The sequence below is a fragment of the Phaseolus vulgaris genome, chromosome 5 (genome assembly GCF_000499845.2).
Source record: "Phaseolus vulgaris cultivar G19833 chromosome 5, P. vulgaris v2.0, whole genome shotgun sequence".
NCBI classification, from domain to species: Eukaryota; Viridiplantae; Streptophyta; class Magnoliopsida; order Fabales; family Fabaceae; genus Phaseolus; species Phaseolus vulgaris.
In genome coordinates this window covers 39427144-39495123 of record NC_023755.2, presented here as the reverse complement: position 1 = coordinate 39495123, position 67980 = coordinate 39427144, and the positions used below count along the sequence as shown (strand labels likewise).

At 31.9% G+C, this 67980-nt stretch overlaps 10 protein-coding genes and 1 pseudogene across 10 annotated transcripts; 4 read left to right on the top strand and 7 right to left on the bottom strand.

The window, feature by feature from the left end:
* The first annotated feature begins 9331 nt into the window (after nucleotides 1-9331).
* On the top strand, nucleotides 9332-10402 carry LOC137835928 (uncharacterized). Its single transcript, XM_068644685.1, has one exon. It carries the CDS (start codon nucleotides 9534-9536, stop codon nucleotides 10158-10160), a length of 627 nt encoding a protein of 208 aa, XP_068500786.1. The 5' UTR covers nucleotides 9332-9533; the 3' UTR covers nucleotides 10161-10402.
* Nucleotides 10403-12395: 1993 nt separating this feature from the next.
* Nucleotides 12396-17265, bottom strand: LOC137835939 (kinesin-like protein KIN-13B). The gene is made up of 12 exons (XM_068644696.1): nucleotides 16788-17265; nucleotides 16436-16660; nucleotides 15950-16141; nucleotides 15587-15688; nucleotides 15223-15300; nucleotides 15050-15131; nucleotides 14679-14838; nucleotides 14307-14609; nucleotides 13846-14064; nucleotides 13357-13702; nucleotides 13206-13271; nucleotides 12396-12871 (listed from the first exon to the last, which is right to left on the bottom strand). The coding sequence occupies exons 1-12, from the start codon at nucleotides 16953-16955 to the stop codon at nucleotides 12689-12691; spliced, it is 2124 nt and encodes a 707-aa protein (XP_068500797.1). The 5' UTR covers nucleotides 16956-17265; the 3' UTR covers nucleotides 12396-12688.
* Nucleotides 17266-19809: 2544 nt separating this feature from the next.
* LOC137835937 (mitochondrial arginine transporter BAC2) lies at nucleotides 19810-22003 on the bottom strand. The gene is made up of 2 exons (XM_068644695.1): nucleotides 21689-22003; nucleotides 19810-20633 (listed from the first exon to the last, which is right to left on the bottom strand). Exons 1-2 carry the CDS (start codon nucleotides 21923-21925, stop codon nucleotides 19983-19985), a joined length of 888 nt encoding a protein of 295 aa, XP_068500796.1. The 5' UTR covers nucleotides 21926-22003; the 3' UTR covers nucleotides 19810-19982.
* A 537-nt stretch (nucleotides 22004-22540) lies between these two features.
* Nucleotides 22541-25972, bottom strand: LOC137835936 (G-type lectin S-receptor-like serine/threonine-protein kinase CES101). The gene is made up of 7 exons (XM_068644694.1): nucleotides 24723-25972; nucleotides 24228-24332; nucleotides 23958-24142; nucleotides 23652-23862; nucleotides 23318-23555; nucleotides 23087-23237; nucleotides 22541-22993 (listed from the first exon to the last, which is right to left on the bottom strand). Exons 1-7 carry the CDS (start codon nucleotides 25912-25914, stop codon nucleotides 22685-22687), a joined length of 2391 nt encoding a protein of 796 aa, XP_068500795.1. The 5' UTR covers nucleotides 25915-25972; the 3' UTR covers nucleotides 22541-22684.
* A 3228-nt stretch (nucleotides 25973-29200) lies between these two features.
* On the top strand, nucleotides 29201-31908 carry LOC137834434 (vacuolar protein sorting-associated protein IST1). The gene is made up of 6 exons (XM_068642489.1): nucleotides 29201-29241; nucleotides 29335-29467; nucleotides 29959-30062; nucleotides 30283-30427; nucleotides 30508-30648; nucleotides 31000-31908. The coding sequence occupies exons 1-6, from the start codon at nucleotides 29201-29203 to the stop codon at nucleotides 31906-31908; spliced, it is 1473 nt and encodes a 490-aa protein (XP_068498590.1).
* Nucleotides 31909-36848: 4940 nt separating this feature from the next.
* LOC137834433 (uncharacterized) lies at nucleotides 36849-38478 on the bottom strand. The gene is made up of 4 exons (XM_068642488.1): nucleotides 38329-38478; nucleotides 37411-37596; nucleotides 37180-37320; nucleotides 36849-36881 (listed from the first exon to the last, which is right to left on the bottom strand). The coding sequence occupies exons 1-4, from the start codon at nucleotides 38476-38478 to the stop codon at nucleotides 36849-36851; spliced, it is 510 nt and encodes a 169-aa protein (XP_068498589.1).
* A 3357-nt stretch (nucleotides 38479-41835) lies between these two features.
* LOC137834548 (tetraketide alpha-pyrone reductase 1) lies at nucleotides 41836-43833 on the top strand. The gene is made up of 6 exons (XM_068642574.1): nucleotides 41836-41944; nucleotides 42035-42204; nucleotides 42334-42522; nucleotides 42595-42757; nucleotides 43308-43500; nucleotides 43602-43833. The coding sequence occupies exons 1-6, from the start codon at nucleotides 41836-41838 to the stop codon at nucleotides 43747-43749; spliced, it is 972 nt and encodes a 323-aa protein (XP_068498675.1). The 3' UTR covers nucleotides 43750-43833.
* A 2327-nt stretch (nucleotides 43834-46160) lies between these two features.
* On the top strand, nucleotides 46161-49148 carry LOC137834547 (ankyrin repeat-containing protein At5g02620-like; annotated as a pseudogene).
* A 1157-nt stretch (nucleotides 49149-50305) lies between these two features.
* Nucleotides 50306-51189, bottom strand: LOC137834546 (early nodulin-like protein 7). Its single transcript, XM_068642573.1, has 2 exons — nucleotides 50980-51189; nucleotides 50306-50714 (listed from the first exon to the last, which is right to left on the bottom strand). Exons 1-2 carry the CDS (start codon nucleotides 51167-51169, stop codon nucleotides 50335-50337), a joined length of 570 nt encoding a protein of 189 aa, XP_068498674.1. The 5' UTR covers nucleotides 51170-51189; the 3' UTR covers nucleotides 50306-50334.
* Nucleotides 51190-53012: 1823 nt separating this feature from the next.
* Nucleotides 53013-59021, bottom strand: LOC137835926 (probable inactive ATP-dependent zinc metalloprotease FTSHI 2, chloroplastic). The gene is made up of 11 exons (XM_068644684.1): nucleotides 57544-59021; nucleotides 57084-57256; nucleotides 56705-56806; nucleotides 56446-56610; nucleotides 56204-56344; nucleotides 55665-55823; nucleotides 54807-54892; nucleotides 54489-54567; nucleotides 53845-53967; nucleotides 53582-53638; nucleotides 53013-53460 (listed from the first exon to the last, which is right to left on the bottom strand). The coding sequence occupies exons 1-11, from the start codon at nucleotides 58910-58912 to the stop codon at nucleotides 53245-53247; spliced, it is 2670 nt and encodes an 889-aa protein (XP_068500785.1). The 5' UTR covers nucleotides 58913-59021; the 3' UTR covers nucleotides 53013-53244.
* A 968-nt stretch (nucleotides 59022-59989) lies between these two features.
* LOC137835925 (nuclear pore complex protein NUP35) lies at nucleotides 59990-65640 on the bottom strand. The gene is made up of 4 exons (XM_068644683.1): nucleotides 65389-65640; nucleotides 63988-64595; nucleotides 60700-60811; nucleotides 59990-60491 (listed from the first exon to the last, which is right to left on the bottom strand). Exons 2-4 carry the CDS (start codon nucleotides 64563-64565, stop codon nucleotides 60189-60191), a joined length of 993 nt encoding a protein of 330 aa, XP_068500784.1. The 5' UTR covers nucleotides 64566-64595; nucleotides 65389-65640; the 3' UTR covers nucleotides 59990-60188.
* Between the last annotated feature and the right edge of the window lie 2340 nt (nucleotides 65641-67980).

Sequence of the window (67980 nt, the reverse complement as noted above, 5' to 3'; positions counted from 1 at the left end):
TTTCAGACCAAAAAACTCCCTCATATTTCTCATATCTCGTTTTATTAAAATTCTCAGGATATATATCTATATTTTTAAAAAAATATCACTTTTATTTCCTTAGACACATAATTATTTTTTTTTAAATATAAATTTTCTTCTTTTATAAATATAAGATATCTCAATTTATATTTAATGGTTAATTGCTTAATACCCAAAAGCTACTTTATCTCCTTTTTTTTAGAAAAGCTACTTAAAAATTATAGTATAAAATAAAATAAAAGGATTTGTTAACAACCACACCCACACACTCCTTTTAGTTTCTGTTTTCACCATGAACTTCCCTTGCAATTATAAGAATTTAAGGTTTTGGAAAATATTTATATGAATACTATAGCTATGCCTAAATGGCTAAAATTTAACATTGTAAGAATTTAGGGTTTTGGAACATATTAATATGAATAATATGCCTAAATGGCTAAAATTATGTATTTTAAAAAGTTATGAATAATATTTTAAATGAATAATATGGAACATATTAATATTAATATGAATAATATTATAAGATCAATTTAAAAAGTTATGTATTTTAAAAAAATAGTTAAACAAACTATAAATCCAACTTATAAAATGATGAAATATTTTAATTTTTATTTGATGTGAAATTTTTAATACACTTTCCCTACATAGAGTGTGAAACTACATATTATGGATGATCGGATAATAAACTGATAGTGCATAATCTAATAAGTCTTACAAGCTATGAGGTTCGGACACTTCACTTAAATGAGCGTATCCGTGTCGGACATCCGTATCGGTGTTGACACTCATACGATACTCCTAGGACACTTATCGGTGAAGTGTTCAATTTAAAAAATATTTGTTGGATTTTTGAAAATTCTAACACGGTTTTAACACAACTTTAAACTATAAGTACAATAATTTTCTAAAAACTTAAATTTATTATATAATTTTTTATTATGATGATAAAAATAAGGAACAAATTTTTTTGAACCAGTCATGAAAAATATATTTCTACTCCTAAAAGAATCTAAAACATATTTTTGCACATAAATATTGATTTTTAATTTATATAATTTAAAATTATATAATATATAAATTCGTGTTCTCGTATCCTACATTTTAGAGATTATATATATCTCCGTGTTCGTATTCATATTATATCAGTGTCCGTATCCATATCTGTGTTACATAACTTACAAGTATTTATTAAAATAAACTTAAAATAACTCTCATATTATTATTAAAAATAACTTTAAAACTAATTCAACTTTATAAATATCATAATCTTTTATGTGGTTCTCCAACTCACACCAATATATTTTAATGTGAATAATTGGTGATGAAATTCAATCAATGTTATTTATAGTTATTTATATTCCTCTGACGGCAGTGTCGTAGATAGGCATAGCTCAGTAAATACATTTTTATATGTGCGTAAAATATTTATAATTAAATTTTAAATAATGAAACTTCTAGAACATGTTTCTTTCTCCTATTAAGTTTGGATAAGGTTAAACATTGTATTTAAACCTGAGATGAAATTCTTAAATAGCGTGTAATTTATGAATATAAAAATTTATATTTCCTAATTTGAGTTGGGTGAATGAAGTGCCGTGCACGAGGAAAGAATGTGTTTGGATTGAACTTTTTAACTTTTATTTGCTTGCTGTCTTTTTTTTACTTATAAAATTGTTGAGTGTAAAAAAGGTGTTTTATTTGCTTGATGTTTTTGAATTTTCTATGTTTTTCACACTGTTGAGTGGGTGACTGTTAGATATAAAGTAGTTAGTGATGGAATTGTGTATAGTCTCTGGACTCAGTTGCTGTAATGTCGCTTTCATTCGTTGTGACAATTCAAAACCTCTTATTTATTGGAGTAGGTGTTCACATTTTCTCTAATTGTCAAAAAATTAAATAAACAAAGGATTTTTATGTAGATATTTTTATTTTGATACGTAAAAAATATTTAAACTATTCTCTTTTCTATTTTTTAAAAATAAAATAAACAAAAACTTCCCATGCATACTGATTTTAAGTTTAACATAAAAAAATAATCATATTTCACATAAGATAATTGCATGATCATCTTCCTATTGGATCATATCACCTATCACTGATAAGTTATTGTACACTCACACTTGCCCCAAAGTTGAAACAAAATATAAAATTTTATGCTTTCGTCACTTCATTGACATTTTTCATGCCTTTCATGTCACTCTGATTTATAATAAACTATCAACTTCACGCCTTGATTAAATAATATATTAAGTCCAAAATTTAATTTTACATTAGGTCGAGATCCTACCTTAACTAGAGATTAGAGTCTTAAGTTTACTTCATTGACTCGATTTTATGAAGTTAAGTTAGACTTAAAGTTCACTTCTTAACTTGGTATCAGAGCTCTTTCGAGCCTATTTTAACGAATATTTGTTGGGTTTAACAGGCCACCCCTATCGGGTCGTTATCGGATCACCCATAATATATATCTCTACGCACGAGTTGTAGTCTCGGCGTGCGGAGTGTGTTGGAGATCCCACCTCTTAGTCTGGTTCTGAATTTTATTTTATTTAAAAAAAATTAAAAATTTGATGATAAATAAGGTGATATGTAGATGGGGTAAGATATTAATTGTGATAGTGGGAAAAGGAAAAAGAGGAAAAGTGGTGCAACGCATGCAATACACAGAAAACACGTTATGCAGCACGCGACATTTCACACCTCACGCGTAATCTACAACTACCAGTGTCTTTTTTTTGTAATTTATCTCATTACAAATGTTCATTTATATAAAATAAAAATATCTGTGCGGAATTTAGTTAACAATAAATAAATGATAAGAAAATATTTATTTTAACTTTTTTCTCTTTCTCTTTATTTATTCTTCCACTAAATAAAAGTATATGGTTTGTTGTACTTTCTCTATCTATTTATTTTTCTTTTTATCATAATACGTTTATAATATTGTTCTTTTAACATCTAAATTTATTTGTAAAACATTTAAAAAGCTTTAAAATAGGTACATGTATAATATTGTAATTATAGAAGTGGGCCAAGCTACAAATTAGATTGGATGCAACTGGCCCATGGCCCAATAATGAAAAGCTTCTGCCCTTTAAATGAAGCTGAAAAAAAGATAAAATGTTTGAAACATTGTATTATACCATTTTTAATAGAATAAATAAATCCTTTTAATGGCTAAGATGCGCACTGAACGTAATGAAAATTTCACAAAATATACAATTATGGCTCTCATTTTTTTTAATATGTAATTTTTGTCATCACATCTTACAACAGAAACATTCAGTTTTCAATTTTTTAAATTAATATTTTTAATTCACCTGCCCAATTAAGACGTTGACCATTAATATATTAATGTTTTCTTACGTGACACAAGCTAACTAATTACATAATAAAATTCTTTATTTATTTTAAGGTGATTAAAGTTTATACTAATTATTCATTTTAAAATATACATATTATATATTAAATTTATTGTAAATAGTTTATAATAACATAAAATGTTATTTTTAATTATTGTTATTTGTCTTTGTCTTATATTGATTTGATTTCATTCCAGTTACTATATTCTCGTATAATAAATGATGGTAGATGGTTTGTAGTGTGTTATGTTGTTGAAATACATGTGCAATTATTTATAGTACTTGTCTGAATAATTATTATTTATTATATGTAGTTTTTGTAAATAATAAATTTAATAAAATAAGTTATATATATAAATAATTTTTATTTTCAGAAATAATTCGTAAAATGTGTTCTGAAAAGTATGTTTTGAAAATTTTCTGGAAAAAAAAATAAGAAAGTCATTTTAAATAAGGGCAAAACGGTCTTTTCGTTAAATATGGGATGCAAGAAGATATTTGTATTTGTTGGTGCAGGAAGAAACACCCTTCACATAAACATGAAGAGTGCAGGTCACAATTTATCGGGTCCAATAAGTAATTGCCTTATATTTTTTATAGGACTGTTTCTTCCTGCACCTCCATAGGTTTTTCTGCCATCTCCATACACAACATAAAAATATCTTTTTAGCCTTCTTGTGTCACCTTCATAGAGTAACTTCCGGATTATATAATCCGGACACACATTTAAAAATAGACTTTCGAATTATGTAATCCGTAAGTTAAAAAAGACTTCTGGATTATATAATCTGGAAGTTAATCATGCATCTGGAAAAGGCTTCTGGTTTATGTAATCCAGAAGCTAATTACGAATTTGAAAAAAGACTTCTGGATTACATAATCGAGAATATTACAGAGGGATATTTTAAAAAATATGAAAATTTATAGAGGTGGGAGAAGAATATATGAAGGTGCAGGAAGAAACAGCCTTTTTATAAAACTTAAAACTTTTAAGACCCAAATGTCTACGAGGCCATTCGGTTAAGATCAGAGTCCATGCCCAAAAAAGCCTGTTTACCCAAAACCACAACATGAGTTTTATTCCTCTACTTCCTTGCTCTCTTCATACATATCTATACAGTATATGAAAAAAAAGTCTAAATTATTTATATGTCAGTTTTTTAGATTATATAATAAAAAAATATTTTTAAATTATACGATCTAAAATTTAAATTATTTTACTCAAATATAGTTTAAACTTTTTTATCATGTAATTTAAAATATATTTTGAAATTTAAAAAATGTATTTTGAGATTTTTTTATTACTCCAAACACTTAAATAATAATTCGACGTTAATTAGGTCTAATTTGAAAAGGTGAGGTTTCTAAACAGAGAAATGTTGCAATAGATAATAGATAGTACAGGAAAATTATTAAATAATAATTAAATTTAGAAATTAAAAATAATTAATTATTATATTAACTAAATTAAATATTAATATAAAAATTAAAAAATTATTTATATTTATAATAGTTTCTATTATCAATAAAAAAATTATAAAATAGTTTCTAAATTTGTATTTAAATTAACTACTTAATTATGTGATAATTTAATCTATTTATGTTTAAATTTAAATTTATTAATTATGTTGAGATTACTTTGTCTCAGTTAAGCATCGTATTTTTTCCTTCGACTTCCAATTCTCTCTATAATATATTCATGCATATGGTGTGTGTTTCCTGAAGTGTTTTTTCACGATCATCATCTTTTTTTGTTGTAATTGTATGTTATTCCTATTAAGGAGATGAGACATGTTGTTAGTGTTTTGCTGTAATCCTTCTGGTCGTCGCGTTACTCCTTCGGCTTTCAGTCTCGGATGAATGCCAATTAGGAGAAATACCTGAAATCCAATATTCAAGTTAGTAAAGAGGGTGTTAGATATTCGGTGTATGTAAAATGATAATGACGTACCTTATTTATTGAAATATGTGCTATTTATATTATTTTAATAAACTTATCTTTTGAATTCGATTTGTAGAATGAATGACACTTATTGCATTACCTAATTTTTAATAATAATTTAGTTTCGCTACAACTATGTGGCGTGAGCAGCTCGATTTCGTCCCGTAACAGTAAATATGTGATATTGATCTTGAAATTGTTTGTGAAATTGATGTTGAAAATGGTTATAGAAAGTGAGAAATAAGTAGTAATGAGAGGTGATGTACAACTACATATGTTGTTGTCGTTGTCGGTGTCGGTGTTGGCGCCCAGATTTGAATAAAAGTGATCCTTGGTTTACGTGCATGGCTGCATGGTCCCCTCCATTGCTCTGCTTCTTTAATATTCAAGGTAATTTATACCACTTTTCTCACTCCACACATAAATGCTATCAACTATAACTACAACAAAACAATATACAGGGAAACTTTCTAAATATTTATTACTATTTTACTCATCTATTTTTTTATAATTTCAATGCCCATTTTTCTAAAATTATTATTATAGCCACATCTTTTATTTTATTAGTTTTTTTTTTCATTTATACTCATTCTACCACTTTCCATGCCAAAAAAACTTGTTCGTTTATCTTCTTTACCTATGTAAATTCGTATAGTTTTGTTGTCTTTTTTCACTTTTTACTCTCTATTCCTGTAAGTTCTTTTTTCTTCTTCTTTTTTGACGTGAATATTGTGTATAAACTGATGATATAATCTTAAATTATAGTGCTCGAGTTGAGGTTAATGTGTTTAATGTATTTCAAGTGTCTGAAAAATTTGTTTTATGAATTTTGTGCCCAGTTTCCATTTTTTTAAGTTTGTACTTCTCTTTTTAGAAATATTTTCATTTAAGTTGAAGAAAATGTGAGATTTTATGGTTTATTTTTTATTAATTAATGTCTTTGGTTGTAAGAAATTTTGTTTTTTTGAATTGTGTTTCTTACGTGCTTTTCTGAATTTGTTTATTCTGATATAAGTATTATATTTTCATTTTATAAAAAAAAGCAAAAGCAAGTATTCTTCATAAGTTGACAAATACAACAATCTTTCTTAACCAAATACTAGTTCACAAAGTGAAAAGATAAAAAAAAAAGAGAATTGTGTTGTTACTAAATTTTGTTTGTGACAAAAAAATTTATGAACCAATTATATTTGATGAAATAACAATATACAATTTATCGATTTTTCAGATTTGATGAATTAACATATTTTTAAATGATTTATATATAACATGATAGATATAGTTTATTTCTAAACATTCAAAATTAAATCCGAACAATTAATAGAAGATTTAATTAGAAAGCAAGTGTTGGGTGAAAAAAAGATAACAAAAGGCTGTACCTACCATTTATTAATTTTTATATTGAAATTTTGTGGACTAAGATCATTTGAAAATGTTATGGATTTATACTACTGAGATTAAATGTATAATCCATTAATATACCAAATCTTAAAATATTTTCAACCGATATTAATTACACTAAGTGATAGTTTATACATGAATAAATAATCCTTTTGTGATTATGTAACTACAACTACTACCAAATATAATTTTTTTTTTTTACAAATTAAAATATTCTTCACATAACAACAAAGTTTATTGTTACACATATTTTTTTCAATAACATGCATATATTTTATTAAAATTTTCAAATTTAATAAAAAAATTATTATATAAAAAATTAGCTATTAAAATTGAATGATAAAAACTATTTTAAGTTCCTAATCAAATTCTGGTTTGTGAGAGCCATAATATCTGAAGTTAACTTATTTACCGTCATAACTTTTTAAGGTTCCCTCTTGATCATTATTGTGTATTTAGACAATAGTTTTCATAATTAAGATCATGTTAATTTGGTAATTTGATTATGTTAGTTTGTTTTTGATAATACCTAATTTATGTTTTAATGTTTTATTTTAAAAGAAAAAATAGTAATTAAAACTCAAGAATAAAATCTTTAAGACAAAACTTACTAGAAATTGCGTGAACATAAAATCAATTATAGACCTATAATTACTTACATATAGTTCTTTTTAATAGAAAAATATATCTTGACATACCTTAAAAAATATATTCACTTAATCATTCTTCTTTTACATTTTAATATAAATTATTAATATATATATATATATATATAATTATGAAAAATATTAATTTAATAACTGTAGTTTATAACTCAAGTGTAATTTAGATCATATAATTTTAAAATTGTTTCATTTCAATAATTTTTTTTTTCTTTCCTATTGTAAATCACTGAAAACTCAGGGAATCACTAAAAATTTAGTTCTCCATTACAAGAAAAGAAAATTATTAAATAGTAATCAAATTTAGAAAAAAAATAATTAGTCACTATATTAACTAAATTAGATATTAATTTAGAGATTAAACAATTATTGATATATAATGTGGTTTCTATTGTTACATTACAAGAAAATCATGAAATAGAAACCAATTTTTAGAAATCAAAATAATTAGTTGCAATAGTAACTAAATTAGAGACCATTTTAGAAACTAATAAAAATTTTGGTTTTTAAATAGTTTCTATTATTGTTAAATCGTTTCTAAATTGGTATCTAATTAGCAACTAGGTTTTAGATACCAAATTTAGAAACTAAATAATTGGTAGTTAAAACCTTTGTTGCTAATTAGATACCAATTTAGAAACGATTTAACAATAATAGAAACTAATTTAAAAACCATTTTTTTTAGTTTCTAAAATGGTCTTTAATTTAGTTACTATTGCAACTAATTATTTTGATCTCTAAAGATTAATTTCTATTTCATGATTTTCTTGTAGTGTTAGTAAAATATTATAAATAGTTTATAAATTGATATATAAATTAGCTACTAAAGTTTTAGTTACTAATATTTTAGATTCTAAATTATTGTCTCTGAGACTAATAGAAACTAATTTAAAACATAAGTAGTTAGTAGATAAAACTTTGGTAACTAATAGTCAGATACCAATTTAAAAATTACTTTATAAATTTTTATTAATAATAGAAATATTTTTTTATATCAATAATTTTTTAGTTTATAAAATGGTTTATAATTTAGTTATTAATTATTTTAATTTTTAAAATTAGTTTTTGTTTAATGAATTTTTTTTTAGTAATTTGGAGATATGTAAGTAATTATATTTTTGGAATAGATTTTGAGGACAGAGAGGTGGGTGGAGGACTTAAACTCTTGCAAGTGTTCGATGTGACCTCCCACTACGCAAACCAAATGCTTCTCATCTTATCTTTACATCAAATTTATTAGTTTTCACTTTTCATTTCTCAGTGCCAACCTGACTTTAGAGAGGGGACCATGCATGTTTTTCTTACAAATAAACCAGCTTTTCTCCTTCCCAAGCCCTAGCTAGGGACGTATGAGCAAGAGTACCACTAATTCTTCTCAGTCACCCATACTCAACTTTTTTGTTAAAAACAGTACCTGATTGTGTATTAAGTAATTGCTGTTAGTTACAACAGATCCGATCCGGACACACATATCGGATATCAACATAACACCGGACACACATATTGGATATCAACATAACATATGTATGACAAAAGACATTAGTGTCTATTTGGGACATAAATATGAATGCTTAAAGTTAACCACTTGAAGAATCATTGAAGGACTATTTGATTTAGGGGTCTAAGGTTCCATTCAAATTTGGCTATACGAATTTGATACGCTGTTGTTGTTTTAATCTTTTAGCCACCCACCACCTTTAGCTTTGCATCTTAATCAATGGCACCACACTTTAAACAGCATGAAGTCAAAATCAACATAATATATTTGTGACAATTTAGATACCAAAGTCCCCAAAACTGCACTTTTTCTTCAATTATCTTTAACCCAAAGGGGAAGAAGAGCACTAGAGACCTCAGATTATGACATAGCCACCATATTTAATCTTTCATGTGTGGGGTGAGAGAGAGAAGGTTTGAAAGTGACAGAGAGCATGGGATGCTGTAGACAAAAGAAGGTAGAGAAACCTACACAAAAGAAAACACAGCCCTTTGGAGTACAATTGTATTTCTCTTTTGGTAAACTTTGCAAATAGTTACCATCTGCACCAAATCTCTTTATATACCAACATAAGTAGGACAAAATTGTAGAACACACGAGAGCCAGAGCAGAGTAACACTGCCTCTGCTCTAGAACACTTTTAGAGAATGCTGCTCAGAGAAACCTTTCGCAAGACCAAGGTTGTACTCCACAAGACCCTCCGTAGCTTCAAGTCTGCAATCTTTGGAGGGTACCAAAAACTACCCAGATCTCTCTCCTTCAATCCATTCCTCGGTCGCAGTTGCAATGCCAGAACCTACACAAGTGATCAATTCTACAATGAGTTTTATGACATTCTGCAATCTGATCTGAACAGAGTAAAGAGGGGTGCCGACAGCAACAGCATGAGCAGGTCGAGAGAGCGAATGGAAGATGCTGCAAACACTGAAACCCTCAGGAAACAGAGTTCTGGTGAAGATGGAGAAGTGGAAGAGAAGAAAAGCAGAGGGAGCTGTGAATTGGAAAAGAAGGAATGGTTGAAGATGAAGGAGGGAGGTAATGAGTTGGCGCAGAAGATGAAGGAATTAGAGATGATGGATACGGGTGATGTTGAGCACGTGCTGGACATAGAAGAGGCACTTCACTACTACTCACGCCTTACAAGTCCTGTTTATTTGGATATTGTGGACAAGTTCTTCACCGACATGCACACTGAATTCTCAGTTCAAGAGTCCTCTGTCACCGCCGTCAAACGCTCCAAGTCAAAGGGAAGACTTGGCTCAATCAGGTTGTAGATAAGTTCGTTCATCTTTACGCAGAGAATGGTGTATTGTATATGAAAACTCTTTTGTTTTTTACCATTTTGTTGTGTCTTTGATTTTCCTTCTCCCAGTGTGCTTAGAGCTATTTGAATTTGTTTGGTGTGAATTCCCACTATTTATACTTGTCCTTTTCTTTTTTACTTTCTGCTCATTTCAATCTTCCATTGAATCTATTTTGTACACTATAGAAATGAATTATTTGGTGAGAATTTCTAGCCCAGTTTGTCAAATTTCCCAATTTTAAAACTTTCTAGGAATACAGTCTCTTTTCTCAAAGAGATGTGTCATCTTTGTAGAATTTCAAATTTTGTCTTTATTGAATAAGATAGAATGCGAGGGAAAGAAAGAATTTTAGAACATGTCTGGTTTCAAAATTTTCGTTTCACATCGAAAAGATGTCATTTTATTATAAGATTCTTTGAACCCTTTTCCCCTTTCATTTCTAAAGTTAGGCGAGGGATAGCAAGATTGAATGAAAGGAATGGCAGATAAATTACGATTTACATACACGAATTATTTGAAGCTGTTTCCATCAAAATTGACTATTGTTTTTCTAATGATCAAGGGATGCATGAGTATGAGCAGTTTCCCATTCAATTTGTACTGATTTGTCAAGAAATATTTCGTACTCTTTAGCTTCAATAAAAGTGTATTCATAGTATTAAAAATATTTCATTTTTTTTTTATATTTTTAACTTCTAATTCTTCAACCCACTTTTATGAAAAAAATCTTCAACCGGGTGGTTCATATTATTTTCACTTGAAATAAATTTCATTTGTTTTAGAGTAGAATTGTTTAGAATAAAGTTTCTACATTCTATTCAACAACTATTTTTAAAATAAAATATGATATTATAATAAAATATATATTTTTTTAAATGTTAAACTGTTGAGAAGATATCATTAATCTATTGGTTAAAAGACAACCAGGCATGTTTCAAATTTCAAAACTAAACTGTACCGGTATGGCCGAGATGCCGAGGCCTGAGAAGACTTGGCCGAGATGCCGAGGCCTGAGAAGACTTGGCCGAGAGGCCGAGACCTTAGAAGACTTGGCCGAGAGGCCGAGACCTTAGAAGACTTGGCCGAGAGGCCGAGGGGCCGAGACCTTAGAAGACTTGGCCGAGAGGCCGAGACGACTGAGAGGCCGAGACCTTAGAAGACTTGGCCGAGACGACCGAGACCACTGGAACATGGCCGATGGCCGACCCATGCCATGATGATTTGGCCGATGGCCGACCCCTATTACAGTTAACGCTCAAACCAAGATCAGTGAAGCTAATCTATCATTAAGAATTAGGTAATGCAAACCTAAGAGGTGTCCACCTCGATAAATGGGCCCAACAAGGTAGGCCCACTAGAATAATATAAATAGTACGCATCCCAAGGAGTAAGGTATGTCATTTATCACTCTGAGAGCTGACCACCCGCTTTACTGACTTGAGCGTCGGAGTGCCTTCGCAGGTACCCCCCATCGGTGTTCAGCCGAGGCCGAGGGCCGAAGGAGAAGAAGGAGGGCGAAGAGAACCCAAGTTCACTACCCAGTCACTTGACCGACCGAAGGAAGGAGAAGAAGACTTCAATAGTTCTCTAGGTCCCATCTCCCTAGCAGGAACATAAACTAAATTGAAAAAATAAAGCCTAACCATACTCTTTTGAAAGTTTGGGGACAACTTATTAAAGTTAGGACCAGTCCTATTAATAAGTATCTACATAATATATAGGTCACGATCTTCTTTACGGTCATCTATAGATTTTTGCCACTTTTTTCCATTGTTTTGTTCCATAATGTCTGCCACATTAATTCTTCAACTGTACTGTATTTATTACATCATTCCTTTCATGACAACCATGAATTTTGGGTGTAATGTTCTTTCAGAGAAGGACGGGAGAAATTCAGTACGAATAAATCATAGATAAATCTCTCATATATGAGGGATTAAGATAACATTTATGAATTCACTTATGATCGATCTCACATTCTTATTCAATGTGTCCAATGTGAGACTACAAAATTAGTCATCGAGAAAAATATTAATACTCCATCTATCAATCAGAACCAATTTGTAATTAGATAAAATATTCATAAAAACTGAAATTGCTTTGTAGATTTTATCCTACTCTGTGTAAAAAATTGAACTATTTTTATTAAAAATGGGGGCGGGGGCAGATGCAGTACTTGGCCGCAGAAACCCTTGTAGTAATAAATGAAAACAAATAAATGGTCTTATATTATATTTCTGACAGGAATGAGAGCTTTATACACAGATACATTGCCTTGATAGAGGCATGTAAAACCAATACAAGTCTACATTCTTAGTAAAGAGAAAAATGAAGACTCCAAACCCCAGTTTCTGATCCTGAGGAGAATAGGAAAAACAATGATGAATCAACGAGTAAGAGGGTCACGTCGAACTCACATAATCTCCACCTGAATCACAGAAATGCATGATTCCGATCACCGAAATAAAACATTCTAACAAGGGAGTCTGTTAATTATATCAGTAACCGGTAGTAGATGAAACCAAAACATTGTGCTCCTTTAAACGTTTCTGAAAATGGGCTAAACGGGTTTGCAGCTGCAGGATGCCAGCAGCCTTCTGAGAAAGAATGGCATTTAGTCTTGTTACATAATCATCCAGTTGATTCCCTGGTTGATCTGCTTCAACCAAGAGGTTCATCTCCTGCATGCCAAGCGCAGATAAAAATACGAATGAGAAATGGAATTCATATTTCTCCATTCTAGGACCTATTTATATCATTATTCCTAGAATAAATAACACTGAAACCACGGCCAGTATTCGGTAAGCGATTCAATAAATTTTAAGTTTGGTGTATATATATATATATATATATATATCAATGTTCTTGATGAAAACATGCACATAATTCTTGATTATGATATGATATTCATAAAAAAAATCTCTTTTTAAGTACTCACTACAATAGTCGTATTCAATAATCTTGAGACACATCGCCCAATAAATGAAAAGATGCAACAAAAACACCATTTAATACCTCTCTAACAATATTCATGGTCTCCTCTACTTGTGTCCGGTGAGCATTTACTAGGTCCTCTTCTTCCTGAATTAAAGACACGCATTAAAGAAAGATCAGCATTGAAATTTTTAATATAATTGTTACGGCAGTAGCCAACAACTTAACTTACCTGTAAGAGGGCATTTAAATCATCCTCAGCGCGTGTGGTTTGAGGCTCAACTTTTGGGAGGTCCTTCCACTTCATCAGACCACTGGGTTTCTTCAATTTGTCATCAGTTGTAGCATATGACTCCATCTTTCCATTTTTCTTCGAAGATGGTTTCACCTGCTCGTAATACTCTTCAGGGGGACTAAAATCATCCCCTTCATTTTCATCTGGCCATCCATCTGTTGTGCGATCCTCATAGGCTGATCCAGTAATGGAAGATAACGGAACCGTGGTTGATTCTTTAAGGTTGAAATTTGTTGATATAGCATCTTTCTTTGTATTGTTCCCTTTAGACAAGCTTTTCACCCTGGTTTGTAACAGAAAAATATTATTTTTATTTACCTTGTTAGCACATAAGTGGGTGGGTGGGTTGTATTTGTCTGAGGTGTGATGCGGGTGGTTTGAAAGAGTGATAATACAGAACTACACCTATCAGAAAATTCATGTTACCTGTCAGCATATCTTAATGTATTCAGAGTATGTTCGCAAGAACCAGTGCTTGGTGATATGCATGAAATCATAACGGTGCGGGAGTTGCCAACAAATGAATCCCTCAAAACTTCAGTCAGTTTACTGCCTCTGAAAGGGATGTGTCCTTGGTCATTATCAAGAGCTCTTATGCATTCCTTTAGGGCAAGTAAGCTCTTGTTGATTTCAGCACCTTCTATTCTGAATCATATGGTTGTAAACACATGACGCAACAAAAATACATTAGACTAATGTGAGAATGTTAGAGGGATGCAAATAATTCATTATAGAATCCATTTCTGAGACATCTTCAATAATAATGTATACCCAAATTTGGAATTAATCTTAATTTATATTTCTTAATTTTCTCAGATATAAGTACTATTTAAACTTGGATAAGTAACATGATAAATCCATCTCACATAACTCAAGCTTAATCATACCTTGTCTGTTTGTCATTATCTGTGGTATCCGCTCCACGTTCGCTACCAGCAAGATCTATGAAGGAGAGCTTGCCAACCAAACGGGGAGGTTTGGATTCATTTCCATCAACTGACCTCTTGATAGCAAGTTGAAGTATTGCATGTGATCGTGATGATTCCTCATTTGCACCTGTAGTGCCTGTACTTCTTGTGGAATTTCCTTTCTCAATCAGTTCTTTGATGTTCTCCACATCTGAGACTCGGTATTCTTGTAAACCCACAATGCAAACTTGCTGCTTACCATCCTCCCTCATGCAAAGTTTTCTGCATAAGTACAACTTTAAATCTCGAGAACACAAGATTACAGGTACAAAACAGAAGATATTGACTTACTTTCTATCATTAAGAAGATCAAAAAGTTTGCCACCATATATTTCAAAGAAGCTCACAAACAATTGAAATCCCTGGTTTCTGTAAGTATGATGCATCAATCTAAGGATGTCCCTTGATGCTTTAAGTGGCAGTGGCTTCATAGTGAAAGTTTTTCCACTTCCTAGAAGAACAGAAATCGTATTTAGAAGCCCACTCATAGTACAAATCTTTGAGGTTAAATTGTCGGCCTAAACTTCGATGATTTTTGGTCAACAACTAAGCCTTAAAACATGGAAGTCCCAAAGAGATGTGGAAATATCAATTTACAACTTAACATAAAATCCACATTTGTCTTCCGGCAGAAATAAAAAATTCAGAGGGTGTGTTATCACCTGTTTGTCCATATGCAAAGCATGTTGCCTTAGTGCGTTCAAAGATTATTGGAACTATAGGCTCTACTGTTTCACGATACACCTGAAAAAGAATTTAAACAAAGTTACATAAGGATATAAAACATGTTGTCAATCATTCCTTTCAACTGAAAGTTTATGTACACAATAGTTACCTCATCATTTGTAACCTCTTCATTCAAAACAGCATCAAAAACAAATTCATGCTTTTCTACATACCGAGTTAAGTCCACCTGTAAAGCATATAATTTTAAAATGTGTAAACATAGAACATCTATTAGAGTACAATATCCAGAAAGAGTACGTTATATTTAAAACAAACAGACAGACAGTTACAATCCACGTCCTACCTGTATTTTTTGTTTTATATATTCACAACAAAAAAAATATAGAAATATCAGTTACATAGCCAGTGTAACACTAGATTTCTTAGTACATAAGTTATCATTTTCAGCAACAAGGACGAGTATACTGCAGTGGACATTGGAATCATTGATCAATGTTGACTCTTGAACTCACCTTCAGTTTAGTCTCGTGCACTGTTAAAGAATTGGAATATGTTTCTATAATGTCTTCCTCATTTTTTGCTAATTCTTTCTTATTCATTGGTCTTTTACGAACCTGCATTAAAAAAATAACATGCAGATATTAGAAGAAAATTAAAAGCTGTGTTCTTTTCCTTACAATTGAAAAAAATTTAGTAGTATTCATTGCCAGATAATTCAATGAATTATATTATGTTCAATGTAAACAAAGTTGGAATTGTGTCAGAGCAGTTTTAAAGAAAAAAAATGTCCAAATTACAATCAAACAGACAGTACAAAAACATTTTAAATAAAAATGAAACATGACTGGTGAATTTAGATATGCAAAAGAACATACCACAACTTTAATCTTTGCTACTGGATTAGATTTCTCTTTCTCTGCAGGAAAACTCTTCAATATGTTTTCATTTTCAGGAGCTCGAGCTCTACCAGTTTGTTTGCTCAACATGTAAGGTTCAGAGTCATCAAAACTTCTCCCTCGACCAGGTTGATACAGGGTGTTTGCATCATATGCATTGGAGGCTGGCATCTAGAAGAAGAGACAAATTATAATCAAGTTTAAGCTACCTTTTCGTGTGCTTCTACTTTCAATTTGCATCATATGATCAACTTAAGAATGCAATATCCCACAACATCAACACAAATTTTGCATAGTATAAACAAACACTTTCAAGCTTTAGAGAGTCAACGAAATAAAAATCTTTTATAGCCGTAACATTTCAAAAGGGTGCAATGTGACCGTTAAACACAAGATGAATGACAACTTTAGAAGAACAAAGCACAGAAATCAAATGAAAGTTCATCCGCTGTTGACAGTAACAACCTCAGGAGGAAGAAGCTCGGTATCGAACGAATGCAGATCCAACAAGCCGGGACTGAAATCACCCGACAAATCATCGCCGTTCTTTTTCTGCATCGAAGCGCGGTAACCACCGGGAGGAGTGGAAGGCTCCACATAATACTCAGTTCCACCGTTAAAGCTCCTCTGCGCATTCCGGTACATTCTTCCTCCCTGCGCTGCGCCGCCACCGCCGTACAAGTTATAGTCCTGCGTGCATTCCAAGGACAAGACAAATCTCATGAAATCGGAGCAAAACGCGCAAGCACAAAGGTAGAAGAGAAGATCGATAGCGGAAGGGGAAAAGAGAGAGAGAGAGAGCAGAGAATGAGATCACCTGAAGCGGCGGAAGTTGATTGGTGGAGGATTGAAGGTGTTGGAGGCCAGCAGATTGGAGCCACCTGTTGCCGTTGGAGGAGCCATCGAGGAAATTATCGGAGTACTGGCGCTGGTGGTGCACACCGGCCGCACCAGATCTCAGCCCCTGTCTCCCAGGACCGTTCATCTTCCTTGGCGACGATGAGATCGGAAAGGAAGGGTGCGAGGGAGGTGATCGGGTATCATACAACGACAGTGAAGTGGAGTGGAGTGAAACCGAAGATATAGGAAGGAACGAAAAGATACGATTGAAGCGACAAAGTGTTGTTGTAGAGAAACCAAGGAAGGGAGCCTTTGAAATTTTTTGAACGGACACGGTGTCTGGCACGTGCGAGTCAGTCAAACGACGTCGTAGCGTTGGGGGTTAGGGTAGGGTAGGTCCCGTGGTTTTTTGAACTTGTCCCGTCCCACATGGGTGGGGACGGCCTCTGTTTTGTGTCTATTTATCGTTGCGCGCTTGGCTTTATATTCAAAACTTGTGGTCTTCTGCGTGCATGCTTTTAAAACCCTCTGCCACGTGGCGTCCATTACGGGTCGGGTTTCCTTGTTCATGGCAACGCACCGTAACAATTTGCGGCGCGCCACCGTGCCTCTTTGTTTTTTCACTGTTTTTTAATTTAATTTTTAACTTATTTAGCAAAATGTTCCCTCAAGTGAAGGGAATGCACTAGAACTCATCAACTCCATGATTGTTCTTGGATTCATTGGGCTCGCCATAGTCAAGCCCGTGAAGGCTCACAAGCCAATGTGCTAATGTTATGTTTTTGTTATTTAAGTTTTTCAAATTTCCCAATTTAGTCATTTTCATCACACATCTAATAAAAAAACATTAGAAAAAAAATATATGTTATCCATTAATTTTTCATGTTTGACAATATTTTTTATTTCTTTTTAAGTCTGAAATTCACAAATAACATATTGAAGTGATGCAAATAATTTGATTTGTTTTGTTACTTGATTTGATTTGAGTAACTGTAGGTGATTGTATGGTGCTTGATGTATTTGGGTATATATCTCTCTCAGCTTGTACTTGAGTTTGGCATAATCTTTTTCAAGTTGAAAAGACTCGAATGAAAATAATTGAACAAATTGAGATGTACAAAAATGTACACTTCAACAACCATATCAAATGTTTTACAAGGAATTTGAAGATAATAGTTATTTTTATAAATATTTGAAATACTTTGTGATAATACATTCTCTTTAGGTAAAAAGAGAAATAGAAAAAGAAAACAAAACTTTAAAAATCTTATGAGAGTTATTAAATACTTACAATTAGAAAGTTTCAAATTTTATAAAAAAATACAAATTTAAATTTTTTTATATTTTTAAATTCACGTGTTTCTCTTTACATTATTTTTATTTTTTCAATTTGATTTTGATTTCACTGATATATGGTTGGAATTATTATTTTTATATTGACGTTTATTAGAGTTTTTTTTTAATAATTTTGATATAAATTATTTTTTATTTAAATTGTTAGGGTTATTTGTATTGCATTATTTTATGATATTAGTTAGAATTGTTTTACTCATATTGAAAAGATTATTTCTAGAAAATGTGAACTATTTTTGTTTTCGATTAACTTTTGTCCTTGTTGTTTTACTAATGTTTGTAGTGATTATTTTATATCATAAATTCCAATGTTTTTTTAATAGTTTAGTAAGATTAAGTGTTAACTTGGAAAACTTCCAATTAATATTTAATTATCATTATTTTTTTGCTAATCAAGGATTTTTTTCAAACATCAACTGACAAGTAAAAAAAAAGCAACTAACAACTTCTTAAAAAATAATCTCAATTGATTTCAGCATAAATAATTGTAACAGAAAATAATTCCCATTAATATATATCTCGAAAAATCTTCAACAATATAAATAATATTGATCAACTTTATCATATAGACAATACGACTAAAAAACTAATTAATATTGATATTCTTTATAAATGATAAATGATAATTACTTATTATTTAAATAACCGCTATAATTGAAGTATTTTATTTAAACAAGAAAATTAAAAATTAATTTTTTTATTATTCAAACAAAATATTTTAAAAATAAATAATTTAATTTAAATTCAATGTATTTGAATGTATAAGAAATTGTAATTTTCTGTCTAAATACAATCTTAAACTTTTTCATCAAATTTACTGTGAAAATTGCCAAAATAAATTGTTTTTAAGATCAAACTAAAATTCTTAAAAGTGAAGGGACCGAATTGAACATAAAAAATAAGTTAAATGAACAAAAATATAACTTTACCTTCCCAATAAAATTGATTTTCTGTTTTGATTTATTAAAATGTAAGCACTTCTATTCTTAAAGTTAATATTCTGATCACTACTCCAGTTTGTGAAATGTACAATATTACTATTTATTTATTTATATAACAAAATAATTTTATATATAAATATTTTCTAATTAAGTTTATAATAAATAATTTGTAATGTAATGTAAGACAATTAGGCTCCAAATTATACATACGATTATATAAACTTTTATGACAATACCCTTAACTTAATCTATACTCTTAATTTTTGTAGTTAAAAAAAAGGAAATTTTCTAAAATTTGTCAAATGGTTCACAAAGTGGTTTATGAATTTGAATAGTAGTGTATTGCTATCACAAAAATTCAAAGCCAATTATTAATATTTAATAAATTCTTTAAGATATTATTGATTCATATTATTTATACCTAGCAGGAATATTACTGATAAAATCACAATTGTAATGTTGAAGACACTTGCTATAGAAATCTATTTTCATTAATTAACAATCAATATATATTAAATGACAGTCAGATTTTGAAGTGTCTTTAATAAATGAAATAACAGAGAGGTTTTAAAAAAAAACCTTTTAGTAGAAAAATATAAAATGACAAAATTAACCTTTATCACTGCTAAAATATACACTATAAAATGTCAAATATTTAATTTTTTAGTGGATGTTAGATTTTTAACTATACTAAAACAAGTATACATAGTGAAAATGATTTTTATAAACTATTTCAGCTAAAACTCATAAAAGCCAATTTTGGTCTGAATGTGAAAGAATTGTTTGACATAGGAAATAATAATGAAACATGAAATGTGAATGTGGTTGCTATGTCTTCTTCCTCAAAACTTTGTTTCTACAGTTAAAAGCTTGAGTTGTTATTTATCAAAGAGACACCTGAGAGTGATCTCATATGCAGAAAATATAGCACCGTTCACCACAAACGCTCTTGCAACTGCAGTTCCTAAACCCCTCCACAGCACCTCATATCCTTCTTCCCTAACACTCTTCCTAAGACAATCCAAAATGCCTCTGTATTTTTCTGAACAAGCTGTTTGAGCCTGCAATCTTGTTTTTATAACGTCCAAAGGGTAGCTAAATACCCAACTCATTACCCCTGCTAATCCTCCTGATACCAGCATGGTGTTCAAGCTCTCTTCACCACTTCTTCTGCAACCTGGATGAAGTTTCTCCCTTGCATATTCATATGTCCAAAAGTAGAGACCATGTGCAGGTGCATCTCTCAGCATTGTGATCCCAAGTCCACGATAAATGCCACCAAGACCCTCCATTTTCCATATGTTTTTCGCAACCCTCATAGGACCTTTTTTGGTTTCTGTGGATTTACCTGTGTTCTGCAACTGAACCCGAATTTTAACTAACTCAACAGGGGATAGTAACATACTCTGTATGGCTCCGCTACAGAATCCTCCCAAAGCAACACCCTTGTAAGAAGGAGGATCGTTAACCAAATCGGATGAACTAAATGCCCTTGAAAGAATTGCGTAAATTTGGAAGACCATAGCATTCTGCACCCAACAAAACAATCACCTCAATTTTGGATAGCTACATTTTATGAAGGATTTGAATTCGTGTTTGAACATGATTAAAGAAGTCCAAGACATATAAATAGATAAGTAATAATGAAATGCTTTGATGTTTTCTCTCTCAGTAAAACACTGATCATAATTAGCAAACTTAGAAGTAAATAGCTTTGTCCATCAAATGATGACACAGTTTACTGTCACAATTATGCAGTAAACTAAATCTCTAATAAGAAAATCTAGTATTTTCTAGGAGGAAGACGAACATTGATAGGACTTAGATGAGTAGTGGTATCATCAATAATTGGATTGTGATCATGGATCAATTGATGATTCTTCAATAGTCCAGAAGCAATTGATAGATGACTCAACTCAATCAAAATATAATTTAATATTGCCTCAGGCGTGCATCACTGAGTGGGACACGATTTCTAGTTAGTCCACAAACAAATAATTGAATAAACAATAGGGACTTCAGAACTCCCACCAGTGATTGAACAAAACATTCCAAAGAATTTGAGAACTCCAATTACTGAGTTTGAATATAATACAATGAATGATATAGAGTATTGTTAGGAGTAGGACCATGACTTAACTCTCCAGAACAGAAACATCACTAACAATCATAGCACGGTCACATTTGAATATATTACAATAAAAATTGAATCCTAAACAACAACAACCAAATCCTAAATTTTATAACTCAATCAAATTAGCCTAATAACGAAAGAAATTGAGTTCCCAAGTTAGAAAACCCCATTAATAAAAAAAAGGTAAAAATAATTTTTTGAGACAGGGTCTCTGCAATTGAGGTGGCTGGAAGATTGTACATCTAATAATGAACATAGTTACGGAACAGACCAGAAATATGAGAAGAGATTGGTTGATTTTGGTCTGCCACGTGGAGGATACAAAGTGGTATGGTACCCTCATCATCCACGTGACGAGCCTGATCAAAAACATGTCTGCTTCTAAACTCACAGCAGCAGATGAAAGACCTAGTGTTGATTGAGGGATGGAAGTAAAAAAAAAAAAATTACCTGAAAGGTAACAGAGGCCAAAGGTGCAGCCATGCCGCGGTAGAGAGCGGTTGGTCCTTCATTGGCCACCACATTTCTGAGGATGGTGAAGGCAGAGGCAGTGTTGAAGGAGTTCTGCTGCATCACACGGAGAGTGTCCAAAGGGTAACCAGAGATTATACCAGCAGTGCCTCCCAACCCTCCTGCTACAAACTCTTTTCCGGTGCTGCTAGCAAGAAACTCTGGCCAAAACTCCATTGCCACCTCTGCTTCCTTTCACTCGCTTCTGCCGCTGCTAAAAAATGAAAACTTTATGGAATTTTTTGTGCTTATTATTATATATATAATAGGGGCCTATTGACATATGATATCACAATGGGGTCTGATTAGGAAATACTGAAAACACTTTACTCGTGGACTACTCATCGATGAACACGTGGCGAGGTTGGTCACGGATCTTTGAGGTGTGATCTGGGAACTTTTGAAATGATAGAAGCAACAACAACTTTGGAAGATGAAAAGTGCTCCTTTTCAAAATGAAAACAACGTGTGAAGATAAAACAGATATGTTTCTAATACGTGTTGGAGTTGATTAGTGGAGGGTTGGATTGCCTAAGTGGGAACTGACTTGTAAAGGGTGTTGGGTAGGAAGGAAAAAAAAAACACGAAATTGAATAAAAATCCGATTTTTTTTTTAATTTAGTTCAAAGTTATTTTGGGTCTCATCCTTTTCTTAATAACAACCTACAATTCTTTTACTTTTTTCCTTTTTTTGAAAAAGAATTTAATTTAACTATAGTATTACTAAAAAAAATTAAAATTATTAGATAAGCCCATAAACATATTATCTAAAAGGAGTAAAGTAAAAGGATAAGAGGTCATGCTTTGCTGGCATAAACAATGATACCAAGAACTTCTGGAAATGAAGTGATGCAGGAATATCAGCAAGGAAATAATGGTCATTTTTTTTTCTCCAAAATCTTAACAAGAGGAATCCGGTGTAACACCATTGTACAATTATCTTCCATGTGTGCTAGAAAGTGTTAAGTCGTTTGAGGAATGAAGTTCTTGTCTGCTGTAAGAAAGCTCTGAGTCTTCCACAACCACATTGATGAAGAATGCTGGCTGTTTTGGTTGGGGAAGTTCCACTGTGTCATTTGATAGAAATGAAACAATGTCTGCCATGGTTGGTCTATCTGTTGCTTGATCTTGTACACACAGCAGGCCGATATGAACACATCTCAAAACTGCATTCTGAGGACATAGTTCATGCGAATCTGGGTCTATCAACTCCAGAGTTCTGCCTTCATTCCAGAGCTGCCACACCTACAAGTATCCCAACATCCAAATGAAACTTTAAACCTTTGATAATCATAAATTTGATGAACTAGTCATTTGAGTTGAGAATGAGAAACTTACATATCCTATGAGGTTGAGTGTACGATCTGAATCATAAAGACTATTATTTTTCTTGCCAATAAGTATTTCTAGTAGCAGCACACCAAAGCTGAATACATCTATTTTGATGGACACAACACCATTTATTGCATACTCTGGAGCCATGTAGCCACTGAAATGATCGAATGCTTGTGTGTAAGGATGAATGAAAGAGAACAACTTTGAAAATGCATGACCCAATTATAAACTTACTATGTACCAACAACTCTGTTTGTGTTTTCTTCTGATGCCCTTACACCAAATATTCGAGCCAGGCCAAAGTCAGATATCTTAGGATTCATCTCGTGATCAAGCAATATATTACCTGCTTTCAGGTCTCGATGTATCACCTTTAGTCTCGAGTACTTGTGTAGATAAAGAAGTCCTTGAGCAATGCCTCCAATGATGTTCAACCGTTTTTCCCAGTCTAGCAAGTTCTTTCTAGCTGAATCTGTTTTAAAGTAAGCATGATTGTTAAAATGCTACTGCATGCTAACATTTGGCACAGTCTTGGCAATGCCTTTGCTAAGACAAAAAAGAAGCTTACCAAATAGGTAGAAGTCTAAGCTTTTGTTAGGCATGTATTCATAAACCAATATTCTTTCATCTCTCTGGATGCAGAATCCTAGAAGTTTTACAAGATGAGTGTGTTGGAGTTTGGCCATAAGTTTGGCTTCATTCTTAAATTCCATTACCCCCTGTTCTGAACTCTTAGAAAGTCGCTTGATTGCTACTTCTTGCTGATCACTTAGTGTTCCCTGAAGGTGTCATTGTATCAGTTCTGATTCAGATAGTTTCAAATTTAAGCAAGAAAATTAATTGCTTCTCATACAGATATATGGTTTCAAATTACCTTATAAACAGGACCGAATCCACCCTCTCCTAGCTTATTAGCTGCTGAGAAATTCTCTGTTGCTGCAACAATGGTTTCAAAGGTGAATATTTCAACCCCATTACTTGTCTTTCCCTTGTTCTTACTTTTTCTGGAATTACCTCCAATGTCATGTAATAACTTCTTCTGCATCTTCTTTCTCTCCACTGGTGGTGAGACATGAACATGTAAGTTATAAAAAGGTCTTACATACTTAAACTCACTAAACCGTATCTAAATTATGACAGCTACCTTTAGCTTTGTAATTTCTCCACAAGACACGCCATAAATAGAAAATTACAGGTATTGCAAATGCTGCTGCCACCCCAATGATGAGCCATATGTACCACCGGTTTACTGCAATTCATAGATAGATAATTTACTACTCTGAAAAGGTGGCTGAAATTTTTTTAGATGGTAATTAGAGGGTTTATTACTCATGTATTCTTACTTCATATCCTAAGAAAGGTAACTAATGAAAATACTTCCAAAGAATCAAGAGTGATAACCAACTTACCTGGGGCCATTGATTAGTAACCAGGAAGTACTATACTTGTTATTCTAATTTTAGCTTGTAAAAAAGTGATTTTTCTTTACTAGAAAACATCATTTTCATCATATAAAAAAGTGTATACAACTCACACAGTTGTCAAAACATCATTTCGTTCTTGTATTGTTTTGTTTCCTTCTTCTAGGACTAGAAGCAAAAAATATAGTCACCTTTTGTGGTGGGGAATCTGGTCGTACTTTTGTCATCCGGGAGCAGTGCAACAGAAACATAGATGGGCAGTGCTATGTCTACAGAGGCTCTAACAAATTCTGTTCCTTTGAGCCATATCTGACACCCAGTATTGTTTTTGTGGTTTATTGGGGCATAGGCTTGACAGGAACAATTGTTCCTGCATATGATCTCACAGCACTGCGTGCCATTGCTGCCTGCATAAACTTCAGTGCCAACGGTGGACATGTTACCAACACCTTCCACGAAATCACCTTCAGAGCTCCTGCAGGAAGGAACGCTTTGAGGTGTGCACACAGAGCGTAGAGTCTGATTTGTGTGAAAATTTTGAATGTAGGAGCTGTATCCACTCATTTTATCCTCGTACCTTGACCACAACATGACGCCTCCATAATTTGGTGACTCGTTTACTGCAGGCAAGATCTTCGAAACTAATACATCAGCTGAAACATAACCGCTTGGAACTGCAGCTTGATCTGCTGGTAACCCCAGAAATATTTTCCCTGCATTCAATGACGAGGACCAACGGTTCCATACTTTAAGGAAGTTGTCGAAATTGTTTTGGGTATATTCGCATGAAGGATTGTTGTAGAATTGTATCCAGACATAGTCAAAAAGGCCAGTAGCAAGGGCGGAATCCAGCGTAGCATCAGGAAATGGACACTGAGGAGTTGCTGACAGGTACACTTTGCGTGTCTGTGAATATGAAACCAGTTGAAGGGAAAGGTTTCCCAGAAACGATGATTCACCTGCCCTTATGTCAAAGTCAATGCCATCTAAGACTGCATCCCCAAATGGGCGTGATGAGGATGAGCCACCCAGGAAATTGTTCCACAAGTAATCGGAAACATTCTTGGCATCCTCAATGGAAGTTATAGAGTATTTATCACTGTTTCCTCCAATAGAAAGCATCACCTTGATCCCTTGCTTTTGACAATTTCTAATTTCTCTTCCGATTTCAGTGCACACATTAGAAGATGCTACGTCACAATGATTAGCCGCAATGGCCAGTTTTGGGGTTTGGCCATTCCCAAAGGTGGAAAGGGAGGCTATGTTGACGTAGGAGTATTTTCCTGTTGCACATGTTTCTGTAAGGTTTCCCTCTCGGGGGTTTTGACCCCAGTAAATGGCAATGTCTTCACCTTCAGAAGGGTGAAGTAGAAGGAGGAGCAATAGAGAGGGAAACACGCTTCTTCTCATCTTCCTCTCTTTATGTTCTCACTTGTTTTTAGTAGTAATCAACCCATTCAACCAAATATGTATTATCTATGGCTCTATAATTTCTATCTCTTTCCTACTTCTTTACCACTTATCCGAAGGAACCATACTTTTGACAGTTCCTAATATCTCTCTTTGTTCACCCTTTTGCAGAGGGTTCAGTTGAGTGATTTGGCCATCCCCAAAGGTGGAAAAGAAAATAAATGAGGATTGGGAAGAGGTAAAATGGAGGGGGATGAACACTTTTGTTCATCTTCCCCTGTTCTTATCAATGGTCAAGTTATTGGCAATCTGCCATTGGGCAGCATGCTGAGAGGATTTCACGAAAGCAGACAAAATAAATGCTTAATATTGTTTGAATCTTAGGGAAGCCTTCAAATACCATGAAAAATAAGAACGAAATATACAACAATTTCATGCCGTCTAAGGACATGTGAAAGGGAACTTCTATATTTGAATCCCTTACGCTTTTCTTTTTCAAAGATATCCTAATACTAGTTTCTAGAACATAGGAATGCTTGCTTGTTCTTACCGGAAAATGACATAGAGAGTTCCAATGTGGCAAGGGAAAATTCTCCTTACTTCACTGATCACTAAAAAAAAAAAAAGTTTATCTTTAAAAGACTACTTCATTGTCATTTTCATGTTTTAATACTTTGTGCTGTAGGAATCATAACATTAACACTACGAGGCTCAAACACTTCTCTCTTAAATGATATATCCGTGTCGAATATACGTATCAGTGTCGTCACTCGTAGGACACTTATCGGTGAAGTGTTTAATTCAAAAAATATTTGTTGGATTTTTTAAAATTTTAACATGATTCTAACACAATTTTAAAATGTATAAATACAATAATTTTTCAAAAACTCAAATTTATTGTATAAATTTTTATTATGATTATAAAAATAAGAAACAAATTCTTTTAAACTAGTCATGAAAAATATCTTTATGCTTCCAAAAGAATCTGAAACATACTTTTGCACATAAATGTTTATTTTCAATTTATATAATTCAAATTATATAATATATAGATCTGTGTCCCCGTGTCCTACATTTTAGAGATTATACGTATCTCCGTATTCGTATCCGTGTCGTGTCAGTGTCCGTATCTGTGCTACATAGATTCAACATGATGTCCATTTTGAAGGTTGGTATTTCATCATGATTTTGTCCTTAAAAGACACATTGTTGGATTGGAGGAGGAATAAATATATAAACTATTATTAGCCTCAACTCCTATATGATGTGAGACTATATTAACTATACTGAAAGATAAACACTTAAGAGTCATAAAATTTAATCACCAATTTAAAAGTTTTAAATGCTTGAATTATATTAGTATCACTCTAAATCCATAAATTTAATGGTTTCTTGCTATGAGGAATCTCAATAGCATTCATAATGGCAAAAAGGCTTTCATTCTACAATAAGAAAAGAAAAAAAGAACTCATTATTAATCGTTTTATAATTATGAAAACTTAACTTTAAAGGATTAATCAATTCCCAAACCTAAATGGAGAATTCGTAAAAAATAAAGAAATTCATAGAAATTATATTTTAAGTAGTAATGTTTTATGAAATATTTATAATTTATAATGGTAAGATAAGATGGCGAGTCCAAAATTACTAATATTTGAATGTGAAATGTGCATTATATTCTAAATACACATTTTATCATTGATTTTTTCTACTTTTGAAATTTTGACCATTTCGAATTTTCAATTTTACAAATTTTATCACTAAACTTTAAATCTTGTAAATTTTACTGTTGAATTTTTAATTTTTCAAATTTTATCATTGAAGTCTCAATTTAACGAATAATTTTATCATCCAGAATTTAAAATTATAGACATTTTATATTTGGGTTAATTGGATGTGAATTTATTAACAAACAAAGTAAATGAGTAAGGTGATAGAAAAAATTATCTAATATTAACTACTAAACTTTAATTATTAATTATCTTAAATTCTAAAATAATTAATAGTTAATGTTAGATACCAGTTTATAAATAACTTCATAAATATATATTTTAAAATTAATTATTATTCAATAACCACATGTTTGGGATTCAAAAATATTTTGAAAATTATAACTAAATGATTTAATCTAATGTACTATTTCAAATGTAAAATTTTAAAAATCTCAATGATTTTCTTTTATTTTGCAAAAAGTAGATTTAACAAGTGATTCATTGGTTATTTTGTGAAAAATAATTACTATAAATAATAGATAAAAATCAAAATCACGAAAATAATTTTGGAGATTCACAAAAGTTTATAAATTTGTTTTATAATATTCATTTCTTTATCTAAATATTTAATCTAACTTTATCTTAAATAATCACTTAAAATGATTTACTATCTAAAAACTAAAAAAAAAATAAGATAATGTGTGGTTAATGTACTATATAACACAAAAAAGACTATTTTAGCGGTAAATTTACGAGAGCAAATTTATAAAGATAATATTTTAGCGGTAAATTTCAACAATATTTTTTGAATTATATATTTTAAATTATATCTGTGTCTTTTTGTTATTGGATTATTGTATTTTTTTTAACTTATTATTAAATTTGCACTGTCTGAAAATTAAACATAGAAATAGCAAATTTTGCAGCAGTCAAAAGCTGGCCAGAGTTATTCGTTAACGATTTCTTTTATGACAAAGCAATAAAATTGTGAAATTTGACAATTGGCAGTTGGTAGTTGAGTGAAAAAATTATCAATTAATAATAAGTTAAAAAAAAACAATAATCCAATAACAAAAAGACAGTGCAAATTTAATATATATATTTATATATAATGATTTCGATTTATTTTTTTTATCTTATAATATATTTTTATTATTTTTTATTAGTATCAGTAGAAAAATTATATTGGCAGAAAAAAAAAATTGGCTGGTGGGAATAACAGGAATAACAGTCTTAAAGGTGCCATAAACCTCTTCTTTTTCTTTTCTCTGTTTTCATCTGCGTATGGTTTTCTCTCTCACAAAACCACTGCATTTCCTCTGTTTTCATTGCTACCTTTCATCTCGCTCACTTCTCAGACTTTCTTTCTTGCTCATCAAGAAACTGATAGGTTTTCTGTTATCTTCGTTTTTTTGTTTCATTCCTCGCAAGAATATATGCATCACAGTTTCTGCTTCTTCCTCTAAACATGCTTTTCATTCTTCATTTCAGACCGTTCTTCTTCATCACAACCGTTTTCCAACCTATTTTTCACTTTTCCTCAGCTCCGAATATTCGGATCATCTGGACTCAACATGTTGGATGCGTTATTCATGCCGAAATTCTATTCAAAGTGGTAATCGTGCTTATCTGTTTCTCTTTTTTCATTTTTTCTCTCTCTTACTCTTTTTTCTTAAATTAATAACTATGGAATTAAATTTGGAAACAGCAAATCACGGTTGAAGTTGACAAATAAGAGGTTAGAGACGATACGGAAGAAAAGGAAAGCGGTGCAGAATTTTTTCAAGAAAGACATTGTCGAACTTCTTAGCTATGGCCTTGATTACAATGCATATGGAAGGGTAATTTTCCGTTCACGGTTCATTATAGTGTTCACTCTCATTTAACTCCATGGTTACAGGACTATAATCCTTTTCGATTCATGATAAGAGAATGAATAACCTATGTGTATGAAAAAAGACGTGTTCGGATCCTATTCTAATTTCCCTTTTACAATAATCTGCTTATTCGAACAACATGATGATAGCCAATAGAAAGAAATCAGTATGATAGACCATTGAAAAACAATGCAGGTTGAAGGGCTTTCCTTCAATGAGTTTCGTGATTGGTTCAACGAAAGTTTGAAGTGGATCCGAATACACTTTCTTTTTTATGTGCTTAGGCTATTTATTTTCGTCTCAGTTGATTTGTTTTGTAAAATTATCTCACAAAGGTTCCTACTGAGCTACGACTTGCATTAATTTGTTTCAATTTTATGCATGTTAGTGTATATTGTGATATGTTGTGTAGACCATTTGTAACAACTTAGTTGGAAAATATACCTTGGAAGCAGGTTGAAGGGCTTCTCGTCGAGCAAAATATGCTGCTTTGCTATGAACTCGTGGGAAAGTTTGTTAATTGCGTATTGAGTCATGTTCGAGACCTTTGTAAGCAGAGGTATTATTTTCTATGTATGCATTATAATCTCTAAGGCAGAATTCATTTTATTTTTAAAAAATGGGACAACAAATTCTATGTATGTAATAAAAGATTCTAGCCTTTTTGGTCTTCATTCATTCTTGCGTTCCTTTTGATGTAACTGGGATGTCCATATCTCAGTCACAGTTGACATTTCAGCCGAAATTATTTATGACAATATTTTACTCTTCTTCTGTAGGGATTGTCCTGATGAATGTAAAGAAGCTGTACAGTCATTGATATATGCAACAGCAAGGTTTTCTGATATGCCGGAATTACGCGAGCTCAGAACGTTGTTTACCACAAAATTTGGGAATACTCTTGAACCTTACATAAGTAAAGAGGTAACCCATGATACAAGTACGTAAACTATTTTCGTGGTGATCTCTTTCTTTCCAGTACTTGAATAATTGCTTATCTATAGTTTGTAGACAAATTGAGGCAAATTCCTCCTTCTAAAGAAATGAAGATCCAGCTGTTGCGTGATTTAGCGCAAGAGTTCTTCATAGAATGGGATAGCAAGGCTTTGGAGCAGAGGCTTCACTCACCTTCACTGTTACTTGAAGTAAGTTTTACTCACCATTCATTAGTTTCTATCTAACCATTTTGTTCAGAATAAAAAATGAATAGGCTTTTTAGTCTGCAGGATAGAAAAGTATATATATTTTAATCCCCTTCTCATAAATAGTTGTTACTTTGCCTGAATTATGATTTAAGGGAACTAACTAACAATCATCTACCAATCTGAGTTGTATCCCGCTAACATTATATTCAACAAGTCAACCTTGATAGATATCAAGTTTAACATTGCATTTGGCTTACCTTACCTCAGCTTTTAAAGTTCTATCAACAACACAGTTTCTCGTACTGCTGATTACCGATGACTTATTTAGAAACATTCTACTTGTTGTTGCAGGATAAGTCTAAATACAATCCTCTAAATGATCGTGATGATCACATGAACAATGATGTCGCTGTCACCAAAATAAACAACTTGGTCACCGGGGGCAAACAGAGACAGGAAAGAAACTGGCATACATCAAATGGAAATGAAAGAGACACCCTATCTCAAGGAAGGAAGGATATCAGTGATGCATATTGGAGGGTGCAAAGCAGCACTGACAATGAAACAACCTCTGACAATTCATCCTTGGAGGAGCGAAACGCTTGTTCAAGTTCATTAGGGAGCATATCACATAATGAAACAGAAATTAAGCAGCCATCTCCATTTTCCTACAAACTCGTTCCACCTCCTTACGTCAAAGAAAAATTGAATAAACCAACAGAATCCGAAGCTCTACCCGATGATCTTTACAAACCAGTTGTTCCAAAAGGGCAAATACCAAGATCAGTCAGGCGGAGACCTCTCAAACCACCACTATGCAATAACACTGTTTCAGATTCTAAAACTGGTGGCAGTGAGAAAGTGGTATACTCAAGTGGAAAGGAATCAGAGAAAGTTAATGGAGATTCAACGAATTATGAAGAAAATATAATAGATGGGCTCTTGATGCACTATAGTAAGAAACAATGTCCTTATGAATCAGGCATAGGAAAAGCAGCATGTCCAAAAGTTTGTCCTAAGCAACGAGTAGAAGATGTCAAGGGACACAGCAAACAAAAATCAAGTGTACACCTTGTGAGAGGAATATCTCTTCCTTCTGACGACACAAATTCGATAGAAACATTTAAAGTGAATGGAAGAGGTACTTCCTTAGTACCACAAAAGTTGAGGACAGAGGGCCATGTGCATCCTAGTCTACCTGATTATGATGACTTGTCGTCTCGTCTTGCAGCTCTTAGGAACACAACCCAACCAGCTTAACAAGCATCACATTTTTTTTATTTTATTTCTTTTTGTTGTTGTTTCATCATTCTTTGGTTAATCCAATATTTAGTTGCCATATATAGACTGGATGAATAGTTCCTTAAATTCGTGCATGGATCTTTTTCAAGATTGAAATAAAAAAACAATTACATTGTTGGTGCAGTATGCCACTCATTATTCAATCATGTTTGCAGTTTCAGCAAAACTTACCCGATGAGATAGTGAAGATAAAAAACTAATTTTGTGATTTTTTTTATCATAAAGTTAATTTATCAGATTAGATAATTACTAAGTTAATTAAATAATTATAAAACGATTAATTAAACATACTTATATGATTCCTTATTTTATAAAAAAGTATATTTTAGGTAATTGTAATTTTAATTATTTAAAAAATTCTAAAATATAAATCAAAACTAAAAAGCAAAAATAATTATAAAAACACTGTTGAAAAAATTAAAGAACACCAAGAATCAGTAATGCTTACAGCAAGAAAAAAAAATGAATATGTGACAGAAAATAGATAGGTAAATTAAAAATATTTTTAGAAAATATTTTACACAATGTGAAAATAAATACATAAAATATGATAATATTTAAAAAATATTTTTATGTATATATTATTTAATATTATTTATTTAGATGGAAAAAATAGATAGCGTAAATAAAAAATATATTCAAAAAATATTTTCCAAAATGTGAAAATAAATATATAAAATATGATAATATTTAAAAAACACTTTGATCTATATATATTAAATATAATTTATATAAATAAAAAAAAATATCTTCAGAAAATAATTTGCAAAATGTAAAAATAAATATATAAAATATGATAATATTTTAAAAAACATTGTCATCAATATATTATTTAAACAAATAGCGTAAATAAAACATATCTTTATAAAATATTTTTCAAAATGTAAAAATAAATACATAAAGTATGATAATATTAAAAAAATATTTTTATGTATATATTATTGAATATTATTTATTTAGATTGAAAAAATAGATAGCGTAAATAAAAAATATATTTAGAAAATATTTTCCAAAATGTGAAAATAAATATATAAAATATGAAAATATTTAAAAAGACATTTTTATCTATATATTATTTAATAGTATTTATTCAAATTTTATCCTTATATTTATGTTTTATTTTTATTATTTTAAAATTATATGAGAGGAGATATTTGTCATTTTGTAACTTTTTTTATTTTAAAAACTAAATTTTGAATTTTGAATTTTAAATATTAAATATTTTTTAAATTTTAAATTTTAAATTTTAAATTTTATAAATTTTAAATTTTATAAATTTTAAATTTTATAAATTTTAAATTTTATAAATTTTAAATTTTATAAATTTTAAATTTTATAAATTTTAAATTTTATAAATTTTAAATTTTATAAATTTTAAATTTTAAATTTTTTAAATTTTAAATTTTAAATTTTTTAAATTTTAAATTTTAAATTTTAAGTTTCAAGTTTTAATTTTTAATATTTTATTTATTGGGCTTTTGAAAAGATCCATCAACAAGTCTATAACAAAATAATATAAATAAGTGACTTGTGATAATATTGGTCTCATTAATACATCATACTTATTTGATAAAACTACGAGATCTAGAGAATCAAAGACGAAGGGAGTGCTTTGAATACATCAAGAACATCGGTGAAGACGAAGGGAGTGCTTTGAATACATCAAGAACATCGGTGAAGACGAAGGGAGGGCTTTGAATACAACAAGAACATCAAGAATATGGGTAAGCACATGTGAGTACCTAACAAATTGGCATTAGATAAAATGTTATCCTTTGATATCCGATAAATTTATATAGGTTTAATCATCCTTTTAGTCTTTATATTAATGGTTAAAAATCAATTTGATCTTCTAGATCTTAAATATTTAAAAACATTTAATGTTGTCCCATTTTTTTAAAATTAAATTTACTCTCATCTTTTTTAAAATTGGCAACTAGGGACGAAGAGAGTGTTTTGAATACAACAAGAACATCAAGAACACTAGTAGGGACAAATGGAGTGTTTTGAATACAACAAGAACATCAAGAACACTAGTAGGGACAAATGGAGTGTTTTGAATACAACAAGAACATCAAGAACATCGATAGGGACAAATGGAGTGCTTTAAATACAACAAGAACATCAAGAACATCCATAGAGACAAATGTAGTGCTTTAAATACAACAAGAACATCCATAAGGACAAATGGAGTGCTTTAAATACAACAAGAACATCAAGAATCGGTAAGTACATGTGAGTACCTAACAAACTATCATTAGATAAAATGCTATATTTTAATATTTTTATGTGTATATTATTGAATATTATTTATTTAGATTGAAAAAATAGATAGCGTAAATAAAAAATATATTTAGACAATATTTTAAAAAATGTGAAAATAAATATATAAAATATGAAAATATTTTATAAAACATTTTTATCTATATATTATTTAATAGTATTTATTTAAATTTTATCCTTATATTTATGTTTTATTTTATTATTTTAAAATTATATGAGAGGAGATATTTGTTATTTTGTAACTTCTTTAATTTTAAAAATTAAATTTTGAATTTTGAATTTTGAATTTTAAATTTTAAATTTTAAATTTTAAATTTTAAATTTTAAATTTTAAATTTTAAATTTTAAATTTTAAATTTTAAATTTTAAATTTTAAATTTTAAATTTTAAATTTTAAATTTTAAATTTTAAATTTTAAATTTTAAATTTTAAATTTTAAATTTTAAATTTTAAATTTTAAATTTTAAATTTTAAATTACTTATATATAGGGTTTCTCCTAAATTTTTTTTTGAATTTTGAATTTTAAGTTGCAAGTTTTAATTTTTAATATTTTATTTATTGAGCCTTTGAAAAGGATCCATCAACAAGTTTATAACAAAATAATATAAATAAGTGACTTGTGATAATATTTGTCTCATTAATACATCATACTTATTTGAGAAAACTACGAGATCTAGAGAATCAAGAACGAAGGGAGTGCTTTGAATACAACAAGAACATCAGTGAAGACGAAGGGAGTGCTTTGAATACAACAAGAACATCGGTGAAGACGAAGGGAGTGCTTTGAATACAACAAGAACATCGGTGAAGACGAAGGGAGTGCTTTGAATACATCAAGAACATCGGTGAAGACGAAGGGAGTGCTTTGAATACATCAAGAACATCGGTGAAGACGAAGGGAGGGCTTTGAATACAACAAGAACATCAAGAATATGGGTAAGCACATGTGAGTACCTAACAAATTGGCATTAGATAAAATGTTATCCTTTGATATCCGATAAATTTATATAGGTTTAATCATCCTTTTAGTCTTTATATTAATGGTTAAAAATCAATTTGATCTTCTAGATCTTAAATATTTAAAAACATTTAATGTTGTCCCATTTTTTTAAAATTAAATTTACTCTCATCTTTTTTAAAATTGGCAACTAGGGACGAAGAGAGTGCTTTGAATACAACAAAAACATCAAGAACATTGATATAAATGGAGTGCTTTAAATACAACAAGAACATCCAGAATCGGTAAGCACATGTGAGTACCTAACAAACTATCATTAGATAAAATGCTATATTTTAATATCCGATAAATTTATATAGGCTTAATCCTCTTTTTAGTCTTTATATGAAGGGTTAAAAATCAATTTCATCCTCTAGATTTTTTAAATTTTTAAAAATTTAATGTTGTCCCATTGTTTTAAAATTAATTTTACTCTCATTTTTTTTTTAAATCGAGAACCAAAGATGAAGGGAGTGCTTTGAATATAACAAGAATATCAAGAACATCCATAAGTACATGTAAGTACCTAACATATTGCTATTAGATAAAATGTCTTCTTTTGATATCCTACAAATTTATATTAATCATCCTTTTAGTCTCTTTATTAAGGATCAAATATCAAATTCATTTTCTAAATTTTAAAATTTTTAAAAAGTGTTTGTCCCATTTTTTTAAAATTAATTTTACTCTCAATTTTTTAAAAATAACTCAATATGATGGTTCCAATTTTTTTAAAAAACTTTCAATGTGTTAACAACACATGATTTATTCAATGTGCAGTAAAAAAAATTGTTAAGATAAATATGTTTTAACTACGATAAAGAACAAATTAAATTGTTTAAAAAGAATTAAAAATCTCATTTGATCTTTAATATAATTTTTTTTATATAAGAATCATCATTTTAATCTTTATATTAAGAGTAAAAATTAATTTCTTCCTTTAAATTTTATAATTTTTAAAAATTTGTTATCCTATTTTTATAAAATTAATTTTACTTTCAATTTTTAAAAAATAATTCAATAAGATGGTCCAACTTTTTTTAAAATATTCAATTTAACACATTGTGAAGTAAAAATTTGTTAAGATAAACATGTTTTAACGAGAAATCTAACATAAAATTAAATTGTTTAAAAAAAATAAAAAATCTTATTTGATCCTTAATATAAATACTAAAAAGGATAATTAATCATTTACATATTCATAATATTTGATTTTGGTTTTCGAGATTAAATTATTGGTAAATTAAAACTGTATATATTTTATAAATTGAAAAAAATTAATTAACCCAATTAAAATCTAAAATAATTATATGGCCATAATAATTTTTAAAAAATAAAAATTGATTAAAGAATGAAAAATCGATTTTCGTTGTATTTATTGAATAGAAAATCGATTATAATCTTTCTCTTTCATTATAAAGTTGTTCTTCCTAAACCACGAAAACTTAAGTAACAGGAACCATGTAAAATAACATTAATTTTACTTTCTATCACCGTTAATGCCGATACATGTATGAGAGGAGAAACTAATATTCATGTCACTCACTCGCACATCCTCACATCTACCCTCAAATTACTGGAACCATACACTAACTCCCACCCTCGGGGGAAAAACAATCACTGCCTTAGAGGATCGTATTTAGTCTTATCCTGCAACAACAAGTAGAATGTTTCTAAATAAGTCATCGGAAATCAGCAGTAGGAGAAACTGTGTTGTGGAGAGAACTTTAAAAGCTGAGATAAGCCAAATGCAATGATAAACTTCATTGGTAGATGATTCTTAGTTAGTTCCTTAAATCACAATTCAGGAAAACTAACAACTATTTATGATCAGAAGGGGATTCAAATATATATACTTTTCTATCCTGCACACTAAAATGTCTATTCATTTTTATTTTTCTGAACAAGATGCTTAGATAGAAACTAATGAATGGTGAGTAAGACTTACTTCCAGTAACAGAAGTGGTGAGTGAAGCCTCTGCTCCAAAGCCTTGCTATCCCATTCTACGCAGAACTCTTGTGCTAAATCACGCAACAGCTGGATCTTCATTTCTTTCGAAGGAGGAACTTGCCTCAATTTGTCAACAAACTAAAGATAAGCAATTATTCAAGTAAGTTCTGGAAAAAAAGTTTCACACGAAAATAGTTTACGGAATATAAAAGTGTTCCCATCAGTTACCTCTTTACTTATGTAAGTTTCAAGAGTATTTTCAAATTTAGAGGTGAATAAGGTTCTGAGCTGACGGAGTTCCGGCAAATCAGAAAACCTTGGTGCAGCATATATCAACGACTGTACAGCTTCTTTACATTTATCCGGACAATCCCTACCGAAGAAGATTAAAATATTGTCATTGAACAATTTCGGCTAATGCGTTCAAGAGAATAAAATGTCAACAGTGACTGCAATATGGACATCCAGTTACATCAAAGGGAGTGGAAGAATCCATGAAGACCAAAAGGAAAAGAATCTTTTATTGCATGCATAGAAAATAATACCTCTGTTTACAAAGGTCTCGAACATTACTTAATAGGCAATTGGCAAACTCTCCAACGAGTTCATAGCAAAACAACATATTTTGTTCGAGGAGAAGCCCTTCAGCCTGCTTCGAGGGTAAGTGTTAGACAACCAAGTTGACAAGTAAGTATAACGCATATACTCAGTTGTTACACATGTACACAACATATCACAATATACATCAACATGCATAAAATTGAAACAAATTATGATGCAAGCTGTAGCTCAGTAGGAACCTCTGTGAGATAATTTTACAAAACAAATCAACTGAGACGAAAATAAATATTATTCGGATCCAATTCAAATTTTCGTTGAACCAACCACAAAACTCGTTGAAGGAAAGCCCTTCAACCTGCATTGTTTTTCAATGGTCTATCATACTGATTTCTTTCTATTGGCTATCATCATCTTGTTCAAATAAGCAGATTATTGTCAAAGGGAAATTAGAATAGGATCCGAATACGTCTTTTTTCATACACATAGGCTACTCATTCTCTTATCATGAATTGAAAAGGATTATAGTTCTCTAACCATGGAGTTAAATGAGAGTGAGCACTGTAATGAAGCGTGAAAGAAAATTACCCTTCCATATGCATTGTCATCAAGGCCATAGCTAAGAAGGTCGGCGATGTCTTTCTTGAGAAACTTCTGCACCGCTTTCCTTCTCTTCCTTATCATCTCTAACCTCTTATTTATGAGTTTCAACCGTGATTTGCTGTTTCCGAATTTCATTCCATTGTTATTTTTTAAGAAAAAAAAATCCAAAAAACTAGTAAGAGAAAAAAAAATGAAAGAAGAGAAACAGGTAAGCATGATTACCACTTTGAATAGAATTTCGGCTTGAATAATGCATCCAACATGTTGAGTCCAGATGATCCGAATATTCGGAGCTGAGGAAAAGTGAAAAATAAGTTGGAAAACGGTTGTGATGAAGAAGAATGGTCTGAAATGAAGAATGAAAAGCATGTTTAGAGGAAGAAGCAGAAACTGTGATGCAGATATTCTTGCGAGGAATGAAAGAAAAAAACGAAGATAACAGAAGACCAATCAGTTTCTTGATGAGCAAGAAAGAAAGTCTGAGAAGTGAGCGAGATGAAAGGTAGCAATGAAAACGTTTCTGAAAATGTATTTTGGTGAGGAAAACGTTTTTGAAATCGGTAACACAGAGGAAATAGTGCAGTGCAGAGAGTGGTGGTTTTGAGAGAGAGAGAGAAAACCATACTCAGCAGATGAAAAGAGAGAAAAGAAAGAGAAGAGGCTGTTTGGTGTTGGTGACGATTTTGGTGATGAGAGCACGTTTCTGCCACCTTTAATATAACACTCTTATTCCCACGAGCAAAAAGATAAATATTTTACCTGTGAATTTCAAAAATATTTTTTTTCTGCCTATAATTTTTGCTACTGATACTAATAAAAAGATATTATAAGATAAAAAAAAATCAAAATAATTTTATATACATATTAAATTTGCACTGTCTTTTTGTCATTGGATTATTATATTTTTTAACTTATTATTAATTGACAATTTTTTCACTCCAATTGTCAAATTCACAACTTTATTGCTTTGTCATGAAAAAAATGGTAGACGAATAAACTCTGGCCAGCTTTTAACTGCTGCAAAATTTGCTATTTTGTATGTTTAATTTTCAGACTGTACAAATTTAATAATAAATTAAAAAATTACAATAATCTAATAACAAAAAGACACAGATATAATTTAACAATAACGTTACTGATTTCTCTCACTTACTCGTTTTGGAATCTTTTTTCTTAAACTAACAACATGTTGGATGCATTATTCAAGCCAAAATTCTATTCAAAGTGATAATCATGTTTATCTATTCTTTCATTTTTTTTATCTCTTACTCGTTTTGGAATTTTTTTTCTTAAACTAATAACAATGAAATTAAATTTGAAAACAACAAATCACGATTGAAATTCATAAATAAGAGGTTAGAGACGATAAGGAAGAAAATGAAAGTGGTGCAGAAATTTCTCAAGAAAGACATCATCGACCTTCTTAGCTATGGCCTTGATTAGAATGCATATGGAAGTGTAATTTTCCCTTCACGCTTCATCACAGTGCTCACTCTCATTTAACCTACTCAGCTACACTTGCATTCATTTGTTTCAATTTTATGCATGTTTCTGTATATTGTGTACACCATTTGTAACAACTGAGTATATGCGTTATACTTACTAGTCAACTTGGTTGTCTAACACTTACCCTAGAAGCAGGCTGAAGGGCTTCTCCTCGAACAAAATATGTTGTTTTGCTATGAACTCGTTGGAGAGTTTGCCAATTGCCTATTGAGTCATGTTCGAGACCTTTGTAAGCAGAGGTATTATTTTCTATGCATGCAATCAAAGATTCTTTTCCTTTTGCTCTTCATTGATTCTTCCACTCCCTTTGATCTAACTGGGATGTCCATATCTCGGTCACTGTTGACAGTTTATTCTCTTGAACGCATTAGCCGTAATTATTCATGACAATATTTTAATCTTTTGCGGTAGAGATTGTTCTGATAAATGCAAAGAAGTTATACAATCATTAATATATCCAGCAGCAAGGTTTTTTGATCTGTCAGAATTACACAATCTCATAACGTTGTTCACCCCAAAATTTGGAAATACTCTTTAACCTTACATAAGTTAAGTAAAGAGGTAACTCATGAACCACTCTTATAGTCTGTAGAGTGGAGGAATAGTTCCTTCTACTCGTATATGGATCTTCTTAAGATTGAAATCAGAATGGTAACTACATTGTTGAGCACTCAGTTATTCAATCATCATGTTTTAGTTTCTGCAAAACTTGTCCCATGAGATAGTGAAGATAAAAAGCTAATTTTGTTATTCTTTTTTATCAGAAAGTTAATTTATTGGATTTGATAATTACTAAGTTAATTAAATAATTATAAAACGATTTATTAAACATACTTAAATGATCCCTTATTTTATAAAAAAAAGTATATTTTAGGTAATTGTAATTTTAAGTTTCTTAGTTGATTTTTAACTTTTATATTGTTTATACAACTCTTATAGTTTTTGTTTAACGTTGAAATAATTCATTAAATCTTTACAATAAATAGTATAGTGTAAAACATTAAATAAGGCAACAACAAAAATTTATTAAGTGCTGCAGATGAAAAAAAGAAACACTTCGGTAGTTGAAAATTCAAATGCTACTTTAAGTAACTTCTGAAAAAAAAAAATCAGTTAAGAAGTGAAATGAGTTCATATATTAAATATTTAAAATATAGTCAATTATAACTGCATCAGAATTACTTGTTTTAAATATAAGTTTTTTCTATATATTAAAACAAACATTTGTCATTTTAAAAATAAGATATGTAATTAGTCTTCTTTCAAGCTCTGATGATCCAATCTTAAGGAAATGAGGGCTCCTCTTTTGATAACATTCTGACGCTCAAGTCAGTAAGAGCATCATCATCTAATAAACAACAGAGGGAGTACTCTCAACTTCTATTTCATATTATATTCATTATATTTATATTCTTACTGACTTGAGCGTTGGAGTGTCATCGCAGGAGGAGCCCCTCTCATTTTTCGAAGAAGGTTGAATCACTTGAAGGGAGCTCATCCAGATTCTGACCTATCTCGAGTTGGCAAGAACATTATCTTTTCATAAAATCTGAATATATATCATGCATTTAAATCGGAGTATTTTGTAATACAATGCAAATAAATTGGAACATTTATGTGATATATTGTGTGGAATTAGTGATATTTAAGGAAGAAAAAAAAAGTCTTTTCGGTGCTCCCAACTTGTAAAAAGACATTCATAAATATGCAAAACTGGAAGTTATAATGTTATATATATATATATATATATATATGTGTGTGTGTGTCCAGATTCCATTTCCATGATGGTTAAAATTAAACAATGAAAGGTAATAAGCATGTAAGTTCACCAGATCACGAATAAGGTAGGTCATGCATCCTTCATTGGAGACTGAGTTGAAAGAAAGCTAGATAATTAGATTGATCATCTTATCCTTGTGAGGACTGAGGAGGAGGCTTCATATAGAGGCATGGAGAAGGGCACGATCCATGAGCTTCGCTTGTGATATGGAACACAAAGTATGTGTCACTGGGGCTTCAGGCTTTCTCGCTTCTTGGCTCATTAAGCGACTTCTTTCCTCTGGCTATCATGTCACTGGAACAGTCAGAGATTTAGGTTTCTCTCTTACCTTCTCCTCCATATTTCAGAAAAATGTTCATAAGCATTTATGTATATTGTTCGTATATGGTGGTGGCATACATGCAGGGAAGCAGAAGAAGTACGAATACTTATGGAGTCTAGAGGGAGCAACTGAGAGACTCCAACTAGTCCAAGCTGATTTGATGGAAGAGGGAAGCTTCGACAACGCAATCATGGGATGCAAAGGAGTCTTCCATGTCGCTTCTCCTGTACTCAGCATTATATCTGATCCTAAGGTATATATATACATCATGGTATATGTGACATACATCGAACATGGTAGCAAAAATATAGGTTTTTAATTGTTTGCTAGTACCATGGTACGTAGTAGCATGGAGTATTTTAACATGGTTGTCGAAAAACAGACTCAAATCTTGGAACCAGCAGTGAAAGGCACTCTTAATGTGTTGCGATCATGTCGAAAGAACGCAGCTCTTGGTCGTGTGGTGTTAACCTCTTCATCTTCCACTCTTAGGATAAGAGATGATTTTGATCCAAACATACCACTGGATGAATCATCTTGGAGCTCCTTGGAATTTTGCGAGAAACTTCAGGTATATAAGCATTTATGTTTTTAGGGTTCAAATGAAAAGGTGGATCAGCTCTAAATTTAGCATATATTGAAGGCATGGTATGCGATGTCAAAGATCGAGGCAGAAAGAGCAGCATGGGAATTCTGCAGAGAGAATGGGATTGATTTGGTGACAGTTCTACCATCATTCATCATTGGACCCAGTTTGCCACCAAGTTTATGTTCTACTGCATCTGATGTGCTAGGGTTGCTCAAAGGTACAAGTGTTTGCACATTCTTTTTATCCAAATAAATAAATATGGATCATTTTAGTACTGAATCAATCCTATACAATCAATCAAGAGAATACTAACTAAACTACTCTAACACCAACCAAACTACTCTAAAGTAAGAATCCTTAAAACAAGAAAATCAACAAGTTTGAACCAAATCTAAATCGAATTTAAGTAAACCGTTCTAGACACCGATCTGAATAAGAAAAAAACAAAATAAAGTTTTAGAGGAAATCCTAGACTAAACCTTTAATCGAGTCAATGAGAAAGTCTATGAATCCATTCCACCTTTAAAGATGACATTATTTCTAACACACCAGATTTCCCTAACCACCGAAATCCAGACATTTTTCAATACCAAATTAACAGAATTAGGTGCATTACACAGGTTAAACAACAAGAAATGGGAATGGGAATTAAAAGATCAACGGTTTTCAACCCTAACTACACATAACAGAGACTCCATACAAATTTTACCCGTGAGTTGGTAGATTTTTGTTGGAGTAATAACTGGTTATTGTAATTGATTTAACAGGGGAAACTAAGAGATTCCAACTGCTTGGAAGGATGGGATATGTTCATATAGATGATGTTGCCCTTTGCCAAATCCTTGTTTATGAAGATGAAGGATCCCATGGCAGATACCTTTGCAGCTCTGTAGTAATGAATGAAGATGATTTAGCTGCATTGCTAGCCAACCGTTATCCTACTCTCTCCATCTCCCCAAGGTTTGTTAATTAATCAAATGATATATCTTCAAAACTATTGTTTTATATAAAAGAAAAGGACAGTGATAAGTAAATTGAATATTGTCTTTTGTGATTTTCAGGTTCGAGAAAGTAGATAGAGCACAATACCAACTAAACACTCAAAAACTGAAGAGTCTAGGGTTTAAATTTAAGAGCATTGAAGAAATGTTTGATGATTGCATTGCATCTCTTGCTAAGCAAGGTCATCTCACAATTCCTGAATACTAAGATGCCATTTGATGAACTTAAAAGTTTATTGGAAGTGTAATATTAAGCTAAATTATCAATAACAATGGTTAAGTTTATAGTAAATATCACGTCAAAAGATCTATATTTATTGTGATGTTTATAATATTCAAAGTACCATAAAAAAACACTCATGTTAGTAAACAAATCCCCACTTAAACTTTGACATTAATCTTTCTCCTTATCAATGTTATTGTGTGATATTGTTTCTAGGAAATCCAAACACTATATAAAATTGCTTATAAAATATTTTGTGAACATGTATCATCCATATTCTAAAAACACTCAGCCACAAAAGTTTAATAAAACATAGATTTTTACATTTTTTTCAATATAAATAAATCTCTTGTAAATGACGAATAATTATGAAAGTGTCTCTAAATTATATTTTATATATTTCCATGCTGTGTAAAAAAATAATTTTAAAATATTAATTTCAGTATATCAAGAGATAAATAAAGTTTTAAGCAGTTTTACTATCGGTTTTTTAGTAATTTTATATATAATTTTCTAAGGCCATATAGATAATAATAGACACTCAAAAACTAGTTATTAATCATATAAAGAATCAGTACCCGAGAAAAAAAAAAACTCTGAAATTCTCATTTTACACTAAAATATATTATTTGTTAAGAAAGTGAAATGTAGATGTTATAATAGCCTAGAGGAACTCTACTGATACGGTTTTGTTAAGAAGGGAGCTTTAAGCCTAACTTAGATAACGGCCCGATAGCGGGTGGTCTTGATAAACCCAACAAATACTCGCTAGGATAGACTAGAAATGACTCTGATACCATGTTAAGAAGTGGGCTTTAAGCCTAACTCAACCCCATAAAACCGGCTCTAATCTCTAGTTGATGTGGGATCTCCAACAGGTTTAAGAGAGGAACCCAATATAATATGATTACATATATTATTTTAAAGTTGAGATTAACCTAATAATTTGTTCTATTTTAAATTTAAAATTAAAGATTTATGATGATATTATAAATATACACTCTATTTAAGATAAATATACTCACTGATTATAGCAATTAACACTCCAATCATCAAATTTTGATTATTGACTTTTATAATTGTCTTGTAAAAAAACTGGAAACCAGATCCACACTAATTATTAAAGGACGTGTGTGAGAATAGTACATATTAAAAATAAAGTTTAATCTAAGTTTATATATGGAATAAGGCAAAATTAGTTGATTCTTGAAAAAAATATATGTGATGACACTATCATATTGAATAGTAGAGTGTGTTGTGAGGATATAAACTTATCTTTGTTTTGGATGGTAATTTGAGATCATATATACTAATAAATATGTATTTAGCAATAATTAACATTTTAATCATATTTAATTTATTTTTTAATTTAAAATATTATTATATTATTATAATGATTTGTCAATTATATATATTTTACTTTTCTCGATTTGAACAAAGTCTTTTCCTTTTGTTTCAAAATTGGCCGCACAAAAATGATAGTAATAATACATGACAATTTATATTTTTTATACAAAATCACATTATAACTTTTAATATTATTATATTAATATTTTTTCATATTATTTAATTTTAAATTTATCATTTTGTCATATGATGTCAAACTATGATTTTTCCAAAAAAGAGTGCACTGTAGTTATCAGCTCCTTTGAGTTGTCATTGCACACGAATGAGACATTCAAAACTATTGTATATTAAGGAAAGAAAATAATAATGATGGTCTAAGTATTTGACTTTTTAGAGGGTTGATAATAGTATCCAATTATTTTAACTCATTTTTATATCATTGACTAATATTTATTTTAGGAAAAATTATTTGACATCGAAAGTAACTACTTGAAAATATCTTATAATAATATTTTTAGTTAAAAAATAAATTAAATATGATTAAAACATTAATTTGTTGATATTTTTTACTTCACGCATTATATTAAGTGTTTGGATAATTAATTACCTTTACGAACGTCAAAAATGAAAACAACTATTTTATTGTTTTAATCATTATATTTAATATATGTATAAGACTTGAACCACTATTCCTATTATTCAATTCTTATTATGATAAAAAAATTATGAAATTCAATTTAATTGTGAAAAATGTAATCTAAACAATTTCTAGAATCTAACGAACCAAGTTTTTATTCATGCACGCGCAGAAGCTTCTTGGAAAATACTTGTAAACAACGTTGATTTGAGCTTGTTCTAGAGTTTTTTTCCTTGAAAATGTTCAAACGTGAGTTCTCCACAAATACATCCAAAAGCACACGCTCAATTCCTCATAAGTCAATGTGCTCTGTCCCTACAATAAATTTCCAAGCATTTTCTACAATTAGTTTATTATAAGAACCTTTCTCTGCTTAGATTATTATTCCTCAAGGACTTTCAAGTTCAAGAATATGGATCCAAAGTTTTATGATGCAGTTATGACCAATGACATTACCACATTTTCAAGCCTTGTTAAAGAGAATGCAGAAATTCTCCAGCAGAGAACAGCTGATTCCTTGAGCACTCCCTTACACCTTGCTTCAAGGTACGGTTGCACTGAAATAGTATCTGATATTGTGAGATTGTGCCCTCACATGGTTTCTGCTGAGGATAAAAACCTGGACACACCAGTTCATGAGGCTTGCAGACAAGAGAATGTTGGGGTCTTAAAGTTGCTGTTAGATGCCAATTCTGCAGCTGTTTGTAAGCCTAATCTCAATGGAAAAAGTGCTTGCTTTCTAGCTTGCAGCCATGGCCATCTTGACATGGTCATACTCCTGCTCAATCTATCAGAGATGGTGGGGCCAGAGGCAGGAGGGTTTGATCAATCTTGTATCCATATTGCTACATCAAGAGGGCACACAGGTAGATATAAAAATACTTTTTCTCCACTTTGCGTGATTTTTAATTTTTATCTATTTTTGTTGGAAACTCTCACACCCTTTGAGTCAGTTCCTGCTATGTGGTATGTATATATACCTGGTTTGACAACTATTTTAAAGTTAGCTGGTGTTTTACCAGATATGTCTTCTTTCTATAGCATACAGACAAACAGACAAGTCAATAATAGTGGTTTCTATTCCTAAAATGTTGTGTTGTGATAACTCTGATCTCACATATTTGTCAATCACCATAATTTCCTTTTGTCTCCCGTAAATACCATGATCAGGAATGATACGCTCATAAGTACCGATGGGTTCGACCCATCACCCTACAAAAAGTCTCTGAAAGCCAAAGATGTTGGAGATCCCACATCGACTAGAGATTAGAGTCTCTCATTGTATATAAGTGGGTGCAAACCTCAATCCTATGAACCGGTTTTATGAGATTGAGTTAGGTTTAAAGTCCACTTCGTAATAAATGAGACTTAAAAGCTATCGGTAATCTTCGATTTATTGACACCCACCCTAAACCCTAAGAGGCTCCACCCATAACCCTACAGCATGCTTTAAGATGAGATCTAACAACTTTAGACAGTTCATCTGAGAAATTTTAAATTTTCTGGGCAGATGTTGTTAGAGTGTTGTTGAACAAGTGGTCAGATCTTGCTCGAGTGATTGATGAAGAGGGGAACTCGCCATTGCATCATGCTTGTGAGAGGGGACACACAGAGATTGCATGGATCCTTCTAAGACGTGATCCAACTCTTAGTTTACTATTCAACAACGATGGATATACACCATTGCACCTGGCAGTGATGAACGGGAAAGAGTCTCTATCCTTCAAGATTTTGCCTCAAGCATTGCTGCATCGCTTAACCGGATCACTAGAGAGGAAGAGACCGTACTTCATTTAGCTGTGAGATATGGATGGCAAAATGCATTGGAATTCTTGGTGCATGTCTCCAATGGTACCTATCTATTGCACTGTCAAGATCGTTATGGCAACACCGTCTTACACCTTGCGGTTTTAGGCAAACGCTACAAGGTGAGGTAGTAATGTCATACAGATCTATTCATGATATGTATATCAATATGTCATGTACTCTGCCTCTTTCAATATCCTTTAATTGTTGATTCTGTGATGAAAAACTGCATCCATAAAATGAAGTTTCATCGGTTCATATTAAAGAAATGCGTCTAACAATTATGGCACATCCTAGCCAATCTAGCTTTCATATGTGTGTAGTTGTGCTCAAAGTTTCTTTTATGATAATTGTAGATGGCAGAGTTCTTGATCAACAAGGCAAAGATGGATATTAATGCTATGAACTCTGGAGGGATCACAGCACTTGACATCCTAGATCAGGCTAAGGACAGTGCAGAAAAGAGGCAATTACAAGCCACTTTTATCAGAGCTGGTGGTAGAAGAAGCATCCAATTTTCACCATTTTGGCTGGAAACAGACAGCACTAACTCTGTGTCTCCAGTAGCGTCTAGTCTTTCTATGTCATGGAGGTTTACACCTAATCCAGTGGAACTGCCAAATCAAAATGAATTGGTTACTCATTATGATAGGGCAAGTCCAGCACAAGCTGGCACAAGCTCCAAATCTAGATCACCTTCCCAGCATCAAGTGAGTGAGATAATTGAGAATGGAAACTATAAACCATATGACTTCTCCCCAACAAATTCAGGGGAACAGAAGAAGCATCAGACCAAAAGAAAAGTGGAAAATCTAAGTCAAATTTGCTATTATCAGAACAGCAGGAAGAAGCATTATGAGATGCAAAGAGAGGCAATAATGCCAGGAATACCATTGTAATAGTTTCTGTTTTGATTGCTACTGTAACTTTTGCAGCTGGCATTAGCCCCCCTGGTGGGGTGAACCAAGATGGGCCAGTGAGAGGTCAGTCAACTGTGGGAAAAAGAACAGCCTTCAAGGTCTTTGTAATAAGCAACAACATAGCACTATTCACCTCTCTATGTATAGTAATTGTGCTTGTTAGTATCATTCCATTTACAAGAAAGGCACACACAAGACTATTGACAATCACTCACAAGCTAATGTGGGTGGCTGTGGCATTTATGGCAACTGGCTATGTTGCAGCCATATGGGTGATCTTGCCACACAGTCCAGAGATGCTATGGCTATCTGTTGTGCTGCTTGCTCTGTGTGGTGGCTCTCTGGGCACAGTCTTCATTGGTCTCAGTGTGATGCTGGTTAAGCACTGGCTGAAAAAATCAAAGTGGAAAAAGAATAGGAAGGAAGTTGTGGATGTAGCTGCAGACAATGGAAAGGAAAGTCAAAATTCAGATATTGAGAGCTCTTATTCAAAGGGTTACCATTCATACTGATTAATTTGGCTCCCAAGATGAGAATGTTGTGTAAAAATGTGTGTACACTACCCTTGTACAGTAACTCTATTGATGTATATCCATAAATATTCTTCTAAAACTACATCACAAACCAAAATATCACAGAAGAAAAATCTAAAACTGAAATGAGGGTAAGAGTATTGGAAATGCTGAAATTGTTTTTATTCCATCTTTCTCTTGAAAGATTGTGTCCCTAACATTCTTTGTTAAGTGTTTGAGTACAAATAAAGGTCTTCAGTTAAGAGTGTTGAACTTACCACTTACATTTACCTCTTAACAAATGAAAACACAGACTTGTGAATAAAACATGGTATGATTGTTAAATACTTTTATTATCAAAGAAAAACTAATAATGCACCTAACACTATACTTTGATTTATTGAGATTATCAATAAAATATCTATATGGAAGTTGAAATTTTTAAACAAATGATAACTTGTAATTCAAGTAACAAAAATCAGTTATATTTTTCATCTTATCTTCTCTCATGCAACTTTTCACAAATGCCAATGGTTTTCTTTTTGTAAATTGAAAAAATATTTTTTAATTATCTAATTTATAAATCAATTAAAGGAAATTTTTATTTTCATTCATTTAGAAAATGTCTACAATCCAATTTAGCCATTAAATTGAACTGGTGCTGAAGACTGAATAGTTTATACGAAGTTTTGAAACCCCACTGTTCTCCTTAAATAAAAGTCTGTTTTTTTATTAACAGGGCATTGCTGGATAATATTATGCGCATCAGATAGAAATTTTTATAAATCTTACTCTTCAAACTATAAAAATGTCATAAAAATTTATAATTTTTATTAATTCATGGATGAAATTAACATATATTTAAAAAATGTTAAAAATAAAGTTGATTAACAATATATAAACTTTGAAATTAGAAAAAAAAATTGCTAATGGGTCTGCTTAATAAAATTCTAAAAAATTGAACAAATTAATAGATTCAATTTTTATATAAATTATTCAAGTCCTGCAATTTAACCCTTCATGCCCATCAAAACCATTTACTATCAGATCATGAAGGTTGAATTATTTAGCTCTAGTTTCAGATAACAAATTAAAACAATGATATACGTCCAATCAAAATCATTTATTAAGAAAAAAAATCAGACTCTTGCAGATGAATAATTCAATTTGAATGCTGAGAAGTTTGAATGAGAAAAACTCAAGCAATGTCCACAAATACAATACTAAAACCAACAATGATCTTACAGTAACTAGAATAGAAGAGTGAAAAAAGAGATTTCTAACTGTAATGACTACAACCTAAACATTCTAGAAACAAACAAAAGCAAAACAACTAGTTACAACACATTCATGGTGCTAACAGCATGACACTAACAAATGTGACCAAAACAGACATAGAAACTGCAGTAAGCATCACTGAGGCTGATGTTGTTGAATCCTCTAAGGTTTGATCAGAAGGTGGAGGAGCCATTGGTGGGAAGCCTTGGGGTGGAAGGGAAATGGGTGGTGGAGATGAAAAGAGAGGATGTGGGTGAATCACATCCACAACTAATCTTTGCCCTTTCTTGCAGTGTTCATTGTTTCCACTGATGAAGTAGAAATTCCCAGACCTGTCAAGATTAAAAGTGCTCTTACCATTGTCAAAAGCTGTGATGGGGTTACTTGCGTCACAGTTCATGTAATCCAATTTCTCCACGCTAAGAACTGAGTCATTCTCATACTCGAAAACTGCATAAAGAATAACATTATAGTTAATGATGTAGCACATATTTTTCACATAACCACTTAAAACTTCAAAGTGTTACAATAACAGAAAACTCAATCTTAAACAGAAAGCTCAGAACAATCCAAATAACAACAACCTTTCACAACAACACAAGGAATCACCAACTCAACCTATCACTAACCACTTGTTTTTAATCGAAAACATACCACACCAATATAGTTGAATAGGCATGGCATTCACTATAGAAAAGTGATTCAACAAGCTTACCAAGAGCATCACCAACTTGAAACCTGTTCCTTTCAGCCCATTGGCTATAAAATTCAGAATCGTTGGGGGAAGGTTCATGCCAACCGAGGCTACCACCAACATGGAATTGAATGGAAGCTTGAACACAAGTGGGTGTGGCAGCCATGAAAATGATGACACAAGTGCATAGGACTACTGAAAGGGATGCCATGGTTGTTATCTTCTTTTTCTCAGAAGAATGTATAGAAGCAATGGATGGTGGTAAACGAATTGAAATAGAAGAGAGGAGTATATATAGAGAAAGATGAACTATGGAGTGAGAAAAGGTTTAGTGGGCAGTTTTGGTGATGACAACGTGTGTGCATGGCGGTTACACGTTCATGCAGCTGAATGTAGAATGAGGTCGAGAAACTAGGTAACGTGATATCAAAATCTCTCCTTTTTTAAATCAAATAAATTGCCATTTTTTACTATCAATTTTCCTGTGAAAATCATGATAGTTTAAACCCTAATCTCATTTTTCATATATAACCATTTTACTGTATTTTTTTCATCTTCTTTATTGAAGGAATGATTCGGACTGGTTTATCTTTTCATAACCAAAACCTAATTGACTGTGTAGGATTCATAAAAATATTTAAATAGGAAAATATCACACAAGTCGTGGTCGTAGAAACTTTACGACTAAAGAGAGAGGGATGGTTTCTAATGAAAACAAAAGGTTTTTGTGATTACGTGTACGTATATTTTTATAACAATAAAATAAATATGTTAAAAAACCAATATCAAAATTTATTTATATTACATACACATGTAAAGTTAAAAAGTGTAATGTTTTGCTGTAATCTGGTAAAAGCAATGTATTTTTACACTAAAGACGACAAAACATTAATAAATACATGATGACATATATTTATTATATTTAAATAATATTTTTTTATTTATATTACTTTAAAACTCATATTTTTTATTTTTATTATTATTCTATATTAGATAGAATACATATAAATTTATCATCTCCCTATCCTTCAATAAAAATTGTTCACTCTATATAAATTGAAAATGGAATGACAATAAGGCATGATATTTGTTTTGGTTGGAATCTAACATAATTGGTGTTATGCCCTTTTAACCACTTAATCTTATTGTATTCCCATGTATTTATTGTTATTCTTTAGTGTGAATGTATTGCTATTTAAAAAAAATGTTATATTAATTAAATTATAACAATAAATAAGTTGTATAGAACATGTTATTTATAATTTTTTAACTTTAAAAAAATACAAATTTTATTTCCATATTTTTAATAAAATTAAAAAAAATGAACTATTATCATTGTTAAATATTATAATTTATTTAATTTTCTTAAGAAAAATAAGAATTGAATTATAACGTGAGAGGAGTTGTTGACAAAAATAAAATGGAAGTTATTTCTCTCCTATACTCCTTTTTCTCTCACACTCTCCTCCAACTCGCCACTCTCTCCACTTCTTCTCCCAACTCCTCATCCCCCACGTGCAATTTATTTTCTATTTCCATACACATAACTTTATCTATGTTCCTTTTCTATTTTCATACACATAACTTGAATCAAAACCATAGCTGTTCCAAAGGGTTCTCACATTTAGATAGCTGTAAGTGTAACCCTAGAAGAGTTACTATGTAGCACAGATACGGATACGGACAGTGACACGATACATATACGGACACAAAAATATGTATAATTTCTAAAATATAAGATACGATGACACGGATATATATATTATATAATTTTAAATTATATAAATTGAAAATAAATATTTATGTACAAAAGTATGTTTCAGATTCTTTTAGGAGCAGGAAGATATTTTTTATAACTGATTCAAAAGAATTTGTTCCTTATTTTTATAATCATAATAAAAATTTATACAATAAATTTAAATTTTTAGAAAATTATTGTATTTATACCTTTTAAAATTGTGTTAAGAATAGTGCTAGAATTTTAAAAAATCCAACAAATATTTTTTGAATTGAACACTCCACCAATAAGTGTTACGGGTGTCGACACCGATATGTGTTGTAACAGTAAAATAATTAGTTCAGGAATGTCTCTCTGCAAAATAATTGTTGAGATTGTAACTTGGCTTTTCAACCAAAACGTTCTGGCAAAGGCTAACTCTCTAAAGACCCAACAAAAATATGACCGTACTCCGTAGGGACTTGTGTTAAAGAATGTAATATACAACAGCAACAAGGTACAGAAGAAATATTCCACAAAATTGCAGGGGCATTTGTCCCTGCAATTTGTTATGCTTGGCTACTCAAACTTGCTTCCTTTCCACTATCGATCTGTTTTTGGAATTCTCTACACTTGGCAATTCGTATGTCAAGTACGCTGGGTGGCATTGGTTTTAGGGAGCCATGCAAATCTACTAGATGGAAGAACTCTTGTTTGGTTAAGCTTTTCTTCTCAACCAGTTCATTCACCACAGCATCCATCAGCCTTCTATTTTGCTCAAGGATCTGATATGCAAAACAAAGTTTTCACAATAAAGACTCATGCAAAATGAGATTGAAACTTTTACTGAATAAAGAGAAGCATATCGTTTCTTTAATCCTTCTCCTTCCTTCCATTATAACATACCTCTTTTGCTCGTTCATAACACAAGTCCAGAATTCGCATTGCCTCCGAATCAATATCCTGACAGTGAAATATATTGAAATCGTAAGTTGGCCAAATACTATCATTGCCAAAGATAAGGGCATTCAATCGAATAGTATGACACATTGGTCTACACTATACATTGCAAAGAATTCTGATTTAAACTCAAGTTACAATTGTAACTGACGCCAAAGCAGCAAATAAGAAACATCGTGAGAAAATAAAACTCGAGACAGAATCCATACATTAATTCGGTCGGACACCCAGAAGTTGGACATTCCATAGTACTTCTCGGAAAGCCCACCAAGAACAAACGTCCTTGCTGCAGATCTAGCATTGTCTGCAGTTTCAGCCCATATCGTACTTAACTGAAAGATTACAAATCAAGTTAAATATTTCTACAGATCTAAAATGTACCCATAATATGATATAAGCAAATAAAAAGGACCAACAAAATAAACATTTGACACAGATAACTTGTGTACTGATATAAAAACTGTAATTTACAAAGGTAAAAATAAATAAGCAATAAGTCATAACGAACAACATCAATGAAGAACTTGGAAGAAAGTCATTTCTCATTTTTCTCTGGCCCTATAGAAATTTGAAGTCCATATACGTTAATTAATTTTCCTTCTGATCTCTCTCAGATTTCATGAACAATGTTAGTGATCCTACTCACAGAAATCCAAAATGTCCCTAGAAAAATCATATTCATATGCCATTCATTAAGGCTAGTTGGTTGACCAACACCTTAAAACATGAACAATGTTGGAAATAATTTTGTTCATTGCATTATTTGTTTGTCCTGCTATGCTAGTGTGTTTACCTTTAGCTTTATAAATAGAAAAAGGAAGTTTGTGGAAAGCATATAAAACTATCCCATTACCTGATCGCTCCCAAACCAAAGTTCATCAGCTGCACGCGGAGCTAGTTGAACAGTAATATGATCAAGGAGGGATTGTCGACTGCAAGATATTAGCAGTTAGAAATTAAGAGGAAAATAATATGGGAAGCACTAAAACAGTTTGTAATGCAATTTGATCGAGCAGTAATAATTAAAATGCATAATACAGGCAGCATACAGCCTTTGAAAACATCATCGATTTATACTAGTTACAAACAGACAAGTATTTCATTTGGAAAGCATTCTCCAATAGCTAAATATATTTTTTAAGGAGTAAAAGTTTAAATAAATAACCCATACGTGAGCATTCCATTATTAAATTTTACTGAATCCATCTTCACCCGAACATAGCCCAATTCCCTACCAGCTCTAGGAGCAATTGTGACCTACACCAAAGCAAACAAAAAGCTAATGTCACATTTCTTGTCAGGAACATTCATATCACAGATATTCATAGAACAGAGTATAAATAGAATTTCTTTTTATGACATTATTAAACCCAATAACAATTAAATTTCAAAAAGATATAGAACAAAATACCAAACTCAGAAGGTCAACTTCCTGAATTGCTTAAACTATAGTGTCTACTCTAGAACATTGCGGATGCATAAAGATAACCAGATAAACAAAGAACAAGCTTGAATTTTGCAAGCTATTGTTCTAAGATGCAGCAAATTTCAATTCAATATAACAGTTAGTTTATGTTTTAGCTAAATGTTCTTTTTAGCATTGCATTTGCGCCACTGTATTGTCAGCTTCAAATACTATCCATGAGTACCACATTATATGATTCAAACACAAACAGCATGTCATAGTAAAAGGAACGGAAAAAACAACTATTTTTGTGATGTAGGACAAGCAGAATCTTGTTTGGTTCCTTTTTCCATCAACTTAGTTTCCCTCAAATTGACTTCAAGCTAAGTCTTATTTTTTCTAATAAAATTGGCTTTTACTAATATTTGGCATGTAATATGCTCAGAAATAATCAGCAGGAAAGATTGCACGCAGATAACTTTGCAAATGAAAATACTTCCAAGAGTTGTTCAAGAAAAAAATTTATGGCATTTTACAATTAATTCAATTTTAACAGAATTCATAGTTTCAAACATGACAGAATATGGCCTACCAAAAATAAAATTGATAGTGTTAGGCCCTTACAAACTCTATATTTTTAAGGTCGGGAAAGTTCACAGCCACAACAGCCATTGCAGCTTCGTTTATAGCTACTTGTTTCCATGTCTCAGTGCTTCTTTCCTTTCTATCTAGCATTCCTCTTTCCTCCATTTGTGCAGCTTGCAACAAGTCATCAGTAGTAATCTGCAATAGTGAAAGGAAGAAATGAAAAGCTGCCAGCTACAACGTTACAGCAACTGGTAGATCCTTTTCTTATTACTTCCTCTTTTGAGCGCTATCCCCTTTATGTACACGTATGAAAGTTTTCTTGTGCCACATTAAGAAACATCTTGTTCAGGAAACACAGAAACTAGCATCCTTTAAGAGTTACAAAGTAAATAAATATATTATTCAATGAAGCTTGCCCTTACAGTCAGAGAAACACTTTTATTTTGCTTGATTTTGGAAAGTATTAAAGACATTGAACGTGGCATGCCATTCACGAAGCACAATGACTATCAATTTCCCAAAAGGAAATTCCAGAACAGTAACTATCTGGCAATATTGTATATGGAAGCCATTACCTCGGTCCTCGAGTCACGCATCATATTGATGGCAGCAACCTCAATTATGTTGGCTAACTCTGCACCAACCATTCCATCAGTCATACTAGCAACAGCCATGTAATCCACATCTTCAGCCATTGGCTTTTTACGAGCATGGACCTATGACACCAGGTGGAAAATTTAATAGGCAAACTACATAATGTGCCATTAATCACAAATCAACAACTATTAATGCAATAAATATGTAGAGGAGCTGCTACCTTTAGAATTTCTATGCGACCAATTAGGCCGGGCTTGGGGATATATATTTTCCGATCAAACCTGCCAGGTCTCACAAGTGCAGGATCAAGAATGTCTGGTCGGTTTGTGGATGCAATGGTGATCACCTCTCCCCTTCCTTCAAACCCATCTAAGCACACCAGGAGCTGGAGCATTCAGTCAATAGGAAACATCAACCAATATAAACACAAATTTTTACTTAAGAAATGCAGTTTGAAAATTCAGCACTGCCAGCTTAACCTGATTAAGAGTAGCATCACGTTCCTGTCCACCAGAACCTTTAATCAAGCCACGCTCCCTTCCAACAGCATCCAGTTCATCAATGAAAACAACAGATGGGGCCTGAAAATTAATATACAAATATGGAGGCTGATGACCGAAGCTGGAAAAATAGGTAAATTTCAAGACATGACAAGAAAATGCAGTATAATAAAAAAGAAAGGTCTCCAATCAGCTCGAAACAAATAAAATGAGGAACAATGGGATGTGTCAAGTTTACATGCTAATGGACAAAATAAATTTATTGGTGGAAGCTAGTTGCAGTATCCAACTTATAATTTGACTTAAAGTAACCAAAATTGTCAGAACACAGCGGAAAATCTAAAAAAATATCACGTACATTATCCCTGGCTTCTTGGTAAAGTGCACGGACACGAGAAGCCCCAACACCAACATATATTTCCACGAACTGTGAAGCAGAAATAGAGAAGAAATTAACCCCCGCCTCACCAGCTACTGCCTTGGCCAGCAATGTCTTTCCCACTCCAGGGGGGCCACAAAGAAGTATGCCACCTGGTGAAGTCACCAATTAACATTTCAACTTTCAACAGATCGAGAGTAAAGCCCTGTGAAATCAAATGTTTCTTCCTTTCCTTATTTTTCTATTAGATAACTGATACAAATACTATGTGAATACAAAAGATAATCAAATACTTATCTAAGTGCAACACTGTAAAAATGCCAGAGCTAGTCCCCGAAAACTGTCCTATAAAATTTCTTGAATTAAGTTTTCTTGAAGGCTAAGTTTGTTCGTTCAAATTATTCTGTTAAAAGCTTATCATAGTTGAGCAAAATGAGACCTGGTATTTTCACTCCCCTCCTTCGGTACATCTCTCCATGAGTAAAGAACTTGACAATCTCCTCAAGTTCAAGCCGAATTTTACCCAGCCCTGCAACATCACTAAACTTGACATCCACACCTCTCTCTAGATACTGAGGAAGCCTTCTGTTCTGTGCTCTCCTCACACGCGCTCCTGATCTCATAAACTGCTTTGCCATTTTCAAATAATCATTATCCTCCCCTTTCCCCTGCTCAATCTCCTCATCATCACCCTCAATCCCCTCCATCTCCCTCTCCAACTCCCTCAGCTTCTTCCTCTCCTCGGCCTCGGCCTGCTCGATCTTGAGCCTGTCCTCATAGTCCTTCTTATGCTTCCTGTAACTAAGCACCACAGTCCGGTAAAAAATGTAGAAGAACAGCACCCCAAGTGCATTAGCCACATTGCTATTGTTAGCCAAATCAGACCAAAAATAGGCCATTCTCTCATTCCGCTCACTCGCCTGGCGAATCGATTCCCGGTACTTCCTCTTTCTGATGGCCCTCCTCTTCCTCTTCTCCTCCTCCTTCTTCTGAGCCTTAATATTCCTCTCCTCGGTCTCCATCTCTTGCCTCATCCTCCTCAGGTCATCATCCTTCTCCTTCTTCAACTGCAATCTCATTTGTCTATACTCCGCAGCCTTCTTCGACTCCTTCTTGGGCTTTGTTTCGCTATCTTCAGCAAGAAGGAATTTCAGCACAAAAGGGGGCACGTAAATGCGTGACAACAGAGGAGTAGGCCACTCTGGACTCTTAATGGGCGGTGTGTATGCGTTCACACACACTGAATCAATCTTCAACGCATCCCATGAATCCCAAAACGAGCTGTGACTCTCAACCGAAGGCAACACTGTCCTCAACACTCTCGAATCGTCCAAAACAACCAGAACCGCTTCGCTGCGTTGCCTCAATTTCGCAGAAGTGGGTTTGATTATGTGCTTCAGCTTCCCATCCCTCTTGAGTTCGATGATTTCGCTGTAGGGAAGGCGATCGGAGACCACGGGAAGCCCTCGAGACCATGTTTTAAGCTCCTCCGGCGAGAGAGCTTCTGGTTTTTTGCCGGACTGTTTCCTGGATGACCGTTTCTTGCCCTTGGTGACCGCCGCGGCGGCGGCGGCGGCTTGGGGGAGGGTGGCAGATATGACGGTGAGGGTTACGGAGAGTTTGAGGATGTCGAAGCGGTTGTGGTTTGGGGTTTTGTTGTTGTCGTCATTGTTTTCGTCATTATCGGATTTTGGGGTTCGAATTCGCGAGGAAATGGAAGGGTAATAAGGTGGCTTTGGAATGTTTCTGAATTTGGGGTTTAGGGAAAATGAAGATGAAGGATAACGAAGGAAGCAATGTGAAGCCATGCGAACAATGTTGAGTGTTACATTCTCACTTCATCGTCAACCTGCATCTTTTGCGGATAAGTGCTTCCTTCTTCTGTAACTAATAATAATAAATTAATATATATATATACATATATATATATAATTAATATATTTATATATTTTAGACATTTCTTTTAAAATAAATTGGGCTAATATATTCAGTTTAAGAATATTAAAAAAATAATGGTAACATACGAGATTTAGACATACGCCGTCGTGTTTGATACATCGAACACTAACATACATTATAACATATATTATAATGATTATAAGAATAAGAAATAAACTCTTTTGAATTATGAGAAACATCTTTAAATAAGAATAATATAATTATATTTGGCTTAAAATTCCATATATAATATTCTATTTTAATATAATATCAATAGATTACATATTGATTATACTGTATGTAGACAATCTTTAAAAGGATTCGGGGAAGATATTCTTGTTTTAAAAATCCGTATCAAATTATAGATGAGAAATTAACTAAATTCAACAATAGTTTAGGTAAAAAAAGTTAAATGGTTTATTTTTTTCTAATTTTTTTAGGAAGTTTATGCATAATCGTGTTGTTAGTAATCATAATCTTTTAAAAATGAATTGTAACGTGATTTCTTACCCTGATTTCGTTCAGAAGCTCAAATTCATACTTTTGTTATTGGTAGCTTGTACGCATAGTGTATGCAATCGTATTAAACATTTGTATGTCCGAGATTAAAACTAAATTCAAGATTTCACCTTCTCTGAAACCCAGTTCTTGAAATGAGATAACACTTCGATTTATCAACAAATATACGTGCATCCTTGAAACTCCAGTACCTGAAATCAAACCATACCACACCAAAAACTTGTAAAAATAGTTTACAAAATCATCACACATGGAAAGCATAGGTTCCTAGACTACAATAACCAAAGCCTTCCTCCCACTGCGTCAGATCGAGCTACATAAATTAAACACCATCATGCTCTATTCCAAAATCTGAAGTGCACGAGCAATCATCAGATTTACATCGACATTAAGTTATATATTGTGGTCTCGTTTCTCAAACACAGGAGTAATAATCCGTAGTGAAGTTATCCATAAAAATGATAAGCTAAAATGCCACAAATTCTAACAATTGGGATCCAAAGAGTAAATATTCCAACTCAATCCGATGAACACATGCCGAACTTCTTCAAGGTGCATGAAGAAAGTAAAATCATTGCTTACAACAAAACAGAATAATATTTAGTTTGATTCAGCCGAACAGCTCATTTAAACCCCAAACATTAAGTCCATGATTTTGGACACCAGTGATTTTGTTGGGGAAGCAATGGTTCCTCCAGTCTGGCGTGCAGAGTTGCCATTCTGCGGATAGTAAGGTCGAACAGGTGCTTTCAATGTGTTCACTCCTGAGTTTCTAGCTGAGGGTAGAGGTAAGGGCATAAATCCCTGATTGTCAAGCCTTTCATTTAAAGCTTGACGTTGCATGGGATCTAACAGTTTCACACCAACAATTAGTACTCCATTAATTTGCATTCCATTCTTGCTAAGAGCTTTATGTGCATCAGATCGATTCTGTATCAGCAATAAACAAAGTTGGTTGACAAACCATAGAAAATCACTTTGAAAGAGAGTATAGCAAGGTTTAAAAAATGGAATCACTTCTTAATATATCAACAAAATGACAACGACAAGTGCCACGGATATAGTCTGGGATTAAAATATAACTAATGATTTATAAAGAAAATAATTATTCCATTCAAGCAAGGAAAAGATTGCAAACCTGATACAAAATGTGCATCCAATTTGCATCTCTAGGACCAGGAACATGTTTCAAAATTGCACCACATTTTTCAAACTCCCTTAAGACCATATTAGTATCACCTGGTGAAAACCTGCACACAAAGAGCATTGTTAAAAAAACGCATATTGGTATATACAAATACAAAGTTAAACTCTGTAAGGTCCATTTGTTTTGTAGCAAACAGCAATGTCATACAACTTCAAAAATATAATAATTTATTTCATACTTTCATGACAATAATATATTACACAAGGATAAATGTAGAAAACAAAAAATTAACTATAACAAAATACAGAGACAAAAAAACCCTACAATGTCTCTCAAAAACTAACTCTACAAAAATGATCACCCAAATCTTAATTAAATAAATCATTAACATTTCACTGAAATCATAATCTTGTCAAATCTTGAAAGACCATAGGAATCCAAATGTTATCCTTTTTACTTATCATTCAGACTTAAAGATTAAAACAATCTAAAAATTGAAATACATAAGAAATGAAGATCCTAGAACTGGAGAAAAAGGGATGTATAAAAAAAAGCATCAAGGTCTAGTACTGCCAAAAAAGAGTGAATATGTTTTAGGTCTGAGAATGAATACAGACAAGTGAAATATATGTGATGTGTATCCCATCTCCCCAAAACTTTCAAGTAAATGAAAACTACATATATTATAGAAAACACTCAATGCCTCACCAACAAGGTCACTTTTAAATTCTTATGAGTTATTCCACACCTCTCTCCACATTACAACACAGTTCATGTACTTCTATGGAATCGCCACAACCACTCTTAACTCTTGGTATTTTTGAGCCCTAAAAGTCCCCAATTGCCCTTTGTGAAAAAAAATCAAGGGATGGTTGAATTGTGTTTCAAAAATTTATTTCAGTTTTTGCAAGTATCATCTGATACTTCATAGTCAAACAATTAAGTATTTGGTCAGGCGAACCAACAAAGATATTCATAAATTTGATTTGCAAAGCCTTGCCTTCTTTAGTTAGCACAGTCTAAATAACATGCAACGCAAGAGGTTAAAGGAAGAAGGATTACTCGGTATTTTTATACTGATTTGTCTAATAGCACAAACTACTTCTAGTTCTTGATCAACCAATCAAACCGATAGTGGGTGGCCTGACAAACAATTGCTAAGATAGACTCTGATACCAAAATTAAAATTTGTTTACAAAATATGTCAATGGAAATATGTTACACAGTTTCAGCAGACACTGACAATTCCTAATTTTAGAAGCCAAAGGACACACCTTGAGCAGCAAGCTATGTCCCAGATGCATTTCTATATAATGATCAAGTATGTTAACCTGAAATAAATCTGGTTCCCAAGGAGGTAAAAGAATACATCTTCACTAAAGCAATAAGTTCCTGTTAAAAGACAGCACGAGTGATCGTCTAAGAAACATGCTTCCAACTTCCATTTAGTGCATTCCCTCAAACACTAAAACATTCACCAGTGTTAGAATAACTATTGAGACATAGCCTTAGCAAGCTCCATTCTTAGCCAAAAATTCCACCAGTCCTTGATTCACCCTGTTGCAACTCCTTATAAAATGATGGTTGAAGTAGTATTATTTTATCGAGGACAACCAAGGTGCGCAGTATTTTCTAGAAACACTAAATAAGGCACCATTGCCAAAGGCGTTCCATTAGTCTCATTCACCAAATGCTCCTAATGGTGGAGTTGAAATACATCTTGTCAAGAACAAGGAGACTGAGGACCTCCAGTTGAATGCAGCATCTAAGATTGGTTACATAGTTTCGATGAATGCAAACCTGAAGGAGCGGGGTAATCTTAGATGTTGCACTTAACTGGAGATCCTCAGTCTTCTTGTTCTTGACAGAATGTATTTCAACTCTACCATTAGGAGCATTTGGTGAATGAGACTGATGGAACGCCTTTGGCAATGGTGCCTTATTTAGTGTTTCTAGAAAATACTGCGCACCTTGGTTGTCCTCGATAAAATAATACTACTTCAACCATCATTTTATAAGGAGTTGCAACAAGGTGAATCAAGGACTGGTGGAATTTTTGGCTAAGAATGGAGCTTGCTAAGGCTATGTCTCAATAGTTATTCTAACATTGGTGAATGTTTTAGTGTTTGAGGTGAGGGAATGCACTAAATGGAAATATGTTACATAGTTTCAACAGACACTGACAATTCCTAATTTTAGAAGCCAAATTCCACACCTTGAGCAGCAAGCTATATCCCAAATACATTTCTATATAATGGAAAGTTAGTAGAGTGTTCTATGAAGCACTTGTACTTGCATGATATGCTCTTATTCTTTAGTTTCTGTCATACGCAACTGCATTATGATTCATGCTTTTATATTTTATGCATTTAGTTAGCCAAAATCACAAGGTTGTTGCAATTTTACTCTAATAGCCTTTTTATCTACCCTCCTTCTCTCCCCCTTTTTCTCATTGTAATAATCTTCTTCGACAAAATTCACTTCTTCCATTATCCTCCCCCACCACATTGGTATTCCGGTAGTTGAATTTTCCTTTCAGCCAACTACCATAATTTCCATTTTCCTTTCAGCCAACTACCATACTTTCCACATGGTTATCTGGAGCCTTAAGGCCATTACTCCTATATGCCTGACAATCCATTTGCAGCCCTTCCTAGAATTAGGAATAGTTCTCTACAGGATATCCAAAAAATAAAACTTCATAGACTTGTAATCCTCACTGAGAATTTGAGATAAATTATACCACCAATATTTTCTAGTAACTCCCTTAGCAATCACATGATTTTTCATTTTATCACTAACAACTCTGAAAACAACGAGAATAAAAAGCCTCTACTAAAATTCTTCGTAGGAAGTTAGAATAGCAGTACATCATACAAACTAATAGTAATGAAATATTACAAACTTTCACAGTACACCAACATTTTATCAACTACTAGAATGCACAATGATGGAGGATGAGTTGTTATTCTTACTCAGAAATAGTTGTACGTTTTTTCTTACCACATGCATTGCCCAGCAGTTTTGGCAATTGGAATAAGACCTTTCTGTGCTTTAGGAGCAGGGGTATGCTATCAAGCGCTTGGAGTAAGTTTTCTTGATCTTTTAGGAGTACAGAAGTAAAAATCTATGCTGATATTATTCATGCTATTTTATGTAAGATAGAAGTAAATTGTGTAGAATTCAAAGGACAATTATTTATACTTAGATTTGCAGTGGAATGCATGTATTCATCCGCAAATAGACAAACACAGATGCTAAAGCAGAGTTAAGACATACCCATATACAGTTACCCATTCTTCCTCATTGAGATTCCCAGTTGGCAAAGAATTCCTTTGAACCTCAGGCCTTGCCACTTCCAGCGGTGGAGGAAGGGTGATCAAAGCACCAGGCTGAACCACACCCTCAACTGGTGAACTTCTTCCCTTCTCATCTTGTTCCCCACCACTCTTTGCAGTTGCAGGTGACCACCAACTCAAACCCGGTGAGGCCTGTTGGTTTTGTTGTACCCCTCTCAAAGCATAAGATGTGCTAGCCTCAGATTTGCTTTTCCCAGGAGTTGAAAATTCCCTATTATAAGTTTGGACGGGAGTTCTAATGTCTGACTTAATCTCAGGGGATACTTGATAATCCAGTATGCCTGATTCAGGAGAAAAGTCTGATCTGTCCTCCAAGGTGAAAACAGGTGGTGGAGGAAGGTCCGAACTACCAAAGTTCTCACGCCATAGTGCAGATACTGCAGCTGCCTGACCGGGACTTGAAGTTTTTCCTCTACGAGTAGAAACAGGTGAAGCTAAATCCTGGAAAAATAAAGACTGCCTACCGGATCTTGGTGTTCTTTGCACGGTAGTGCTCATGGTCTATATATTTAACAACGGAATTAATACCTGAGAACAAGCCAACAGAACAGATGCATTAAAACCAAATTGACTGAAAGAGCTGAGCTAAGACTATGAATCGGGTTCCCCAGTATGAGGAATGAGCACATTTAACAAGGAGCTAAATTCACTACATACAAAGTACTTCCTTGTGCTGAGTATTGCTGGCACATGTCAGAACCTGAGAAATTTATATACTAATTCAATTTTATTTTTCTTTTACCACAGAAAATTAAACCAAGGAAAAAGAGAGTAAATAATAGGATTTGACTCCCCTAAACTGAGGAAAAATACTGTAAATATTCTCAATCATTGATAAGAATAATAGTTATCGATATTCAAAAACATCCATGATTTATATGCATACAGACATAATATTAACCATTAATTTTCTCATGAATTTTTAGAAGCTGGATCCAAGAAAATAACTAGGCAGACAGCAAATTTTACTGTAAATTCATTAAAAAAAAAAACAAGTTTGAAAAACATGACGAAGACGTAAATAAACAGGCAATCCGCAAATGAAGTTCTCGGAGTACGAGACTCAATCAATTTATTCTACAACCAGTAACAAATAAGAGAACCACCGAAATTTCCAAAGAAATATATTAAAAATGCCTCGGCCAAAAAAAATCGAGAACGAAAGTATCAATACAGCAATAACACATGAAACTACACCAAAAACAAACAAATAGTTTCTTACAAGACTGGTTTTCCCATTCGCATAAACCAATCCCCCTTGACCTTGGGGTTGAAATTCAAACGCTATAGACTGTGCAGAAGAGAGAGAAAGAGAGAGTACCTGGTGGATGTAAATGGGTTTGAATGCAATCAAATGTGATCACAAATGTTGAGTTGCTTGAGACTCGATTTTTGAGGTTTTGGTATTTTCCCTCCCAAACCAAAACGCTGAAGCTCAAAAGAGGGAGCGCTCCGTCGAAGGGGGCAATTCTATGTATTTTGTAATAGTGCTGTTAGTCGTTTTAAATTTTTCATTTCAAAACCCTAATTTCTCCTTTCTCTTCTTTATTTCCTTGTATTTTTCATTGTGACTAGGCCTTTGAATTTTGAAAAAACTGCCTTATAGGATTTATTGCAACACTTTTTTTTAACTTCAACCCTTCATATTTTGTGTCCAAAACAAAAACAATTGTGAGTTTAAAAATCACAAAAAAAAAAATTGGAGGATCAGTTATTACTTTTTTATCCATATTGAAATCAATGAATCAATTCAAAAAATCCTATTAAACAATTTTATGCCTAAAAATGTGCGCAATAGGATATGTGTATTCCCATTTTCTTTTTTTACTTAATATGATAAAAATTTAACATACATACAAAAATATTTTTGGATAAGTCAATATTTAAAAATAAAAATAATATGTAAAAGAAAAATAATGAATTGATTAATCAATATTTTTTTTTTCTAGTTTCAGTCTCTCTTCTTCTTCAAACTTTTCCTCTGCTTTCATTGGTAGTTTTTGAATCAGAGAGTGTGTGATGATATTCACATATCGACTTGATGGTAGATATAAAAGAATAATAGGTTTACAGATGAATAGAGTTGCTTAAAATGAAATCAAGAAAGTAATTTAAAATAAATGTTATTTTATTTTATATGTGAAAAACATGTGTTCTTTTTTTCTTTCCTTCGTTCTTTATTTCTTTCTTCTTTCTTCCTTCCTTCTAAAGATGTAACTCTCAATTTGAAATTTAAAATAAATAGTAGCAATTGCATTCTTTATTTAAAAACATCAAAATATCAATTTCAAAATTAAAAGAAATAATAGCAATTGCATTCTTTATGCAAAAAACACTAGAATACAATAAAATATAAAGAACCAATAATAACATCTATCATTTGTTGAAACCAAAAGAACGATTACCTTCTTTTGACGTTGATGGTGTTTTTTTTTCTTTTATCTCAAATACTCTCCTTCTGCACTTTCAATCTCTCTACTCCTCGCCTATGTGATCTCTAGACTCGGGTCGGGTGGGTACCTGCAAAATACAATCTGACGCTTAATTCTTGAACTTTGTGTTTATTTATATAATTATCGCAAACCTTTTGTTATTGGACCTAAATAAAAAATTTTAAAAAATGTTATTTTATTTGACATGTGAAAAACGTGTGTTATTTATTTCTTTCTTTCTTTTCTTTTTCTTTCTTTCTTTCTTTCTTTCTTTCTTTCTTCCTTCCTTCTACAAATATATCTCTCAATTTGAAATTTAAAATAAATAGTAGCAATTGCGTTCTTTAAGCAAAAACACCAAAATAATAATTTGAAATTTAAAAGAAATAGTAGCAATTGCATTCTTTATACAAAAACACTAAAATATAATAAAATATAAAAACAAAGAATAACATGTATCATTTGTTGAAATCAAAAATAACCATTACCTTCTTTTTAGGTTGATTATTTTTTTCTTCTTTCCTATAGAATACTCTCTTTTTGCACTTTTCACCTCTCTACTCCTCTACGTGATCTCTAGACTTGGACGAGTTACTTGTAAAAGACATCCTGACGCTTAATTCTTGAAATGTGTGTTTATTTATATAATTATTGTGGGCCTTTTGTTATTGGACATGGATAAGAATTTAATTTATGATTAAGAATATACCACTTAATACTTTTTATTTTTTTAGTCTCGTTAATTCTCTATTTTGATGTAATGGTTTTAGTCCTCCTTGAGTAAGTGTTGAATTTCAAGCTAGTCGATACATCCTTAATTATAACGTGATAAAATAAAATGTTTATGCTTTTTCATAAAGGATTTTAAATAAAATAGTGTTTATTTTTATTTTCAAATTATGACCTCAGTTTATTATATGTCCAATATGTATTAGAATTTTAGATTTTAGAAAATTTGTTATTTTATATTTTCTTGATATGATATTCCTTTGTTGATATTTATTTTCGTTTCTATATTTTGATTATATTACATAAAACATTGAGAATGAAATTTGTGTACTTACATGTGTTATTGAATATGTGTTATTAAATGTGATCATTAACTTAAGATATGATAACTTTATCTTAAGCTAAAACATAAACACGTGATTCTTCAATATACTTATGCGTAAATAATTCTTAACAGTACTCCTACAAGCTTTCGGTGAAAAATAAAACTCAAAATAAAAGAGTAAAAAAAATTACAGGGTAAAAGTAAATAAGGAAACATTTAGATATTCAAATGATAATTCCACTGTTATTTTACTTAAAGTTACAAATATCAAACTCTTAAAACATTTAATTTCACACAGAATGAAGTAATTATACATATTTGAACTATAAAAAAAATAAGAGACGTGTTTTTTACTTATTAGTTATCGACTTAATTATTCTGTATTCATCAATTCAATAAATATTTTTTTAATATGATCATACATGTT

Coding starts and splice junctions, on each gene's coding strand:
- LOC137835928 (XM_068644685.1), top strand. CDS start 9,534: ATGCTGCTCAGAGAAACCTTTCGCAAGACCAAGGTTGTACTCCACAAG.
- LOC137835939 (XM_068644696.1), bottom strand. CDS start 16,955: ATGAACGGTCCTGGGAGACAGGGGCTGAGATCTGGTGCGGCCGGTGTG. Junction 15,132..15,222: donor AAGAGGTTACAAATGATGAG/GTAACTATTGTG, acceptor ATTCTTTTTCAG/GTGTATCGTGAAACAGTAGA. Junction 14,610..14,678: donor GATCTTCTTAATGATAGAAA/GTAAGTCAATAT, acceptor GTACTTATGCAG/AAAACTTTGCATGAGGGAGG.
- LOC137835937 (XM_068644695.1), bottom strand. CDS start 21,925: ATGGAGTTTTGGCCAGAGTTTCTTGCTAGCAGCACCGGAAAAGAGTTT. Junction 20,634..21,688: donor TGGCCTCTGTTACCTTTCAG/GTAATTTTTTTT, acceptor TGTTGGGTGCAG/AATGCTATGGTCTTCCAAAT.
- LOC137835936 (XM_068644694.1), bottom strand. CDS start 25,914: ATGAGAAGAAGCGTGTTTCCCTCTCTATTGCTCCTCCTTCTACTTCAC. Junction 23,556..23,651: donor CTTAGACTTCTACCTATTTG/GTAAGCTTCTTT, acceptor ACTTTAAAACAG/ATTCAGCTAGAAAGAACTTG. Junction 23,238..23,317: donor AACAGAGTTGTTGGTACATA/GTAAGTTTATAA, acceptor CGATCATTTCAG/TGGCTACATGGCTCCAGAGT.
- LOC137834434 (XM_068642489.1), top strand. CDS start 29,201: ATGTTGGATGCGTTATTCATGCCGAAATTCTATTCAAAGTG. Junction 29,242..29,334: donor CCGAAATTCTATTCAAAGTG/GTAATCGTGCTT, acceptor ATTTGGAAACAG/CAAATCACGGTTGAAGTTGA. Junction 30,063..30,282: donor CGAGACCTTTGTAAGCAGAG/GTATTATTTTCT, acceptor CTTCTTCTGTAG/GGATTGTCCTGATGAATGTA.
- LOC137834433 (XM_068642488.1), bottom strand. CDS start 38,478: ATGAAATTCGGAAACAGCAAATCACGGTTGAAACTCATAAATAAGAGG. Junction 37,321..37,410: donor AAACTTACATAAGTAAAGAG/GTAACTGATGGG, acceptor GCTTATCTTTAG/TTTGTTGACAAATTGAGGCA. Junction 36,882..37,179: donor CACCACTTCTGTTACTGGAA/GTAAGTCTTACT, acceptor TTGTTGTTGCAG/GATAAGACTAAATACGATCC.
- LOC137834548 (XM_068642574.1), top strand. CDS start 41,836: ATGGAACACAAAGTATGTGTCACTGGGGCTTCAGGCTTTCTCGCTTCT. Junction 41,945..42,034: donor TGGAACAGTCAGAGATTTAG/GTTTCTCTCTTA, acceptor GCATACATGCAG/GGAAGCAGAAGAAGTACGAA. Junction 42,523..42,594: donor AATTTTGCGAGAAACTTCAG/GTATATAAGCAT, acceptor CATATATTGAAG/GCATGGTATGCGATGTCAAA.
- LOC137834546 (XM_068642573.1), bottom strand. CDS start 51,169: ATGGCATCCCTTTCAGTAGTCCTATGCACTTGTGTCATCATTTTCATG. Junction 50,715..50,979: donor TCAAGTTGGTGATGCTCTTG/GTAAGCTTGTTG, acceptor TTCTTTATGCAG/TTTTCGAGTATGAGAATGAC.
- LOC137835926 (XM_068644684.1), bottom strand. CDS start 58,912: ATGGCTTCACATTGCTTCCTTCGTTATCCTTCATCTTCATTTTCCCTA. Junction 54,568..54,806: donor TTTAATAATGGAATGCTCAC/GTATGGGTTATT, acceptor AATATCTTGCAG/TCGACAATCCCTCCTTGATC. Junction 53,461..53,581: donor GTTATGAACGAGCAAAAGAG/GTATGTTATAAT, acceptor TTTGCATATCAG/ATCCTTGAGCAAAATAGAAG.
- LOC137835925 (XM_068644683.1), bottom strand. CDS start 64,565: ATGAGCACTACCGTGCAAAGAACACCAAGATCCGGTAGGCAGTCTTTA. Junction 60,812..63,987: donor GAATGGGTAACTGTATATGG/GTATGTCTTAAC, acceptor CTTTGTGTGCAG/GTTTTCACCAGGTGATACTA. Junction 60,492..60,699: donor GGATGCACATTTTGTATCAG/GTTTGCAATCTT, acceptor TTGCTGATACAG/AATCGATCTGATGCACATAA.